The sequence below is a fragment of the Leiobunum rupestre genome, chromosome 6, assembly GCF_980474605.1.
Source record: "Leiobunum rupestre chromosome 6, qqLeiRupe1.1.hap1, whole genome shotgun sequence".
NCBI lineage: Eukaryota > Metazoa > Arthropoda > Arachnida > Opiliones > Sclerosomatidae > Leiobunum > Leiobunum rupestre.
In genome coordinates this window covers 54,616,034-54,688,122 of record NC_143389.1, presented here as the reverse complement: position 1 = coordinate 54,688,122, position 72,089 = coordinate 54,616,034, and the positions used below count along the sequence as shown (strand labels likewise).

Sequence of the window (72,089 nt, the reverse complement as noted above, 5' to 3'; positions counted from 1 at the left end):
CAGTATCGTGTCGGTGGTATGGCGAGAATGGCCTTTGTCGACTTTGACCCCCCCCCCACCAGTGAATTGGCTATTCCAACATCACACTCTAAACACCCGACAACCGTGTTCTTTGGAACGAAGTCTACTTTTCGCCGAATGGATTACCCAGAACCGCGCTGAAATAGACAGTCAATTACGATGTCCATTTTATTTTTTTTTGTATCACACTATAATATTTTTTTGACTCTTAAAAGAAAAATAATTTTTGTAATATATCATCTTATAAAATAAATATTTTTTATTATCTTATAAATCAGACTCGTTATTTCTCATTGCACGCGTCATTTTTTTAGATTACGTAATTAATAGCTCATTGTGTCCATTCATTCGCCCACGTTGGAAAAATATTATAAACGTATTTTAAAAATATTAAGTGTCAATTTATCAATGTAAAAATTATTTTATACGGTCACCTTTAAAAATAACAATGTATTCAATATAAAAACGTTTATTCACATTTTCTTTACAGCGGTTTTAATATTATGAATTTGATTAGTTTTACAATATTCTTGAAAATAAATCAGAGCACCCATTTCCTTTTCAGTCGGCATTTTTAATTCGGCTGGCAGGTTAGATGTAGTTGGTTCGGTTGATTCCATTGTGGCACCGCGCTTTTTACATGCCACAATAAGTTCGTTAAGATAATCGATAATTTTATCATCTGACATTTCCTCGGCCTCCGTGTAATGGAGCGATTCACTCTCATCACAATCACACGCCAGATCCGAATCTTCTTTCATTGTATTACAAGATAAATGTGTCATTAAATGTTGTTTGAAACCTCTCACGGACCGGTATATTTCCGAGCATATCCCGCATTTCTTTGGTACCCTAAGCGGAGACATCTTCCTCTTTCCCATAGCGGCTGGCTTATGAAAACCACAACGCATCTACGTAATCTTTACGTTTCATGGTGTAGATTACGTCATCTTTAGTGAGTCATTTTTAAATTACGTCATTTTTATAGATTACGTCATTTTGGGGGTTAGACCCCAGAAATATTATTCCGTAGCTCAAAGAGAATTGGGATGGCTAGTCACGAGGATCTCAGCACCGTAACCGGTCGGCTAGAAACGTTCAAGCAATGGGACAACGTACACGTGAACAAGGAAGACTTGGCCCACGCCGGACTTTTCGCCGTAGACTCGGACGGCATAGTCGAATGCTACCTCTGCCACGGACAGTTAGGCAGTTGGGAAACCGGCGACGTACCCCAAACGGAACACGACAAATTTTATCCCAACTGTCCGTCACCCGCCGCTTTGGAGGGCCAAGATATCCCGCCATCCGAAAAATACATCTCCGGCGGACCTACAACCACCCCCGAGGGACCCGGCGACGACGTAATCGTAACTCTTACCATCAAACGCCTCGAGGTAGAACATTTAATGAAAATGCTCGTAAAAACGCTAATTTCAGATGGTTCGTTTCAACCCTTTGAGTGAACTTTGGTATATACCCTACGAAGATCGACGTAATTACCATGATATAAATAAAATACATTTCCAAAGACGTATTTTCAATGTAAATCGTATTATACAGCCTGTACTCGAAAAATATCTTAATAAAACCTTATAATTTGTATACACTCTTCTCTTTTTTTCCCAAAACACTTTTACCGATGACCGCCCGCTATTTTACGGTACGCTTAGGGGCCCGAAAGTGTTTGTCGGCGAAAACCAACTCGAAAGACAGGGGGGTGACATTCACTATGACGGGTAGGCTGTTTACATAACATCGTGTCAGCGCCATAGGGGCAGATAACCTATTGACCTATAATGGGTTAGCACCTGGGTTTTATGGGTTATAACATCGTAAATCAACCTCGTAAATCAGCTAACCTTTTGACCTAAAATGGGTTACCACGCCAGCTATTAACTATGACGAGCCCATTTAACGGCTGTTTGCATCGTGTCCACACCGCCATAGATAACCTATTGACCCAGGGTAACATCGTAAATCAGCTAACCTTTTGATCTAACCTTTTGACCCCGCCGAATATTGCCGCAAAATGGGGGCCCCTACAGGGGCCCGTTTCACCCCCGTTTTCCCCGCCCGCAGGTGCCCCCTTATCGGTATACAGACTCACTTATCTCTCCTGTTTATAGCAAAATAGATACAGAATGCTCCACACGTATTACTAGAATTACTCTGTAATTGATTAGAATTAAAAGTTACAGTTTTACTGTTTCGTTCAATAAAGTCATTAAATTTAAAATAATCTGGTGGGTTTCCAAAGGAATCCATGAATTCACAATTTTTATGTTTAGAAAAATATATTAGAACCCAGTGTTCTCCAGGTTCAGCACTCGTATCGGTATTTACAATAAATAGAGAAGGAAATATTTTTACGTATTTAGGTAGCATGTCAGCCGCGAACACGCCTTGAAATATACTTTTAGTACTTAAATCTTTTTCAAGAATTTTAGTTATCTGTAGCGAATCCATTAATTACTGTAATCGAAAATCACGGTTCGATTTTTATCAATTTCAATCAAATTTTGAAACTCAGCGTAAATTAGAATGGAAATCGTCTCCGGTAACGGTTTTGCAAATTTTAATTCTAATCTCAGGTTACTGTTTTTTACAAGATGCAAGTGATTAGCGTTGTTATTAAGATCCGAGGTTAAATTGTACGCGAATAAACAATTTCCGTTAGGGTAATCTTCCCGACTTATCTGATTCCCTTCATCTACGTTCCACTGATTAGTTTGAATGAAAAGATTGCAATACGCTTGAATATATAGATTTTCCTCAAAGTTTAGAGATAACGCCTTATGAGGGACGCTGCTACCGTCAATGTACAATCCAATGCTTGATAAATCGAAATGTTGAAAGTTGTACGGGGATTTTTTCAAATCTCCTAGAAACGCTTTTTGTTCCACAAACCCGATAACAACTTTCTTAGGTGCTTGTCCGGTAAATAAATGATCTTGCACACTAGCCATAAGACCAGCGGGTATAGAAAATGAGGTGCACACCGAACGAGTTACAGGATATTTAGCGGTTCCATATTGTAACGCCTTGGCTTGAGCGAGCGATAGTTCCGGTATCACTTTAACTTTCCTCAGATAAAGGGAAGCTGATAAAATCTCCGCTTTACATTTTACGTCGGAATGAACGCAAAAAGCTGCTCTATTTTTATCGAATTTAAATTTCAAATCAACCATATTTAATAAAAAGCGTGGTTGTTGACATAAATCAGTATGGACTACGCCTAACAAGTCAATCGCCCCTTTTTGCGCTAAACTCGCTCGTTTAGAGAAACCATCGTTATCGAAAAATGAATCGAACTTTCCAGGCGTATCCCGATAGAAAAGTGAACTCGTTAAATAACTTTTTTTCGCAGAATCTCCGAACGTTAATAAAGTTTGTATCATACTTTTATAAGCGTAATTTTGACTGGAAGGTGTTACTGATCTTTCATTAAGAAATACGTGGACGTCGCTAAAAAGCGAATGAAGAAACAAATTCTCGGGGGCGATATTGTCGGCTGGAGTTCCGGCGGCCCCACCCGCAACACCTGGAACCGCGGGTTGCGGTAGTTGACCATTATCTTTAGTTACCTTAACTCGAACGTGCAGCAAAGTTTGTGAAAGGTCTATATACGTTTCAGAGTTACCGTTGATAGAAAATGTAATTGATGCGTTATCAACTATATTTGATATTGGATTATACTCAACCCATTCTCCACCAATAATCGAAGATTGTGTCATAGGTACTTGAAACAAATCTAGCTCGGAATTTATACACTCAACTGAGTGCGGGTGTAAAAGGGACATTATGAGAATATATCGGAACGTTTAGGGAACCGTCCTTTCGCTATCCTGCCTGCTGTTGAAATGGCGCTTTTCGACTGAGTTCGTTTCCTTTTATTTCCGGAACCCGTCATTCTTTTAATATGATCCGTAGCTGAAGATGTTAGTCTCATTGCTTCATCAGCTGCTGAAGCTAAAGTTTCCCTTCCAGCGTTAATAGAATGCGATTTAAGCGCTGTTTTAATTGGGACTCCGCTAACAACATCGGTCGCTACTTTCGCTCCGGTACTTAAAAGTTTTTTCCCCAAGTAGGAAGCGCCTTTCTTCAGTAAAGGTACCGCGAATCTAAACGCTGAAGATAATATATTTCCTAGTCCATGTCCTCTTTGCACGGCTAAACCTCTATATACAGGTATTCCACCGAAACCAAACTGGTTTAAATAGTAACTTTCATAATCAGTTCTTGAAGGTGAATATTCAGACCTCATGATGTTAACTGTTCGCTCTCTTAAGCTAGAATGAGGGTGTGTCCTGAATGATTAAAGGTTTATAGTGAAGTCACATTTTACGGGGTTTAAAATGTAATACAACGTGAGCTTTTCCACTATGAAACTGTATTGGCTCACCTAAATCATCTGTTATATTAATCTCTATAGTCTTAATATTATTACACACGACTGGTAGGTAATGAGGTTGTGAAAATATTTTTGTAGTTGTTTTCCCATTAGACTCGGCTTTCTCTTCGACGCTTATGATTCTTAATAGAGGTGCTAAACTATCCCCAACAACGCTATTTTCAACCAGATCAGAATAAACGAATAAGGAATGTAACCCAGCGTTCCTATCAACTGGGTAGGGGGTTATCATTGAATTTAAAATGGTGAAATCATTATCTCTTCTATCCTTAAAACCTAGTAAAATCGATAGATCGGGGCCAATTACAGCTCTGATTTTCGGTTGCAATTTAAATTTAATTCGATTAGAATAATTTAAATAAGCGAATGTAACTTGTTCTTCTTGGTTGTGGACGTTCATAACATGTAATAGTTCTTCCGGAGTTTTATAAAAACCCGCGGGAACTTCAATTATTTTATCATATTCGAGAGGGTCTTTAACTAGAGGGTTATCAGTCATTTTATCATATTCGAGAGGGTCTTTAATAACCAATAGATTAGGTTTTCGAACGTTATGCCATGTCCGAGGATAGCTTATTTCCGCTAACCCAACTTCGTACTGTTCCTCAAATCTTAACGGTTCAGCTAAATACGTTCGAAATTTACCAACGCTATTATCTTGGTAATATAATGATGAGGAATCTGAAGGTAGCGTTACGTAAAAACTCATTTTAAATCCACTTCTTGTATCCAAGAATTAAATGTAGGGTCGTAATCTTGCCACTTGACATACAGTTCTACGCGGCCGTCCGATTTTTTCCTCTTTTTTATTACTTTTTCGATTATGAAGTAACAGTCTTTTAAATCTCGACCAACAATCTGAACCTCCTCTCGATAGAATACTCCTAAAATGGGGTTAGAATTTAAATCCATCAGCTTATATACAGGTGGGTCACGTGGCAGTCTCTCAGCTATTTTAAACAATTCTGTAGTAAAATTCGGGTTATATTTCTTATCGAAAATTGATAAATTTCTACTTATTCTACAAATATCTCCAATTTCAAACGCGTATGTTAACGGAGGAGAAAAATTTACCGAACCGTAAAGATTTTTCTATATTTTAGCAGAGTTATCTAGAGTAACTTCCGCGGGTTTACATTTAATTGATCTGTGATAACTATTGTTATAAGCGTTTATAATATCATCTAAAACGTCGATATATTTAAGGGTGATATTCTGCGTGAAATAGCGATATAAACGAGATTTAAAACTTCTAATGAATCTTTCAATAATGGACGCTTTCATTTCCGATCGGGTAGCGATAAATTTAATGTTCCTTCTTTCTAATTCACTCTGCACTTCTTGACAGACAAATTCGTTTCCATGATCACTTTGAATTCTTTTCGGTTGACGGCCTTTTTCAAAAACGTTACGTAACGCTTCTAAAATTGTTACACCTTTCTTATTTTTAACCGCTACAGCCATAGCGTATTTGCTAAATATGTCGATAATACATAATACGTAGCGAGATCCTGAATTATATTTAGACAGCTTCTGAAAATCTGCCAAGTCCGCTTGCCACTGTTCGTCAATTCCATAAACAATAGTTCGATTTCGTTTGAATCGTCTTCTAGCAGGTTTATGCAGCGTATATGTATCCTGCTTTATTAGAAATTGTTTTACTTTTTCCAATGAAACCTTTAAACCTTTATGTCGAGCTGAATTATAGAGCGCTCGAACTCCAGCGAATGACCCTGGGTCTGCGGGGTTAGTATAGATCTGCTCAAGTTCTTTCTCCATATTGGGTAATATTTTGATGTAATGGCATGTAACGCCAAAAAAGGAAATTAAATAATTCTAATATTATAATAACTATGATAATTAATACAGCTGTGATAATTTTCGGTGATTTTGAAAATGATTGTGATAAATAGGCTAAAAGTCCTAAAGAGACCGTTTCTGTACAACCTTCCATTGTAGGCTTATACTATGAAATGAGAACAAAATTATCAGGTTAATATATTTTATTTAGTATGTATCCAAGATCTTAGAGGACTAGGTGAAGATGATGATAACATTGAACTACTTGGTGGTGTATGAAATACAGCGAATGTTTTTAACAGTGTCAATCTTACAGGATTTTTAATTAAACGTTTTGAAATATTTGACTTATGAATGCCCTCGTAAAACTCTGTAACTCCTATAGGATCAACCGCTGTTCCAGGCGTTTTTCTCACAGCGTCATACAAAAGATCGATTATATTAGATCCTCCAATCACTTGTCCTCGAATAGAAAGCTCTCCTGAGTTAGCCCATCTAATATATCTCGGATCTTCCGTAGTCGCTCGGTATAATGAAATCGCATCACTAACATAAGTTGCAGGTAGAGAATAAGATATTTGCGCGAACCAGGTTTTAGGCCGTTCAGAGTTTTCAATAACGGGAGAGATTTGCTCATTACGTACGTAAGTTAACCTTCGTTGGAGAGTTTGATTGTATAATGCTAATTTCTCTGATTCGTTTAAATCTGGATTATCTAGAATAGATTTCATTTCATCATCGAGTGTCTTCTCTTTTTGAAGTTCAGGTGTTTCTTCTGTTTTGGAAGGTGGAGTGTTTTTTAATCTCTCCATTACATCTTCAGGTACTAGAAGCATTTTTCGAGCCATCATCGGTTTATAGCTCGGCTAATTGCACTTCCGGCGACTGAGCTAACGATAGATAGCAGTGGCGCTAATAAAAATGGAAGAAAACCACCTTTTTGTACCAGTATCTTTCGTCGTTTTGATATAGGGTTCTTCTTCGACACGTTTCGTATAACCGCGCTATGTTTCTTTAACCGCTTACGATGACGTTCTGACAGTTCAATTGTTCCGTGTAATACATTTATACAACATTCAACGAGAGCCAGTATAGCTTCCTTGCTAGCGTATTTAATAGCTGTCTTTCTTTGATTTAGATTACAGGATGTCAGGAAACGTAGAAAGTCTAGGTTTTCCTTTACTCGTTTTGAGACATCCATTTAGAGATTTTCTTAGCCTTTCTTAAAGCGCAATGAACAGTTTCGGAATGAAAAGGGCAGTTTAATTCAACGTCTTCTAGTTCTGATAATTTAGGACAGCCGGTATCTTCGATGTTAGTTACTGGAACACCGAGGAGTGTCGATAATACTGCAGCTTTTTCTAAACCTTTGGTGAAAAACGAAGTAGCTTTTTCCGCTATCTGATTGCAAATGTCACGTCTCGTTCTGTAAGGACGTTCGCCGTCATCCCATCGAAGATGACAAATGTTATGAGATATCCATCTGCATTGTCTTTTATTTTCGTTTGAAAGCTCTTTGAAAGGGCATGGAGATTTGAAAGTAAACACTTCCGATTCTTCAGTTTCTAATACTACGTAAGCTAATTCTTTAATAATCCACTCTCGATTAACCCTAAAAAAATTCCCTTCTATAATACACTTCATTTTGGAATAAAGACAGCCGATTCTTCACCCGGTATTAAACTTGTTCGTAGTAAATACTGATCTGGGGTGTGAGGTTTCAAGTCAACTAATAAATACCCAAATTTCCGTGACGTAGCTTGTTGAAACGCATCAATAACGTATTTGCTATTGGTTGGAGATATCTGCCTCGCGAGATGATAAATTGTTGATTTATCTCGTGGTGATTTAAAAATAAATAGATAATGAGCATTTAAATTTAAAGTTCTTATTTCTTTTCCGGGGTAATAAAGGTTTTGCATTAAAATTAGTACGGAGGTGTTTCTGTGATGAGATCCACGAATAAATAAATTAGTTACATCTTTATTATTAGATATCTCGCATAACAAATCGTCTAAAATAACTAAATTCCTAATTTGCGGGTTTAATATATTAACATCGAGTAACCCTTCGTGAAACTCGACTGAAGGTGTATGTTCTAATATTGATTGAAATAGTTTCGGCTGATACTCGGTATAACACCATATTATCCTCTCCGGAGGAGGGGATATGCAGGTCTTCTTATGTTGAATCAACCGTCCCACCAGGAATGACTTTCCGCATTGGGTGGACCCGGCTACAAGCCCATTCATTGGATGTTGTAAGCTTAAATCCATAATGGTTAATGAGAATCGGAACATTAGTGCAATCAATTTTATTAGTTTTTTAACAAGTTTTTAGCATTGCATATTATTAGTGACATTATATTATTTAAAATTTCTTTCGACAATTCACAGCGAATAGTAAACATTTCAATAATATTTTCACAATCTACCGACATAATTATTTCATAAAAATGTAAATCTACACGCTTAGAATAATCCGTCATGATACAATCATGCTGGAGTTGAGATGGATGATCAATTTGGCAGCCATTGCACGCTTTCTTAAGAGCTCCGTGTAATTGTTTAATTACAACGTTAGTCATCGCCTCCTTTATTTCCTTGATTTGCTTTAAACACTTCTGAATAGACTCGTACTGGTCGAGGAAATTCAACCAAGAAGATTGAGCGAAAGCTACCCCCTCTTTAGTCGGTAACAGTTTTCCATAGTTTACCCCATAACCATGGTACATTTGTCTAACATCTAAAACCTTTTGTTCGGCAAATCTATGAACCGAAAACCGTTTGGTTTCAGAACCTGTGAAAACCCATGAAGTTTCAGCTTCGTTATTGAAATAAGCTTCAATGGCATCTTTCTTTGTCCATAGCTCTTGCAGTTCCGCTTCTGTTAGTTTAATGCCCTTTGTTAAATCTAATAGACCGCAGTAGATGGTTTCATCTGCATAAACGATTAACCCTTTATCACCAGACACAGGAAATGAACAATTCCTATAAAATAAATACATTAAGACATGTTCGGTTGTACACATCGTAATTTTGTATAGTACATCTACCTATATTCGTTTTCAAATGTTTATATACCGCACGCGCGCGTGAAAGTGAGTTTTTGGTTGCTGTTAAAAAAGGTGTTATTTTGCGCGTGTAAAAATAAATTAACGGCCAGTTCTGTTTTGAAATAAGAGGAAAAAGGTTTACCGGTTTTTATGTCGGAAAAGTTCGCGTCTTTTATTTCGCTGTTCACGACATTTTTTGGTCCGTCGAGCCGGATACATTCGTCAACTTGATTATGTTTCTCAACTAATCATCGAATCGGCTATCTTTCCGTGAGAGACAGTGAAAATTAGCGTGGATTCTCCGTTGGAAACCGTTTAAACCATCGATCATATCGCGATCGTAAACGAATCAACATAAGTCATCATGGATGTTCTGGTGAGAAGAAGAGCAGCTATCAAGGGACAGATCACCAGGATTGAAAATGCGGTGGGTCAAACAGCAACGAATCTATCTGACGTCGCCTTGAAGCTGTATGTAGACAAGGTGGAAAAACTATCGAAAGACTTGGATGAGGTTCACGATGCCGTAGTTGCAAATATCGATCCCGACGACGATGATTTCGCGGATCACGAAGATGAATACAACCCCCTAATCGCTCGACTCGAAGATCTGACAATCCTACTCGTCACTGAATCGAATGAAAGAGCAGCAAACATTCCAGTGAGACAAGTCAGACCAGCTAGTGATGTACGTTTACCGAAGCTGGAACTTCCATCATTCAGCGGTGGTTACGTCGATTGGCTTCCATTTCACGATCTCTTCACGGGCACCGTACACAACAACGAATCGCTCACCGGAGCTCAGAAGTTTCAGTATTTGAAGTCATCATTACGAAACGAAGCAGCGCTCCTCGTTCAATCTATTCCGGTAACTGACGCTAACTATCTGGAGGCTTGGGATATCTTAAACAATCGGTTCAACAATACCCGGGAAATCATCGATGCACACGTAAAACGTCTCTTCAGTCAAACTAACGTCATCCAAGAATCTTCATCCGCTTTACGAACGCTCATCGATACCACCACCGAATGCATAAGGGCGCTCAAGGTTCTCAAAGAACCAGTACAACATTGGGACTCCATACTACTTCATCTTGTAAAGGAAAAACTGGATTCAGAATCTCGCCGACAATGGGAACTTTCCCTGAGGGGGACCGAAAGACCAACTTTCGAGGATCTCGTTACATTTCTTGAACAACGGGCCAGAGCCTTAGCAGCAGCTCCGCCTACAACTACTGCAATCAAGTCGAAGCCTCCATTACATCAGAGACCGAGTACAAAGGCTCATCATGGTGCTCTGAGCGAGACGTGTCACTTTTGCAACGAAACACACTCTGTATACAAATGTACCAATTTTCTGAATGCATCTTCGGACGAGCGTTGGAACATGGTCAAGAGGAGTGCCATGTGTTTCAATTGCTTACGAACCGGTCATCAAAGCAATGACTGCAAATCTGGTCATTGTAGGAAATGCAACGCACGACATAACACACTTCTACATCAAGAGAAGGAATTAACGAAGACGAAGGCAACCTCCAGTGTAGTTTCATGCCCATCTCGTGAAATAATTGGATCAACCCAAGTTATCTTGGCAACCACAATGGTCCAAGTCAAGGGACTTGACGAGCAACTTTATCCAGCCCGAGCGCTTCTGGACTCGGGTTCTCAAGCCAGTTTCATCACGGAACAATTCACGAGGAAACTAAGATTGAAGCGAACACGTTTCAACGTCTCAGTTGACGGAATTGGAGCAACCGGAATGAACACCTCTCAAGGCAGTGTCATGGTGAATATTCAGTCAAATATCATTAACACGTCGGAGGTCATCGTCGAGGCAATCGTCCTGAAAAAGGTCACGGATTATTTACCTAACAATCCGTTCGATCCTGGAAATTGTCTACACTTGAAAGGCTTAACACTTGCTGATCCAACTTTTCATAGCCCTGGACAAGTGGATATTTTACTAGGTGCTGACGTGTATCTAGAGCTCTTACAAGATGGCATTTGCAAGGGGAAAGAAGGTCTTCCAGGTGCCTTTAATACTCTTTTCGGATGGGCAGTTTCCGGTCCATTGCTGATGGCCGGAAGAAGTTCGAAAATAAAGGTCCACCATTGTACATTGGAAGCAGATTTGAAACATCTTTGGGAGCTAGAAGACATCCAGCCTCGAAGAATACTATCTCCAACAGAAATTCAATGTGAAAAGAACTTTGAAGAATCACATACACGTGACTCTACAGGAAGATTCACTGTACGATTACCAAAGATAAACGATGCACCAAAACTTGGAGATTCTAAACAAATGGCAATCCGTCGATTCTCTCACTTAGAACGACGTCTACGTGTTAACCCGAATCTCTATGAGGAGTACCGCAAGTTCATGGGGGAATACATTGCCCTTGGACATATGGAACTCATTCCCTCGAATGAAATAAAAATCGAAACCAATCCATCTTACTACGTGCCTCATCATGCGGTATTCAAAGAAGACAGTACCACCACGAGAGTTCGTGTAGTGTTCGACGCCTCTGCCAAATCTACAACTGGAGTTTCCCTAAACGATCATCTGCTAGTGGGGCCAAAACTTCAAGATGATTTGGTCAACCTCCTTATTCGCTTTCGTCAACATTGCATTGTAATGAAAGCAGACCTTGCCAAAATGTTTCGTCAAATTAGAGTACATCCAGACGACTCCGATCTTCAAAGAATTGTTTGGCGAAACAACTCACACGAACCCTTGCTCGAATACCGTTTGCTAACGGTTACATATGGAACCGCATCAGCGCCATACCTAGCAACTAAAGTCTTGAAGCAACTCGGCCATGACGTGAAAGAGACACTTCCGTTGGCATCTTCGGCTTTACAAAATGACTTCTACATGGACGATCTAATGACAGGCGACGAAACGATTGAGAACGTTTTAAGACTTCAGTCAGAAATCATTCAAGCTACATCTCAAGCAGGATTTGAAATAAGGAAATGGGCGTCGAATGAAGCTGCATTATTGGATACACTACCAGCCAACATGAAGGATTTACAAAAGCCACTATGCATCGAGAACGACGAATCAGTCAAGACTCTCGGCCTATATTGGACTCCTTCGGTTGATAATTTCTCGTTTATGGTTACTTCTCCAGCGTCAAGAAGTTCAATCACTAAACGTACGATTCTTTCGGATACAGCAAGGATATTCGATCCTCTGGGACTGTTGGCACCAGTAACCGTTCGAGCGAAACTGATGTTACAGGAAATGTGGCAGCTAAAATTGAATTGGGATGAGCAACTTCCCCAACCACTTGAAGCTAAATGGAGGTCGTTTCGAACCGATTTACCAGAAATTGAAAACATTACGGTTCAACGGCACATTTCGCAAGCTAATGCTACAGACATTAGCCTGCATGGATTTTGTGACGCATCGGAGAAAGCGTACGCAGCTGCCGTATACCTGAAGAAGGTGAATAACAACGGACAAATCAAAATACAACTGATCGCTGCGAAAACAAGAGTCGCTCCGCTCAAACAAATCACACTTCCGAGACTGGAATTATCTGGTGCATTACTTTTGGCTTCTCTGATTCAACTGATCAGGGAGTCATTGAGATTGGATATAGCTGATGTTCATTGCTGGTTGGACTCAACAATCGTCCTAGCTTGGTTGAAAGCTCCACCGCAACGTTGGAAAACGTTCGTAGCCAATCGAGTGTCAGAAATCCACGAGAAACTACCGAGAGCGCAATGGCATCACATTTCAGGAGATAGCAACCCTGCAGATTGCGCTTCTCGAGGAATATCCGCTAGCGAACTGGGAAATCATGGTCTCTGGTGGCATGGACCGCAGTGCCTTATTTTCGCCGCAACAACGCAAGAACTACATGAACTCTCAGAGCCAAATGAATGTTTATCCGAGGAAAGACGAATTATTTCTTTAGTAACACATCATCAAATGGATTTCACGCTCCTTTCCAAATTTTCAGCGCTTAAAAAACTCATTCATATCACCGCCTACATTCTACGTTTTGTCTTCAATTCGCGAAATGCGACAGAATTGAGGATTACTGGACCTTTATCGAAGGAAGAGAACGAAAAGGCGCTATCCCATTGGATTCGGGTCGTCCAAAGCAACAGTTTTAACGAAGAGATAGCTTGCCTTAAACAAAACAAAGAATTACCACGGAAAAGTAAAATCCTTTCGATGCGTCCGTACATCGATCAAGATGGGATTCTTAGAGTTGGTGGCAGACTTTGCCACTCCAACTTACCATACGAACAAAGGCATCCGGCACTGTTACCGAGACAGAGCAAATTAACAGAACTTCTAATACAACACGAGCACGAAAAACATTTTCACGGAGGTGCTCAACTACTAACTTCTGTCTTACAGAAACGTTATTGGATCGTCGGTCTTCGTGATGCCATACGTTTCCATATCAGAAGATGTGTTTCATGGGTACGACAGCAGGCAGTCACTGTAAAGCAACTTATGGGCGATTTACCACCAGCGAGAGTAAATCCTGCTCGGCCATTTTTGAAGTGTGGAGTCGACTACGCAGGACCATTTACCCTTAAACTAATGAAGGGACGAAGTCACCTCAGGTTTAAGGGATACATTGCCGTCTTCGCTTGCTTTACCACAAGATCAATTCATCTTGAACTTGTCAGTGACATGACCACCGAAGCATTTCTGGCAGCATTGAAACGCTTTGTTGCTCGACGAGGAAAATGCGCCGACATTTACAGCGACTGTGGAACCAACTTTACAGGAGCCGATCGAGAGATGAAAACATTCATCAAATTCATAGTCTCTACAAACAACAACGATCATGTGTCACGATGGCTCGCAGACGAAGGAATTAATTGGCACTTCAATCCGCCTGCAGCGCCACATTTTGGAGGCCTCTGGGAAGCCGGGGTGAAGTCCGTCAAGTATCATCTGAAACGAGTTCTTGGCACCATGGTTCTAAACTTTGAAGAAATGCAAACGCTTCTTTGCCAAATCGAAGCTTGCTTAAATTCACGTCCGTTAACGGCGTTAAGCTCGGATCCAAACGACTTCAATGCGTTGACACCTGGACATTTCCTAATCGGAGATGCGCTCACCGCAATACCCGAACCAGATCTCACTTCTGAAAACGTCAACCGCCTGTCACGTTGGCAATTGGGCCAACAAGTACTGCAGCACTTTTGGAACCGTTGGCGAAATGAATTCCTCTCTCGCCTTCAACAACGTCCAAAGTGGACTACACCAAAACCGAATCTACGAGTCGGCGACTTGGTCTTGCTCAAAGATGAAGATTTACCTCCAACCAAGTGGAGAATGGCAAGAATCACTGAACTTCATCCAGGACAAGACAATCAAGTTCGCGTCGTAACTGTCAGAACCTCTGACAAATCACTGAAAAGACCCGTAGTTAAATTATGCCAGTTACCACTAGACTGATTTTAATTGTATTCAAACTGTTTACTAAGGGTTATTTATGTATGCAAATGTAACTTTTCGGACTTTTACTATCTCATTTGAAATTCGTTATTTCAAGGCGGGCGGAATGTTCGGTTGTACACATCGTAATTTTGTATAGTACATCTACCTATATTCGTTTTCAAATGTTTATATACCGCACGCGCGCGTGAAAGTGAGTTTTTGGTTGCTGTTAAAAAAGGTGTTATTTTGCGCGTGTAAAAATAAATTAACGGCCAGTTCTGTTTTGAAATAAGAGGAAAAAGGTTTACCGGTTTTTATGTCGGAAAAGTTCGCGTCTTTTATTTCGCTGTTCACGACAAGACAAGTTAAGAATTATCACTGAGTATTCTTACTTACATTTTAAGGTTCCTCGGAGTCACTTCCAATACAATTCAGATGGTGAACTTTCTAAATATGGTCTTACTATTATACGGTTTTCCCTATTTATCTTCGATATCTTATTTATTAAAATGGAGTTTAAAATTAATTCCATTCTACGTATACGCATTTTGAAGTGTATCGCGTTACGTATTTAGGAATTTACCCGGTCCTCATACGGAATCACGTGTACAATTACAATACTTGAGAACGATACGTTTCTCATACTTAAACTTTAGATATTCGTTTGAAATACTCTTGAGAAAGGTTCAAGTGTCAAGCATATTTAAGTACTACAATGATATTAAAATGAAGTTTAAAAATATTTCCATTCTACGTCATTTTAACAAATATTTCATGACGTCAAAACACTCAAATCCATGTTTTAAATTCAAATTAACCGCGCCCCAATCCGCGCACGTTAACCGCGTCCCATATTCCATGACGTCAAAAAACTCTTAAATTCAAATTAACCGCGTCCCCCGGGTAATCCGCGCACGCGCGCCGCCTAGGTTATCACTTTTTACATCATTTCAACTTATTCCGTACGATAAAACGTGATAAGATATACGTTCAAGTGTCTTTCGAGATAAGCGTAGATAAATAAACAAGTGGCCTGGACATAATATGTTGATATGTGGGAAAACAAATCGTCGCGAGAAATATCATAAATACATTGACTTTTCGACGATTTTACCCCCATTTCACCCCTTAAATCCTGGATCCTCGATCCTCGATCCTGGGATCGGCGTCTCGCCCTCACTTTCCTTCTACTAACCACTTTATAGCACTTGGCTAGGTCCGGAAGTCCATTGTCCATCGTCATCAAATAATTAAAGCACTCTATTACGCTGTTTAAATTTTTAGATTTAATCAAATTTCTAGCTATTTTAATTTGACCCTTTAAGGAATCTAGGTCAAAGTTAAACCGGCTGTATGTTTGGCAATGGGCTAAGACGTCATTTTCGTTAAGAAAGTTTTCTGACTCGGGATCAGAAGCCATTACATTCTTTAATAACCCACTGTTTTCCAGTAGTCGAGTTTTCATTTCCGATAGAAATTTATCGATTAATTGGTAATAGGTGGATCTCAACTGATTGTTTATGGTATTTGCTTCCGATTCTCTACTTCCCGTCGTGCATGTGATTATACTATGTTTTAGCCTTTTGTTGGGGATTATTTTTCGTTTTCTTAAAGCTAAAAGTTCACTGTTGCGATCCGGTACCGTGATAAAAACGGACTCCGCCAACTTCGAAGCTTCTTCCCAAATTGAGTCGCAGCGCTCAGAGCTCCTAATTTCCTCTAAGGTAGTTACAGTAGCTGAGCAAATGGCAACGGCTTCCGTATAAACAACTTTCGAACTTTGTAAGTATTCCGACAGCGAATTTGTAACACCTAAAACTTCATCTAACGCAACAATCAAAATTAAGTTGTTAAAATTCTGTAATTGAGAAATATATCCTCGACATTCAGCTGCTTCCTCAGGTTTACCTTTCTCAACCAAATTTTCTAAGGCTAAAACAACAGAATTGAACCTCAGATTTCTAAAATAATGAATTCCTTACTTTTTACTCCACCATCTTGTATCGCAACTTTGAGGAATTTTAAGGACGACGTCATAGCCCAACTCTTTCTAGGATTCCTCAAAACATTGGCTTCTAATAACCGAATTGCTTTGGAAATTGTAGATTGCTTGAACTAAGCCAAGCATTTCCCTCACTGCCAATATATTAGAGCAGCAATTAACCAAAACGAGATTTAACCGATGAGCGTAGTAGTGGACGTACGGACAGTTACCACCTACTGCCCCTTTTATTCTAATTCTAACACCTGATACGTGTCCGCTCATTACACTACCCCCATCATATGTTTGTGCAACGCAATTTCCAATTAATAAACCACTTTGCGTTAGAAGGTTTATAAAAGCTAAGCTGATGTTTTCAGAATCAAACTTATGCAAATCTGTGTACCCTAAAAATCTCTCTACGACGCCTATTTAATTTTAAGTATACAGAATGCAAATACTTAATTGCTCTACACCTGCATTATCACGAGTTTCATCCGCAATAACAGAGTAAAAGTAACCGGATTCATTAACTTCTTGGACAATGGTTTTCCTAGCTAAACTAGCACTAATATTAATTAATTCGTTTTGAATGGTACTATGCATATATTTGGCATTATTTGGCATACTCTCGCACTTGGTCCTTAAATCAGCACATTTCCTTTTCAATAGTTCTAAAATTTCAATGAAATTCCCTCTATTTTCATTTTTGTCGTCTGACCTAAGTATGTCCCCGAAGCGCGAGATCTTGTTGGGCGCATAATAAAACAATTTCCACGTGAGTAGCTAACATCTCTCTATTTCGAATAACGTCCAGTTTATGGGGGTCATTAACCTGAGACGCTATTGTGCCGCGGGATTTCGATTCTAAATAGTCTAGGTGCTTTTTGTAAAATGTTCTTCGAATTTTTTGCCCATATTTTTCCAATCCATATATCCATCAATAAAAGCTGTATTACTGCCGCTGATAAAATGCCGGCAACAAAAACAATAAACTTTATCTTTCGCTACAGAGTACTCGATTTTTACCACCAACCAAAATTAAACGAGGCGTTGGGGATTTCTGCCTTTTCAATGTCCAAGTTGCTTTTGGGGTTTTCAACTAAATCTGTAACATTAGGCTCGATATTAATTGGTATTTCCGAAATCTCGCCAGCAGTTGGATCGATTTCCGTAGCCATACTGTCGTTTGGTATAACTTCAACGCTATTTTGAACTTCCATGATATCGGAATCGACGTTCTTTATTTTCACCGACGATTGCACAAAACGTTCCATCGCGTCTTTCTGATTACGAACTAAGTTATCTTCTCTCTTCCGTTTTTGCCTTTTTTGAGCCCCCGATATAAACTTTCTGGTGTTCATTTGAATCACTTCAAATACCCCTGTTCGATAAAATCGCAAATTAATTTTTAAAATTAGCCAATAGCTTTGAGTTTGAAAAAGGTTGTTGAAAAAAGTATGATCTACTAATATCCTTGAAAATATTTTTTGAAAAGATAAAATACTAATAGTCTTTAAAAAGGCTGTTTGAAAAGCGTAAATACTAATAACCTTTAAAAGACTGTTAAATAAGTATCTACTGATAGCCTTGAAAAAGACTGTTAAATAAGTATCTACTGATAGCCTTGAAAAAGACTGTTAAATAAGTATCTACTGATAGCCTTGAAAAAGACTGTTAAATAAGTATCTACTGATAGCCTTGAAAAAGACTGTTAAATAAGTATCTACTGATAGCCTTGAAAAAGACTTAAATAAGTATCTAGTGATAGCCTTGAAAAATCTGTTAAATAAGTATCTACTGATAGCCTTGAAAAAGGCTTAAATAAGTATCTAGTGATAGCCTTGAAAAATCTGTTAAATAAGTATCTAGTGATAGCCTTGAAAAATCTGTTAAATAAGTATCTACTGATAGCCTTGAAAAAGACTTAAATAAGTATCTAGTGATAGCCTTGAAAAATCTATTAAATAAGTAATTACTGATAGCCTTGTAAAAGGCTGTTAAATAAGTATCTGCTGATAGCCTTGAAAAAGACTGTTAAATAAGTATCTACTGATAGCCTTGAAAAAGACTTAAATAAGTATCTAGTGATAGCCTTGAAAAATCTGTTAAATAAGTATCTACTGATAGCCTTGAAAAAGGCTGTTAAATAAGTAATTACTGATAGCCTTGTAAAAGGCTGTTAAACAAGTATCTACTGATAGCCTTGAAAAAGACTGTTAAATAAGTATCTACTGATAGCCTTTAAAAAGGCTTTTTGGAAAATTACACTAACTACTGACTGTCGAGTAAATTTATTTTATTTTATATACTGACTGAGAGACTTGAAATAGAGAACTGTTCCTTTCTCGTGAAAAAATCGAAATGAAGACTTGAGAATTCTACGATAGAGGTCCGACCGTCCGACGAGTCAAAGAAGCCACTTTCGTTCCATGTGGAAATCCAAAACCAGTATGTACAACCCGTTCTCCCTCTCCCCCCGAACAGTTATTGGCCGTTCGTCGGAATTCTGAGAAATTCACCTTTGCTCTCCATGACCATTGCAGGTTTATCTTTCCAACCTCCCACTATCCCACATTTTCCCTCTTAACAGGTGCCAATCGTGGTTTACCCCCATTTCGCCCAAAATAGTTCTCCCAATTCCAATTTCTCCCAATCCAATTTCTCCCAATTCCCATTTCTCCCAATCCCATTTCTCCCAATCCTATTTGTCCCAATCCCATTTGTCCCAAAATAGTTATCCCAAATCTCATTTGTCCCAAAATAGTTATCCCAAATCCCATTTGTCCCAAAATTACACTTGGTATAAACATGAATCTAAGTTTTATTTTAATATGCAAGTACATCAAATTTTGCCCATTTCATTTTACATCGAATCCCCATTTTATCGCTTTGAGTAATTCTTCTGGGGTTTTGGATCCTAACCTAATCTAATCTAACCTAACCTAACCTAACCTAACGCCAAGTCAATTCACATATTCACAAAACGGTAAACTTACTTTGTTTACCGATTCCAAATAATGATTGGGAGAAAGGGGAATCCATATTTTTGGGAATATTGATCGTTGGGAGAAATGGGAATCAATTTTTTTGGGAAACTTGATCGTTGGGAAAAATGGGAATACATATTTTTGGGTTAAATGAACTCCGGTTCGGAGAAATGGAATTGGGACAAATGGGACACCATGTTTTTAGCGTGGTGGTAAATTTCGGTGGTCACTAACAATTCCCAAAAAAAAAAGATATTTTGCTATATAGCGCTAGATAAGTCAAAGTCAATGAGAAAGGGGAATGAATTATACTGAATTCCCACCCGCCTCTGTCGAAAGATCTTTTGGCGGATTTTCTTTCAACAACAGTACTCAATAGGTGGCAACAACAAATGGTTTCGCTAAATAATTCTACACCTTAAGTGCAGCCTTTCCCCCAAACATCTCTCTGCTACAATCTTAAGTTTTAACCGGTGTCTTCTGAAAGCCATATATTTCCGAAAAACCTGCGATATGTTTTGTAATTTTGTAATTCTGGAATACAAACTTTTTAAGAGAAGCGACGAAAAATATCAGAATTTCAGAAAACAAATATTATAAAATTATATTTTCTTAAAAAAACTGGAGGCCTTTTTCCCAAATTTGGAGGCCCCAGAAGTAGGCACAAATATTTTCAACGTAGGCACGTGCCTACTTGTGCCTACTGCTGGCGGCGCTACTGCTTCGCAGGCTCGAGCAAAAGCGTAGTCAGTATTGTATTTTAAATCCCCTTGCGTTTTGCCCCCCTACAGATTAAATTAGAAATTTTAGGTTTTGTACCCTCGATTGACACCCCCGCCTCCAAATACGCCCTTGGGTTCGAGGCACTTTTTAAATAGCGATAATTTTAATCAAAATCTCGGCAAAAACTTTGGCCTTAGTATTTCTCCGACTAACGGTATAAAACGTATATACTATTCTGCGTAAATATTTATTGATACACATTTTCCTGGTGTGATCATGTGGTGATGTATTTCACCCCGCACTATTTCTTTCTGGAACATCTTTTGAACAATGAGCGGCAGCTTTGTAAGGTACGTAGTTTAACCAAATAATGTTGGCAAATCAGGGAGATGGATATTGTATACCTCGTAAGATATATTAATATAATTTTGCTAATACTATGAATTTATTAATTTTATTCATATTGAACCATGAATATAGAACAGTAGGTTATAAACCTGGTACCATCATTGCTAAAAAAAAGGCTGGACTTTCTGCCGATTTACGTCACAATGAGCTAATCGGAGGTGAAAGGAATTAACGGATTTTGAAATGACATTTTAGCGCGCGACACTACAGGTACATGTCTTGGGCAAACAGCCTAATTTGCGTGCTTTTTTGACCGTAACACTTAGAGGTATTTTCACGCGCAAAATGAATTTTAAAAGCCGTCAATTGACGCGAAAAATCCCGCTTGCGCTCTGGAGTTACAGTGAGTCAATTTTGCGTCTATGTTTGCGTTTCGTTTTTAGACTCCCTAAGTTTTACATTAATATTGGTTTAGAAAGTGCTTTTAAAATGTCAATTTCTACCAATATGATTAGTTCAAAAGTGAATCTTTTGAAAGCCATTCTTTTCACCTCTTGTGATAATTTTAAGAATCTATCATTAGTTCATTTACGTAACTTATAGGACCAAGGCTTAGCATCATTTGAAGTCAGGGGCGCGTAAAAATTCTAAGAATTCTTCCCTTGATAGTGAGAATTCTCACTTCTCAAAATTTTGACGGTCCTTCTCACAGGAGATGACGTAATCTCTTCTCACGAGTTCTCTTGAGAAGAATAAGAATGTCTCCGAGTATTCTCACTTGGTGATATTTTTGTGGATGAAAATGAATTTCAGAGAATAAAGAATGGTTAGTTAATTTCCGATGAAATTAAATTATAAATAAAATGTTTTCTTCCTTCATATATTGTCGTGTAATCGTGTAAAAATAATATTTATTGTCAAAGGCTTAGTTTACAACGCTCATGGCATTCTCGCAAGCCGCCATCTTTAGAAGAATCTTTTTACTTTGACGCATTTTAGCGAGTTCTCACGCGGAGAAAATTCTCACGAAGAACTCTTCTCAAGAGCAAAAATTCTCACGAAGAACTCCTCTCAAGAGCAAAAATTCTCACGAAGAACTCTTATCAAGAGCAAAAATTCTCACGAAGAACTCCTCTCAAGAGCAAAAATTCTCACGAAGAACTCTTCTCAAGAGAAGAATTCCTTCTCAGAATTTTGACGCGCCCCTGGTTGAATAATTTTTATATCTTTGGCTACAGAGTGATTCACGCGCAGCGCCTCTAGGGGCGAGCTCGCGCGTAACTTGGTTAAAAATAAATTACAATTCCCGTTGACGCCAATGTAAATGTAGCGATGATTTAAAGTAAATTAACAAATTGTTTTTAGAAAAAAATATTTGATAAACATTTTTCCATAATAAATGAATTTAAAAGAAACCTAAAGAAAGCTTTTAAGATATATTTTATCGTTTTATTTTCGAAATAGGTGGGCTCAAAGTTCATGCCTATGCCTAGATATACATCTAGGGAGAGAGCGGTGATTCCCGGTGAATTTTAAATACTTCTATCTTGTACAACCTAGAGTAATATTTTATAGAAATTATATGACAATTTAAATTAAAATACTTTCATTAATTTTTATATCGTAGACTTTTTAGTCACCGATGCATTGCGCTTGAGCTACTGAGCTGTCTTCTTTAACTGGTTCCCTAACGTTAAATATACGATTGCCTACCTAAAGAGCTTGACCTTTTCTATTCGTAGATTCTCTAATATAGGTTCATTTAACGCTAAATATCCCACTATTTCGTTATTTGTTTCGTATTACAGCGTTCGCCATCATTTAACGATAGTACTCGGGTTTTTCGGTTTCAAAAAACGCGGTAGATTAAACCGAGGCTTAAGACTGGGCAAGACTCACCGCCTTAAAATTTTCGTCTACTTAAAAGATACATTGTGAACGAACCAATGGATGAAAAGTTATGAAACTAGCTTTTAAATAAACCTTGAAACTTATTTCAAGTCATATTTATAATTCACGGATGACAAAATTCGCGAAAAGTATTAATATCGTTCCGAATTACAACCTGCTTTCTAAAATCTCATATTGCTTTCAAGTACGCGGGTTGATAACGCAAACTGTTCGATTATCTACATGGCGCATTAAAAATATTATTTTTGGATGTTACAAAGCGATACACGATTTTTCAAGACGATTTTATATTACATTTAAGTTCATATACACGGGGAAAATTGTCAGTGGAATATTTATTATATAATTTGGTAGGTTAATTAACGTTTAATTATCGCCAACTTTACATTAATTTCAATGGGGTGGGGAAAAACGTTTAACCAAGTTACGCGCAAGCTCGCCACGAGAGGCGCTGCGTGTCATTTTCCTTTGAAACCGACAAAGCCTACAACTAGGAATTCTTTTTGAATTTTGGAAATATCATTTTCAATTCAGTCAAAATACTTGATTGATAAGTATCACAGTCAAGACTGGGTTTCTCATTCACTTCTGTTAACAAACGTAAACCAAAATGGTCTAAATGTTTGAGCCTTTGAGGTTTTAAAATGCCTTCCTCCTTATCAAGGGCTAACCTAGCAATACACTTTTGGGTTAATTCTTCATTCGCTTAATTTATTTTAGATAAACAACAACTAATTTCACGCGAAACTTTCGCGTTTTTCTTACCCATAATTTCTCTTATCAAACGGACTCAAAATGGTTATGGACACGAAATTTTAGGCAGACGACAGTATCCGGTGACACCACTGTGGGTGGGGTTTAAAAGCTCAGCCTTTTTTGAACGTGATGGCTCCAGTATTATACACTCTTAAAAAGGTTGGGTTGTTTTCAACCCAAAATGGGTTAAAATTCAGCCCAAACTTGGGTCCGTATTTACCCAGCCCAAAATTTGGGTTGTTTAGACTCAACCCATTAAAGGTTAAATATTCAACTTGGTTTTGGGTTGTTTAGACTCAACCCATTAAAGGTTAAAAATTCAACTTGATTTTGGGTTGAAAATTACCCGAACTTGGGTTGAAAATTACCCCGCCTCGGGTTGAAAACAACCCCGCCTCGGGTTGAAAACTACCCCGCCTCGGGTTGAAAACTACCCTTTCTTGGGTAGAAATTCAATCGCGTGATTGGCCGTGCAGCTAGGTAGGTAAATTTTAGACCTGCTAATTTTGGTCTGCCTATATAAAACCAAATTAATGTCCCTCTTAGATATGAATCATTTAAATGATCCGTGGACAAATTACAGGAATAAAATTAAACGGAGGACACACGTGGATTAATATTTCTCAAGGTAATAACTGTTTTGAGTTTCGACCCACAGACAGCCGGCGTGATGCGGGTGCAAAGGGTGCGGTCGCACCCGGCCCCGCGCTAGCTAGAATTTAAGGGGCCCCGCAAATTTACTTTTATATTAGAAAATAAATGATTTTGACAACCATTTTTTTTTCATTTTCAAATAAATTGTGGGACCCTTTCACCTATTTTATTATGCATCTAAAATTTCTAAGAAACCATTAAACGAAGCGGGTGACTATTTTTGTAATAAACCGGCCCCGCAGCGTAGTGGGGCCAGCGGGCCCCCCGCTCGGTTTTTCACACTTTCAAGCATTTAACGGGAAATTCCTGGAAAACCCAGTTATAGATAAGGTAACAAAAATGAAGGTGTTCAATGTCTATTTCCAATATCCAATATATGGGAAGAAAGTATACGAGCGGCGCAGAAAAGAAAGCATGATGAAATTGCCGATAAAGAGAAGGATGCGCCTTCAAAATTTTCCGAAAAAAGCAAATGTACTGGCACACTTATAAGCAACGAAATCTGTAGGGTTCACGAAGAATTAAGAGAGAACTTCGTTCAGTCATCGGGTGTCGAAAACGATAAAATTGTGTGCGCGATTGAATCATCGTTCGAATGCGTAACTTTGTCACCAATTAATAATAATAATAATAATCAGCTAGGCTAATACCCAAGGCACCACCTTAGGCCTAAGTCAACAAGTGACTTTTAAAGCCTTCTATCCAGGTGGCCGGGTTACAATGCGTAGGAGGGTGGTGGCCAGGTTAGAGCTGTTAGATTTCAAATTCCGGCTTTTATAAAAGCCCTAAGCGAGATTTCAGAAAGAGCTTCAGATGTGAAAATTTGGATCGAGGCTCAGGGTTTATTTCAAGAACTTACGTCTTTTGATTTCATCGTTAGTTTGATTATTTGGTACGAAATGTTGACCAAAGTTAATATTGTCAGCAAAACTAAAAAGCGACAATGGACGTAGCGACTAAACATTTTAGCAGAAATTGTAATTTTTTTTTAAATTATCGTTGAATTGGATATACAACCATTTTTAGGGAAGTTAGGACACGAAAAAAAAAGAAAATGTTTAGTTATGAAGGTCCCGATGAAACAGTTTACAATGGTGAGGTTCAATTTAAAACGAATTAATTTTTAAAATTAGTTGATAACGCGTTATCCGCCATTTAAAATAGATTTAAACTGTACAGAGAGCACAAAGATGTATTTGGCTTCTTATATGGTGGGGGTGCAATAAAAAACATTTCGGAAGAAGATCTACAAATTCTTGTAAAAATCTTGAAACGACGTTAATTGACGATGTAGACAGAGAAGAATTATTTGAAGAGTTTCAGTTGTTTAAAGATGTTATTCCTGTAACAGTCTTGACAGCTATTGATACTTCAAATTATATAACTAAAAATAACATGGTTGTACCCCAATATTGCAATAGCTTTGAAAATTTTGTTGCCCACTCCAGTTTCAGTAGCCTAAGCAGAAAGATCTTTTTCAAAATTGAAATTAATTAAAAACTATCTAAGATCAACTATAAGCCAAGAGAGACTGTCATCACTAGCCTTATTGTCAATCGAAAATAAAGTGGCGAAACCCTTAGAGTTTGATGGCGTAATAAAAGATTTTTCTGCCAAAAGATCTAGATGTCATTTTTAAAGGGTAAAGGTAACAAGTAACTGTTACAACTGTAAATGAACTATGAAAAATAAAATTAATGTCTCCCAATGTTAGAAACTTAAAATAGTGCAATATTTGATCAATAAAACGACGGGGGGTAAAACGGGGGTGTGTAAACTGGAGGGTAAAGCTATAGGGGTTATGAAATCCGAAAGTCGAGAGCCCCGCAAGTATATTTCGAACCCGGCCCCGAAAAACACCAAGCCGGCCCTGCCCACAGGTCTGTGTCAAACTAATCTGAACGAGACCAATGTTCTTATATATATATATCGTTTGATAAAAATAAACATACATTTTTTTAACGATTGATAACTTTGTAGATTTTTTACGACACGATATATATAAGAAAATTGGTTTCGTTCAAGTTAGTTAGACAAAGACCCGCAGGTCGGAAACTCAAAAATGTTTACCTTGATAAATGTACGTGTGTCCTTCTTTTAATTTTTACTCCTACAACCCAAAGAGGGTTCAAAAACTAACATTTCAACAAGTTGGCCAGCCAAAATATACCTCTCCTCGGAAGTATGGTCCCTAGTGGTATTAATTTCTCGATACGACCCCCAAAGATATTTCCGCAATTCAGAGTTAATTACGAAAAACGTATTCTCGGTTTAAACCCTGCCCGGTATAAAATTTTAATTTTAATTTAAATAATTGAGACGAAACAATTCAGAATATTATAAATTAAGTAGTTACAACAGCGAGTTAGATTCACTAAAACAATACACAATTGAATTTAACCCTTTTTACAGTACATGTTTATCAGTTGAATATAATACTAAGCAAATTTTAATGAAAGAAACATCTACAGATGGTATTTGTATTTTTCTCGCTTACGAAATACTTGCCGCATCTTTAACGCTCATTTTATTTCAACTTCCAGTTGACGTTGTGACACATACCGCATGAAAAAGACCAATGCCGTCCAATTTCCAATATCATATAATGACTCGCACACCCAAGAAATCATTGACTGCGTTAGAAATCGTAGATATCCAAATATCCACACCAAATATATTTACAAGAAGCAAAAACCTTACCGTCAACAAAGCACAGAGAGCCACTTGACTAACCGCCAGCTCTTAAAGCAATTAACGTTAAATTATCTCCTTTGAATTAACACAACTATATATAGGTCGTTAAATAACAAAAAAAACTAACAAAGTGGACCACCCACAGGGTCTACCCTTTAACCCTCTAATCTCGGCTGACTGCGCTAAAACAAGATTTAACCTTTAAAAAAAACCAGATTAGGCCTTCATAAATTCATTAATAAAAAAGACTTTATTACCTATTATGCTTACGATGCCTGTCTTAATTTCAGTGAATCTAAGCAGCTATCGGTGGTTCTGTGGTAGAGCGCTCGACTGCCAAGCCGAATGGTCTGGGTTCGAAACCTGGGTGGCGCATTTGTTTTTAATCAATAGAGAAACGCTAAATTAGAATTTCTTCGATGCAATAATTTCAATTTCAATTCTATTTCAATTAAACCAAAATTTCGTACTCTATTAAATACGCTTCCGATAAAGCTGAAGGTCAAATTTTCAATAATGCGTAACAAGTGTCGGTGGTTCTGTGGTAGAACGTCAATCAGGAGGTCTTGGGTTCAAATCCCGCCCGATGCGATCGCAAATTGATACTAAGACGAATACCGTGTACAACTGGTGGAAACCCTGCCATTGGACGTTGAGAGGTAGCACTACACTCAGCACTCGGTCCGTCCCAAAGTCATTAAGAAGAAGTTGGAGAGAAAAGGCCCATATAAACACAACAGACTCAACATGCACAACCATCAGAACACAAACACAACAAATTCAACACTCACAACCTACGCATAAACATTACAAAAACGTAATACACCAAACCGTCACGACGGTGAGCGAAAAAACCCCATCCAAACCAAACCGTAAATGCATCCGTTAACGCTCACCGTCACACGGTGGTTTTGCCAACCCTTTGAGAAACTGCGTACGCAGTGATTATACTTTGCACCGAAAATGCGAACGCGTTCGCAGGCCTGACAGACCCACAGACCCACAGACAGACACGGTGGTTGTATAACCCCTCCTAGGGGACTTTGTCCCCTCGGAGAGGTAAAAACCGTGAAAACTTTCACGATTTTTCTGAAATTTACAAAAAATAACAATTTCCCCCAAGAGAGTACATACTGAAAATTTCTATTTCCGTTTCGTTGTAATATTTTTATGCAATTTTTTGTATTTTCACCTTGTTTTTTTAATTATTATAGTAACCAAATATGCACTTTACAACAAATATGAGCATCGGTAGGAATAAGCTAACCATTGTTGAAAATTTTGTAACCAAATGAGAGCTGAAAAGTTTCTATATGGATTTCAACCCAAATTTTTAACCTAGTTTTGGTTTAATAAACCAACCCATGAAAAATTACCCAATTTTTAAAAATTAACTAATGTTGGGTTGTTATTAACCCAAATTTGGGTTGCAGTGAGACAACCCAATTTTTTAACTCCTCATTTTTAAGAGTGTAGGAGATCAATATTCATGGTTGAATATTAATATTTTTTTCTAATATTTATAAATAAAATCGTGAATTCTTAAACAATAGTAAAGAGTGAGTCCTGGTTTCTAACAAGTGTCTCCTTGTTACTTAAGCCCGTTCACTTGAAAACATTGTGTAATATCAAAAGCGACATAAGACCCAAAAGTGTGTCATTACGGTGTAGTGTTTAATGAGGGCTTGTCGCGAAGTAAAAAGAGGGAGTTTGAGAGGGGGTTGAAAATACGTCATCCAAATAGGAAATTTTCTCCACTCCAGTGCCGCTGAGTGAGACGTTTGGTCAGACCAAAGACTAAATATTTTGTTGCTAGTACTATTCCATCTAATATACTATGTAGTCTATTGTGAGACTAATAATAATCAGCTAGGCTAATACCCAAGGCACCACCCTAGGCCCAGTCATCAGCGACTTTTATTGCCTTATATTCAGGTGGCTAGGTTACAATGCGTAGAAGGATGGTGGCAAGTCCTTCATGCCACACGAGCCAAATGCTCCCTACACTTACTATAACCGTTACTAACTCTCACTAGGGCACAAAGGTAGAGTTGACACAATTTTGGGTCGTATGTCGCTTTTGGTTATATCTTCACACATTTTTATCCTTGCTACGTTAATATTTTACAAAAAGCTGTGATGTAGGTGCCGTTGTATATAAACGTGTGGTAAATGTTTTCCCTTTACTCTAAACGGTGTACATGTACATATTTCAAACAAGGTTTAGGTTCTGTACACACCAGTTGGGAAATCCTCCAGACAAACATGTATTTACGATACATCGTGAGCTTTTCAGGTTGTCTAGGTTTTCTCATTATATTAATGCTACGAACGAATCTCAGTGTTTCTATTCTGTCCATGACCAAGAAACGCCAAGACCAAAAGTTGAAGGTCATTGGCACGTGCATAGAAGCTACCAGTACTGCTAATGAATCGGATTTTCATGATTTTACAGTTAAATTATCCAATAACATGTCACGCCTACATCTGTACAAATTGAAAAGCGTATTTTCCTTGCAGAATGGCGAATTCGATTGGGACGAATACACGCAAGGAATCATATTGGGCTCCTTTTACTATGGTTACGTCCCGGGTAATCTCATTGCAGGGCGTCTCACTGACTCTGTAGGTTGCAAAATATCTCTGGGAGCTGGAGTAGCGTTGACGTCAGTTTTGTCGTTATTGACACCCGTGGCGGCTCGCTGGAGCTACAAGGCTCTCGTGGCGGTGCGCGTACTGCAAGGATTATTCGAAGTATTTTATTACCATACATAATCCCAGAGTATCATTTTGCACGCCTGTTTAATTTCAGGGATTGGCGTATGTTACCATCGCGGCACTAACGATAAGATGGTTTCCGAAATCCGAACGCTCACTTCAGTACGCCATTCTTCACAGCGGCATGCCTATCGGCTCAGTTGTTGGGGCAGTTGTCTCTGGAGTTCTTTGCGCCTCAAACATCTTCGGTGGATGGCCATCCTCCTTTTATCTTCCCGGTGAGAGTTTTTAAATATTATCGAACATTATGAATATTATCAGGGTTAATCAACTTTAAGGAGGTTGTATTATTAGGCTTTACCAGTAATATGCCCACAATTGGACAGACTTTATTCCCACCCTCACCTGGGTGAAGTAGGGGGATTTTATGTTGATTTGTCGACAGCGCCCTCAAATGCGGGTTGATAAAAAGAAACAATGCTGCCGTTCATTAATTATGGAAATAATTAAATCAAATTCAATATTTTATAACGTAGAAAATAAATATAATTTATATCAAATGGTTTTAGAAGAAAGTTAACCTGTGTGCTCCCCCTTAAATAACGAGTCGATAAAGACGTGGGATTTGGAGAAGGCAAGTTTGACATATGGGCGATACGAGGGGTAGGTCACTCCACGAACTCGGTGTACACTGTCGTACCTCTGACTGTGCTAATAAGAGTTCGTGAACTCTTAAAAATCCGTACCTTTAACAGTACTAAGTACTCGAACTCGGCGAACAAGTCATCCGAGATTGTCTTACCCCTCGGGGCGATACCTGAAAGCGTCCGTAATTGAGCCTTAAGTTTCATAACTCTGGTTCCACTGTCACCGTGCCGCGAGTAAAGGTCTACTCCCACGAGCACACATATTTGGGATGCAATGTTGGCTAATGCCGGTTGCCAACTGAGTTTCTGCGTGTGAATGGTGAAAAACAGTCCACAACGTGTGTTAGGCACAGAAACGCTTTGTTGGCAGGGTTCAAAAGAACGCTCAGTTTTTTAGCTCAAAAAATTTCAATAAATAATTATCGTATACATCCTTTGGGTTACGCCAAAATATAACATTAATATTAATATGAACATTAATGTTAATTGTCATGTTTGGTACTTTATGATCTATTTTATAAGAGTATTTGCTTGTCCGTCAAACATGCCAGGAAATAAGTTTAAGAAACCCTGATTCCTTCTCATACTGAAGATCTTGGAGGGTTTGTCCATGCTCTTCCCAAAACTATCCTTCTTCCGCGTCAAATCACAAATTTACATAGTTACGAAATAGAAAATTTGGAATAATTTATTGGCATTATTCGTACGCACTTGTTTGCAATAAGGTTTAAGCGGCGTAGCGTGGTTCATTATGTGGATTGTGGTCTTCTCCGAGTATCCGAATGAAAGTCGTTGGATTTCTTCAAAGGAATTGAACTACATTATCGAGGGACAGGGCCAAGAAAAGCCAAATAAAGTAAAGTATAGACTTAAAGTCAGAAATCCGTATTTGATCGTGGTAAATTTATTATTAATGTTCTTAAGATAAACACGGTGCCTTGGTCCAAGATATGGAAATCCGTTCCGTATTGGGCGGTTTTGGTGACGGCTCTCTTATGCGGTTTCAGTGGTCAAATGCTATCCATTGAGATACCGACATTCGTGGGCAAGATATTGGGCTTCGACATCCTCACAGTACTGCCTAATTAATTAGTTGTTTAATTAATTCGGATTCATTAATTTATCCCGAACTAGAATGGCTATCTTTCAACCGTGCCATCGTTATTGGAAATCGCGTTCTCCATTCTCGGAGGATACACGATTGACTTCATCTTGAAACGGCGCTTGCTGACAGCCAACAAATCGAGGAAACTATTTAACTCTATTGGTGTGACCTTTTTGTAAATCAATTTCTCTGGGGTCAAAAGATTGAAATCTATTCGTTTTAGGTGTCATTCTATCATCCGTTTGCGTACTATGCATTGTTCCATCCGGCTGCAATCTTCCCCTAACGTCCGCTTTGCTCTTCATGTCCAAAGGACTAGAGGGGCTCCAGAAAGTAGGTGTTAACATCGCAGTTTTGGATATGGCTCCTGATTTCGCGGGTAACTAACCAATTATATACCAAGATAAGTAAATAAACTTGACTTTGATTTATTCCAAAGGGACATTAACGGGAGTTTACAACGCAGTCTACTGTGTTCAAGGAGTAATATCACCCTTGGTCGTTGGGATATTGACGCAAAATAATGTAAAGTATTAGGCTCCCACGTTAGTTCATTAGAACCAACTTCGGAAGAGTATGAAAGCCTACCATCTGGCAACTATACAGGGTGGCTTGATTTGCTCTCACCAGACATTTTTCTTAAAAACTATTTGAGATATTATTTTGAAATTTTCAGGGTATGCGTATTTAGTTGGGAACGCTTTAAATTGTAAATTGCAGAAAACTCGAATATTTTTTCACGTTTTTTTATTTATTTTTTGACAGATAGGTGCTAGGGAATAATTTTCAACGAGAAGGTTGTAGAGCATACTTAAAAACCTACAAATAACGTTTGTTCGATCGTATAATTTTTCACTTAGATAATGAGGTCAGCGAAAAACAAGTTCGAGGTAGCTGGCAAAAAGGGTTATTTTACAAAGCTTTGTTAAAATAATTGTTTTTGAGAATAGCATGTCAATGAACGATAAATGAACCATTTATGTGGTACAAACAAGGGCGAGAAAGATAAACAAGTACTTTAAAATCAAACTAAGAAAACGCATTTTTAATTGAAGCAACGAAAGGGATCGAAAGGGATGCGAAATTAGACGTATTGTTCGATAATTCCTCCGTCTGCCACGACGAAGCATACTTTAGAATGCACGCTGGATCATTCCGGGAGTGACCAATTGAAAAGCATCGATGATACGCTGACGTAATTCTTCCAGGCTCGTAACAGGCGTCATATAGACATGTTCTTTGATGAAACTCCACAGGAAGAAGTCAATCGGTGTGGGGTCAGGCGACCTTGGAGGCCATGGAACTGTTCCGTTTCGTCCTATCCATCATTGTTGGAACTCAGCGTAAAGGTGGTCTAGTACAGCTAGAGGTTGTAGTGGAGGTACCAGACGGTTTGCTGAAAAAAAATGGGTCAATGACTCGATCTCCGACCAGCTCCTCGGTATCTTGGATTGACATCTCCATGGTTCTGGAAATATCGAACAGCTCCGAGAAAGGTATTGTGGTTGTGAAATCTGACAGGATACCGCATACTGAAAAGTTGACATACCCTACGAGCGTTTCGATGGGCTTCATCAAAACATAGTTCGACCATTAAACCGCGCTGTGCAGCGGAATACACAGACATTGTTGAACTTTGAATGACACAGACTGCGCTTCATATTGGGTTATTCTGGTTTAAATACTAAAACTGAATTAAAGTGTTGTAGAAATCAACTAAGAAAAAACATGTTTTGTAAATTTGGCAGATCTAATAGGACCAATTTATCTTTCTCTCACTTGTTTGTTGAAATATTCTTCTCAAAAACAATTAATTTAACTAAGCTTTGTAAAAGAACCCTTTGAACTGCTATTGTGAATTTGTTTTTTTTTGCTGACCTCATTATCTAAGTGAAAACTTGTTTGTTTGTGACCGTACTAAAGTTATTTGTAGGTTCTCAAGTATGATTTACAACTTTCTCATTGAAAGTTTTTCCCTATCACCTATCGGTCAAAAAATACTTTTAAAAAACGTGAAAGCATATTCGAGTTTTCTGCAATTTACAATTTAAATCGTTCCCATTTAAATACGCATACCCTGAAAATTTCAAAATAATATCTCAAATAGTTTTTGAGAAAAAATCGGGCCACCCTGTAAAAGAGTACGGATTTCATTTTGGCGATTGCAAAGTGTAGGTTCAAATCCCGGCTTTGACCAAACTAAGTCTTAACTTATTTTAATTTTTCTCTGATTACAATTTAAAAAATTCTATAAATAAAATAATTCTATAAAAATATCACGCTATTCCGTCACACCACGAGTCTAGAATTATGGTCTATAAGTGTTTTAGTTTAGCCCAAATGTCTGGCGTGTCTTTTTAGAACTAACGTCTATAAGATAAGGAACTGACTTGCGTGAAATATAATTTACAACTTACGGTTATTATGACTAAACTCGTTTTTTCGTGATTCTGGGTATTGGATCTTTCATACTTTATTCTCTTGAGAGAGTTCTAGAGACTTCTGAGTCCAAGCTAATATTTTTGTTGTTGTGGTGGTAGCAAACGATGGATCAGTGGGCGAAAATATTCGACATCGCCGCAGCCTTAAATCTCGCCAGTGTACTGGTGTTTTGCATTTTCGGATCGTCGGAGCTGCAGCCTTGGGGGATGGCGGACGAAAGAAAGCTGGTTACCGCTACTAATGAAACTGGCTTAGTTTTAGAAGACACTGTAAAGTGTCAAAAAATTGATAAATGTTCCAAGTCCGTTGAAGTGACGCGGTTTTAAAAACCTTGAATAAATCCTTAATTTTTATATAAATACCGTGTCATTTTTTTCACTTTCGTCTCCTGATTGAAGAAATTTCTATTTGATTCCTTTCCTCTGGTTTCTGGTTCTTTGGGGAGAGCAAGTTTTTTATTAGCTTAACCGGACTGAAACAGTTAAACTATCGGACTCTTGTACTTATTCCGCGTACCTTTACTAATTATTAAATAAAGAAACTGTTCTTGTTTTTAACTATCTTTTATTTTCTAAGTTCCTAAGCTTCCCTTTTTGGGTTAACTAATTGAGACGAGGTATATTTGTCGAATGGAATATTTTCGGGATAATTTCTTTAAGATACAGGGAAAAAGGGGGAAACACGAGAGGCTACATTTGGAACATCTGTGGATATTATTACTAAAAAAAAAAGGGGGAGACACAAATATTTGGAAAGAGGAAATGAGGAATGTTGAAATACAGGTGTTATTTTTCTTATGGTTAACATTTTTGGTACATTTTACAAAGGAATATTTTTACAGAAATGTTGAAATAGATATATACAATGCAAATACATTAAATAAAATAAATGGCAATGGAAAGGTTACATTTCCGTTGTAAAGTGGGAATTCACAATGAATGTTCTATAGCGCGTGTTATTTACAGAATATTTAAGAAGGTTTTAAAATGCTAATGACACATACTATAAGTTTAAATTTAAATTAAAACGCGCGTAATCAACGTATTTTTTCACACTGATAAAGCTCAACAAGTCTACAGAAATATACAAAATTTTTACAACATTTTACCCAACACCAGAAGTTTAACAAATCATTTGTTGGGAAGTATTTAGCTACGGGCGTAACTTTGAAACCTCTTTATCGTACCAAGTCCTTGGAAATAGATTTTACATGTATTTGGTTCACTTTTGGTTGTTCCGAATGCTGGGATTTGTAGTTGCTGCTCTAACAAATAATGAATCAATGGCCGAAAATTACTGCCATCATCAAAGCTTTAAATCTTTCAAGTGTACTGGTTTGAAGCATTTTCGGATCGTCGGATCTGCAGCCTCGTGGTCTTTCGAATGACGCCCTTAATGGATCACGGTGTACAATAACTGGTGGCTTTACCGGGGAGTTGGGGCCCGGCTCTTGTTATCCATAGGAGATGCTAGGCGTGGTCAAATGGTCCTTCCCCATCTCCGACTTTGGTCAGGAAAGGGCTTCGGCTCGGGCTTTACGGGGTGGTCCATGCACAGCCGATGCTCTGATGGCGTTGGTTTCCAGCTGTGCGGCGGAAAGTCTCCTTATGAGGCGATGTGGCCCGCTGGGTCGCAGTGTGCCCGTTTGCCACCTGTCGGTGCCTTCGCTCTCGGCCGTTAGGCTCCCGTTCCATGTGAGATGGGTGTCTGTTGATGGTGCCATAGCAACCACCCTTAATCCATTAGCTGCGCGTAAAGGGAGGAGTGGTCATCCCATTGTTGCGCCTTTTGGAGGGTAGGTTGGCTCGCGTCTGAGGTGTGACTGCGCGCTGTAGGGTTCTCCCGCTGCCATGGCTAGTGGTCACCCGTCCGGGCTGTGGCATTGGGAGAATGGAAGACTTTTCGTAAAAGAATGCCTGGGTCATACCCAAATACTCCAAGTTAAGGGAATATAATCTGCAAAGCAATCTTTATGGAAGACCCCTTCAATTTTTATTAAAATTACCCTGTACACTGTACAGTGGCGCCAAAGTCAAGGGCAGCTAGAGCTGCAAACGTTGGTGTTCCACACAAAATACCAGGGGTTATACTCCCTTTAAAGTTCGTTTGGAACGATTCATCACGCGGATAATTGATAAGGACTCTGGTTTAAGAACCCCCCCCCCCAGTGGGCTCCCACCCCCTTTTTAAAATTTTTAAAATTTATTATTATTATTATGTATTATTTATTGCAGTAATCTGCAACAAAAAATAAAATAATAATAATAATAATAATAATAAATTTTAAAATTTTAATGTTAAATGTGTAGGGAAGAAAATAAATATAAATATGGATACCTTTGTGGGCAAAATTGGATCAAAGATTTTGTGTTAAAAATTGGAGGAGCAGTCATATTAATCAACAATAAAAATAATATATGTCCCTTTAAGGCTGCACATTTAACGAGCTCTAAACTGTTTTTTCAGTTCGAAGAACTGTTTTTGTTATAATATATGCCCATTTATGAGAAGTGGTGCTTTACAAAAATTACATTCCAATTTTATAATTTTAAAAAAAATAGTGCTTTCTAAAATTAAAAATTAAATGTTTGTAGTGTCTCTAATAAAAGTGCCAAACTAAGGCCTGCATAGAAAAATAATTAAAAATATTGTTATTTTAGTTCAACCACATAAAAATTATTACCTTTGCTGCGCAAATACTCAGCCCGTCATTTTGCCTTTTTCTTTTGTTTCCTTTCAATTTCACATTTTAAAGCTCGAAAATGATTAGTGTTAAACTTAACAGCTGATAGATTAGTTCAACCAAACATAACATGTATGAACTGACGACGTGAGTCAAAGCGGACGAATTTTCGGGAAAATTGGTTTTTCTCCCCAATGCTTTTCCTACGGGAATTTGTTATCCTAACTGTGTTGCAATTCTGAGCCTTTTTAATAATTTTAGTGTTTGTACTCAACTTGGAATTTTTCATATGATTTTTAGTAAGTTTCCAGGTTTTATTTAAGACTACATTCGTAATTTTCCCTTAAGTATTTCGCTCGTAATCTACTTTTAAAATCGACGAAATTTTTAAGGCGAGGAAATGAATTCCCCGCCTTTGGGACCTGGGAGGCTATTCTGTAAGCTTCGAGACCGTGATGTCGATCGACATCTCTCTCGATCTCAAACTGAGATGTCGAAAATTGCCAAAATGGTATTCTGTAAGGAAGTTGTCGAACTTTGAGATCGCCTTCGACTAGCTCTCCTCCAATGATATTCCTTTTACAAAATATTTTTATTGATGTGATATTAAAGATGGCCGGAATGAATTTAGCTCCTCTTGAACTACTACAACTGGCAAGGGAAATAGATCGCCGAAATTTAAGACGACAGCGCGTTATAAGAGATAAGTCTAAAGCTTTTGAGCTCACAGAAAAAAACTTTCGCCGATTATATAGACTTGAAAAACATATTGTTATAGAATTATGTGAGGAGCTTCGTGGGCCTTTGTTAGGCCAGAGGAAAACGAATACCTGTAGATAGCAAGGTAAGAATTGAACTAACACCTTAAATGTTATAATATTCATTTAAATATATTAATTTCAGATATTAATTGCCCTACGTTTCTATGCGATTGGTTCATACCAATTGTGTGTTGGCCAAGATCTATTCCTGGAAGTTAGCCAGCCTACAGTTTCTCGTTGTCTACGGGATGTTTCTAAAGTGATTTTAGAAGTTTTAGCCTCTAAATGGGTGAAATTTCCATGTGATGAAGTTGAAAGGGTTTCTACGCAGATGAGGTAACTCAATATAAACATACCCAGATATAATATACAAATATTAAACTAAAACATGGTTAATTTTTAAAGATTTATGGAGAAAACAAACTTTCCGGGGGTAATAGGAGCAATAGATTGCACGCACGTAGCCATTGTATCACCATCAAAAGTCAATTTTGAAAACCGAGAATATCTCTATGTGAATCGGAAAGGATATCATTCTATAAATGTTCAACTGGTAAAAGATCAGTTTTCTAAATGTATGATTAGTTATTTACCCTTTTCATTATTTTTACGCAGATATGTGATTATGATTTGGTTATTTCGCAAGTAAATGCATTATTTCCTGGGTCAACGCATGACACTTACATATACAAAACATCCGGAATATCTGCTTACCTTGAAAATACATTTGAAAGAGTCAAATTGAAAGGGTCTTGGCTGCTAGGTAATTTTAAACAAAACTGCTATTTTAATTTAAAATTATCAAGAGACAATTTTTGGTGTTATTGAAGAAATTTATTTCCAGCACTTAATACAGACTTAAAAACCTGTCCAATTATAAATAAATTAAGTTTAAATGCATTTCTTCTAATAACATTTTTGGTAGTAATAAAATGTGTTTTATTTCAGGAGACAGTGGTTACCCGCTCCTTCCATGGTTAATTACTCCAATCTCCAAGCCCGCAGTTGGATCTCCTCAGGAACGTTTTTCACTCTGTCAGCAATCTGCAAGATCAGTTATAGAACGCTGTAATGGAGTTTTGAAACAGCATTTCCACTGTTTGCTCAAGGACCGCGTACTTCATTATTCTCCTGAAAGAGCACCCAAAATAATTAATGCGTGCGTGGTGTTGCACAACATTTGTATTTTACGCGGAGTGCCAAATGATTATATGGAATTAGAACCTTTAGAAGCTGGTGAATATGGCGTTGTTGATGCCATATGGATTGACAATCGACCATGGGAAGATGTGGCACCACCTAGAGGAAACCCAGTGGATAGTTGGAGAATTGCAGGACAACAAACCCGTGACCAAATAATTCGAAGGCGTTTTATGTAACGAATGAGAAATAAATTTTAAAATGCTCTTGGTTTTATTCAATATGAATCACGTTGTAATTTTTTTTTTCAAATTAAATATCACTTTTACCTAATTCTTTTTTAGCCATAACATGAACTAAGGAATTGATTAAATCATTTGTCCGCCTAAATGTTGAGAGTTTTAGTTTTTCTATGTTATTTTTCTCTTTCTTGATTTCTAACAATTGTTTTTGTGAAATAGCAAGGTCTTCGGTGGCTTTCGCGTAACGGGCAAACGAAGACGCTATATCCTTATGTACATCATTCTGAGAGTCTTGTAACTTTTCTAGCAGAGTTGTAGTACTATCAAGTTGAGTTTTTGAATTTTGTTTGCCTTCATTCATTTTTTTCGCTTGGTGATATTCTCTAAAAAGTAAAATATAAAATGATTGTACGGCAGTTTTTGTTAGGGTATTAATACAACAATAATAATTAGCAGACAGCACGCGGAGCAGTTATGGCGCAAACAGCGTCATTGCATTTGGCTCGTTTAAAAGTTAATTTCTCGTTATTAAAAAAAATACTGATATTTTTGAGTATATTTAAACATGATCTGGACTTTTCCATTAAGTCACCACTACAGTCCTAAGTCATCTTGTGACTCATAAGGCCCTATAACCAATGGCCGGGTTATATTGCATACTCAACTTACGTTTGGCTGCTTTTTCAATACATCTCTTTTTTTCAGCATTTGAATAAACCTCCGTATTGCCGTCTGACTCACCGCTAATAAAATCTATCAACAAAACGTTTTCAATTGATGAATTGTTACGGTTAAAAACGGATGCTGATGTATTTGTTTCCAATGTTGAGATATTGATTGTCGAGTGAGATACATCAGTGAATGGTACGTTGTTACTACTGAAAGTGTCCATTTCAGCCTGATTGTTTTCCATCACTACAGTAGATGCCGGCTGAGTCTAGAAAATGTGGACCATTAGTTTTTTTGTTCCATTTTAGTTGGCTAGCTAGGGCATTATAACCATTAAAATGTGCCAGAATTTAACGTACTTCAATAGGTAGACCATATTCTTTGGTATCAGCTATACCATCTGTTAATTCTCTTCCATAAACAGCTAATAATTTTTCTTCAAGAGTTGTGAGAGCTTCCGTAGTCTTTTCTCCTCCTCCGTTCCATTCAATTAAAGACTTTTTTATTCGAGCTGCTTTAGATTTACAGTTACTTTTCCAGTCAGCCAATACCTATTAAATCATTAGTATATGCAAGCACTGAAGACTAATAATAACAACTTACTTTTTTCCATTTATCCGCAGTTTTGCAGGGTCCTGTACCATCAGAATTTAATCTTTCGGTTAAAATATTCCACATTTTGTCATAATCATTAAATCTTTCGTTTGCTTCCAAATAGCTTATCATAATTTGCTGTTGCGTTCATTTTCGGTACGTACAACAAAATTAAAATACTTGGACATGTGTTTATGTTTTATAGTCTGCTAATAATATATACTAGTCTTCTATTCGTCTTTTTAGTCACGTGGTTGATCACGTGAGGCATCCCATAAAACGGAAGTACGTCAGACTATCGACATCTAAGTTGAAGTCGAAGATCGACAACTTCAGTATCGCACTCGAACGAAACGAGTTACAGAATCCCAATTTCTGTTCGAGAAGGATCTCGTTCGATAAGGATGTTGTTCGAGATCGTCTTCGAGTTCGACAACTAAAAAAGTTACAGAATACCCTCCCTGTATTTGTGCTGGGCCTCGGTTTTCGTGTTAGACTCAGTTTCCCGTTGCGCATGCGCGCCAATCTGAAACTTAAGAGGGAAAATGGATGCCTCGGAACCGTAATTTCCTGGCTTCAAAAACTTATATTTTCTCGGCGTTATTGATTAAATTATAAATCGCGAAAAGACGGGCCTATGAAGTGAAACACGCTGATTTTAAATCCGTTTACAGAATTAAAATACGACCAGTAGTTGAGGTTACAGCGCGACCCAAAAAAGGCCTAAAAGTCTCTGAAGCTGAGTTGACGTCTTCCACGACCAAACCGGTAAATTGCCAATATACGCGCAGCAGAGGTGGAAATGGGGGAAAAAGATGAGCTCTAAACAGGAGTATAATAAGCAAGTTTTATACCCTGTTCGCACTGAGAACTTAGCTGCACTAGCTTGTCTCAATTTTGAGCCTATTTTATCGCCGTCGTTCGGTTGAATTATGAAATTAGTATAGCTAGGTGTTTGTTTTTGTAATTCTAATGAATTAGTAAACGTTTAGTCATAAATTCGTTGGTTGATTAGAGGTTTTTTTAAACTGAAATGGCAAAGTTTTCAAAGCACAAAGGTAAATTCTTTTGATTGAGTTCAGCTGATTTGAAATAGCAAAATAATCTTATTTATACTTATTAGGTGTTTTTCTAAAGTGAAGAAAGTGGTGTTAATGTTTTGAAATCTAAGTTATATTTTGCGATGGATAGTTCTACGCCTCTACCAAAAGAAGGACACAGCGAGGGTTTTACGGTTAATGTTATACCTTTGGAGCTATCTCCTCAGCTTGCTTTCAAAAAGTGAATATTAATAATCAGTACTGTGTACTGAATTTGCAAGCAATTAGTTAGTTTCAACAATGGAAAATGAATCCCATTTAAAGGAAATATGTAATGACATATCAAATTCATCAACGTCATTAGCTCAAGAAACAAGGTCTCCATTCAAACTAATTTCAAATGATGCCCTGAAAAAGTTTCCTTTGCACAGCACTTCATCAAATAATAAAAAGCCAAAAGAGTTTGTGAAATCAAATGTACCATTACCTAAAGGTAACTGTGATGTGTAAACGTTTGGTCACTTTGACCTACCACCACTAGGGGGCGTCATCATGCCGTTTATTTATCTATTTTTCTAATCAGTCAGTTCTGGACTAGCTCTTCTAGTGATAACTTAGTAAATTATGTTTTCCCTAATTTATTGTACATAGCTTGTAAATATATGAGTTTTTACTATGATTTAACAAAATAAACTATGTTCGTTTAAAGCAAATATTAGTTATTTATTTTCCAATCCTCAACAAGTGATAGCAGACGCTTGGTTACTTTCCTCAATGTGGCGCCGATTTTTAGAACGGTTTTAAAAACGGGCCTATTCTTCATTGGACATGCATGGTTTTTTGAAAACGTTTTTGGCCAAGGGTTTGGTCTGCAGGATGTATCAAGGTATTGTTCCAGTTTAAATGTTTTTGTACAAGATTTTTCAAGTTAATGAACTGCAAACCAAATAAGTCAAGATAACAAAATGGCGGAAGGCATATCTTTGGTTGCTCATATGACTAAGTTACATTCAAGCAATAATTATAGAAGTTGGCAATATGAAATTCAAATGATTCTAAATGAAAGATTGCTCGGTGAATAGTAGATAAATCTGAAACTGCGCCAGGCTCAGAGGCTAAAGAAGAACTGAAACAAAAATATAAAGAGAGAGGCCAAGGCTTATTCTATATTAGCACTAAGCATTAATGAAGATTTAAGAAGTATAATAGAGGGTGTACAAACTGCTGCAGGCATATGGGATGCCCTTCAAAATGTTTTTGAGCCTAAGTCAAGAGCAAGAATTGCTGTTTTAAGAAAATAATTTAACAACCTTGAATTTCAAGTAGGTGAAACCATGCCTGGGTTTATACGAAGAGTTATGGCAGTTTAGAGACAGTTGGACAACGCTAGGAAGAAGATCGATGATGATGAAGTTGCGTACCAACTTATTGGATCGTTGCCTGAGTCATATCAACCTTTGGTTCAACATATGTATCAATTAGATGATGCAGCTTTTACGTCGGTAGCGATCAAGAACATTTTACTCAGGGCCGTCTTTAGCTTTCAGGCGCCCCTGGGCTAATTATATAAGGCGCCCTTTTATATATTTTTTATAGTATGTGTTTAACAATTAAGGGCCAGACGGCGCCACTCCGGGGAGACGCTGCGCCCCTACCGGGCGCGGCGCCCTAGGGCTTAGCCCTACCTAGCCCAATGGTAGAGAGGGGCCTGATTTTACTGGCCGAGTATGGGAGGCAAAGCCGAGCAGTTTTTCAGGAATCAAACAGTAATGCATTAGTTGTCCAGAAAAAGTTAAATGGTTCAAGAGAATATAACCAATACCGGGATAACTCACTGACGCATCGAGGAGATAAATTTCAAGGAATTTGTTACAATTGTGGAAATAAAGGACACAAGGCGGAAAGTTGCCAACTAGAAAAACCCGGACGTGGGAGGAGTTTCCGGAGAGGCGCTCGGGGTCGGAGAGGTCGTTCAAATGAGATGATGTCGAAACGAGGGTTCTTGGCAACGGCTTTTTGTACATCCAACGCCACAGACCAGTGGATTATTGACTCTGGGGCAACGCATCATTTTTGCAACCGAAGAGACTGGTTCAGTACATATACTGCATCTGAGGAAGATGATGTCAAGATTGGAGTTGGAAAAATCAAGTCCGAGGGGTTTGGAGATATCTGGATTGAAATTGATAGCCATGGTCATATGCAACGATTTCGTCTAAACAACGTTATTTATACTCCCAGTATGAGAAGAAATATACTGTCAGGGAGATTAATCGATGAAGCCGGTTTCAAGGGTGTAATGAAGAGATCATTTTTTACCGTATATTTTCCGGATGGAGAGTTTGCTTTCCAAGCAAAGCTGCAGAATAATCTATACGTACTGGATGGGAGAGTCATACATGACTATGATTGTCAAAAAGAAGTGGGAGAATCTTTTGACACTTCAGCAACGAAAAACACTCACAATGTTATCGAGATATGGCATCGCAGACTGGGTCACATAAATGAAAATGATCTTAAATACATGGTGACTCATGAAATGTTACATGGTTTAGAAGGCGTAAAAGGGAAGCTAGATACCTGCATTTCATGCAAAATCAGTAAAAGTACGTGTCAATCATATCCACGAAATAATAATGGCATCAAGAGTAAAGATATCCTGGAACTTATACATTCCGATGTCTGGGGTCCTGCTCCAGAACTCTCGATAGGGGGAGCAAAATATTATGTATCATTTGTAGATGACTACAGTAGACATGCAAAGCTCTATACAATGAAGACTAAGGATGAGGTTTTCAAACGTTTTGAAAAATTCAAAAACCTTGTTGAACGACAGACCGGAAAGAAAATAAAAACACTGAGAACAGACAACGGAATGGAATATTGCGCGGGATATTTTCAAAGGTACTGCGAAGACAATGGAATACGCCATGAAAGGACAAATGTTTACTCTCCTCAAATGAATGGAGTGGCGGAGAGGATTAATCGGACTTTAATTGATATGGTCAGAACTTATGGACAGGAAATGAAGTTGCCACGTAATCTTTGGGCAGAACTTGTTTACACGGCTGCATACCTGAAGAATAGAATGAAGCATGCTAAGCTTGATAATCAAGTACCTCTGGAACGTTGGACAGGTCACAAACCGAGCGTAAGACACCTGAAACGAATAGGATGTCTATCATTTGTACATGTTCCAAAACAACGAAGAAAGAACAAATTACAACAGAGGGCAAAACTAGGAGTTCTTGTGGGCTATTCTTTTTCCACCAGAGGTTATAGAGTCTGGGATCCAGAAGACAAGATTGTAAGAGATACTAAACATGTCACTTTTAATGAAGAAATGATTGGGATCCTTCATATTCAAGATTCTGGTACAGTCCAAAAGCAAGAACATGGAATCTTACAAGTCACATTATGGTCAACCTCAGAGCCGAATGTAAAGAGCGTAGAATCTTCGCTAGACGAAAATAAGGATATACATTGGAAAACACCAGAAGAGATTCAGATTCCTACCAAATCAGATGAAGAGACATCTGTAGTCGAAGAGAACCCAGAGGAAGGGTGTAAAGTTATTCCGGAACTACCTGACAAATCTAAGGATGAATTACCTGATGGTTGGAGTCGGGAAGTTCATGTTTGTAAGAAGGGGCAAACAAAAGGAGATGTTGATATTTATTATAAGGGTCCTTGTGGAGGAAATACCATAAAATCGAAACCTGATGTGGCAAAATATCTCCAGGAGCACAATTTAAATATAGATCTCAATTTATTCGATTTTTCGAAAAAGAATTTGGATATTTTCTTATCAGATCTACGTTTGGAAGACAATGATGAAGATAAATACGCAGCATATCATGCAGAGGTTATAATACCGAAGAATTATGAACAAGCAACCAAGTCACCTCAACATCAACAATGGCAAGAAGCAATGGAGGAAGAGATGAAAACGTTACACCAAAGAGATAATAATAGAAGTTGTTCCAAGACTAGAACATAAGAAAATCCTAGGTTGCAAATGGGTATACGCACTTAAGAAAGACAACAACAATCAAATCCTACGTTACAAAGCCAGATTAGTGGCACAAGGCTATATTCAAGTAGAAGGAATTGATTATGAGGAGTCATTTTCACCCGTAGTTGACTTTTCTTTGATACGAATGTTTATTGCCATTTTTGTAGTCACAATGGGATGGATACACTGCCATCTAGACGTAAAAAATGCATACCTATACGGAACCCTAGATCAAGAGACGTACATGACAATGGTACCTGGTTTTGAAATGGCAAACGTTTTATCACATTGTATTAAATTAAAGAAGGCTTTGTATGGATTGCAACAAAGTGGGCTGCAATGGTTCAAGGAACTTGACCGATCTTTTAAAGAGTTGGGTTTTCAAAAATTCCCCGGAACAAATTGTATATATCACATACCCAATCACGTCATAATCCTAGTATATGTTGACGACTTGGCAGTACTAGCGAAGAATAATAATATATTAGAAGATACGTACCGAAGATTGTCAGAAAAGTATGAATTAAAAAGACTGGGACCTCTGAAGAAATTCTTAGGTGTTGAATTTGAAGATGTAATGAATGGAATGAAACTTCACCAATCGACTTACATCAAAGAAATGGCTGAAAAGTTTGGAATACATCTGGAGAAAACCGTCAACCTGCCTATGAATTCAAGTGTAATATTGACGAAAGAAGATTGTCCAGTTGAAGAGGCAGAGAAAGAACATATGAAGAAATTTCCATATCGTTCATTAATAGGAAGCTTATTATTTATAGCCTATAGAACCAGACCAGATATTCTGTTTTCTGCGATAGTTCTATCCCAGTTTAACAGTAATCCAGGGTTTCAACACTGGAAACTTCTATGCCAGCTCACCAGATTCGTATTATCAACTGCAGATTGGGGATTATCAGAAACAACAGAATACCAGATTAGTCGCATACACAGACAGTGACTATGCATCAGATCGATATTCAAAACATTCGATAAGCGGTTATGTATTCTATGTCGGAACATCACCAGTCATCTGGAGAGCTATGAAGCAGAAAAGTGTCACACTATCTACGATGGAAGCAGAATTCATTGGTACATCAGAGACTGTTAAAGAAATTTTATGGTTGATGCCCATAATCAATGATCAGTGGCGGCCTAAGGGGGGGGGGCGCTCCGCCCCGGGTACCAGCAGCTCGAGGGGGGGTGCAAATCAGAACGATTAAACTTGAAGAAGCCGGACCCGTGAAAACTTCTGCATGGTCCTGGGGGGTGTCACAAAACACTGCCGCCGCCCCGGGGACCCAGCCTTCTTAAGCCGCCACTGTCAATGATTTACACATTTTTGGTATAAATTGTCCCAAGACATTAATTTTCTGTGATAACCAATCCGCTATACATTTCACTAAAAATAATATTGAAAAGTATAATTCGAAACATATAGATATAAGCAGAAGTAAATGAACCGAAGTTATCATACCGCTATATCTCCCATGTTAGAGTCGTTTTCCTTATGGGAGCATCCCTTTGAAGCCTCATTTCAAATTTCGCGCGCTACGTGGCTGCCGATCGTAAGCTTTACGACCGCCACCTACCGCCTCACGTCTGAACAACCCGGAAGAGACATCACTGAGTCAAGTTAATAAAATGGCGACTGGCTGGGAAGAGGGTATGTTTTCGTCTGAAGATGAATTTGATGATGACTCCCTTTTAACAGAACTTTTAGCGACCAAAGATGTTAGCACCCAGTATAATTATTATCTATTAAAGAAATCCGAAGTTAAAAATAAAATGGTAATGTGCGATTTAATGAAAAGCGCAAAAGAAGAACCTCTAAAAAAGACCAAAGGACAGGCTAAGCATTTGATCAACAAAAGTGTTAGTGTAGTAGCTACACAATGTTGCTTGGGGCCTTTATATTTAAATAACGAAACCCCTTGTAATAATACTAACCCAGTTGTCAGCAAACCTGTTGGTAAAGACATGTCTACCCAAACTTTAACGGAGTATAAACCGAAGCTATTTGATGAAATTACCAAAATCATACTGGCAAATTTTCCAGAACTCTGTTATGAGGTTAGTTTCTACTTCTTTTTAAAACTTATTTCTTGTAACCAGATTAACAGTTAGTTGATTTGTTTAGGATAAAGAAGATTATAGTGGGGCACCTTTGATAAGAATTTCAAGGAAAAAGACCAGTGGACTTTTCAGTGAACTCCGGGGTTATTGTGAAGAGCCAATTTGTCTCGCTCTACAAGGAAATGGAAATTGCAACCTCAGTATTTTATTCAAACCACCAAAAAAAATTAGTATTTAAAAAAATGGTATTTTGGATATACCCTCTTTGACAACAGCATTAAATGTTGTATCTGGTCGTTTAGGTCATATTTTTTGCCCAGGCATTAATCCGGTCACTCTCGTTGATGATAATTTAACCAAACCCAAAAATTTACTATCAATTGAGTACCCATTTCCTCGTTTTCAGTCAGTAAAATGTGAAGTGTACTATCTATTAGAGAAAGAACAAACGAGTTTAGCTGAGAGTACAACTATTAAAAAAGGCAGTGTCAGCATTGTATTTATTTAGGCCAACTTATTGCCAAAGCTAAGAAGCGTAAATTAGTCCCCCTATAGGAAATTCAAAAGACAGCGCCTTACTAGTAATTATCCAATAGAAAATCTAACACCTAAGAGTAAGAAGATAAGAGTTTCCCGAATTAAGCAAGCACGTTTAGTTTTCAAGCGGAAAGTCCTAAGATTAGAAAAGCAGTTGCATTTAAGAGAAATAAGCCTGAATGAAAATCATTCAGCTGAACTCACGAAAATTGTTGAAGTAATAAGCAGCGATTATAGCGACGAATTAGAGAAGAGTATCAATTCAACTTCTGGTGCTACCAAAGAGATGTTGAAAGCTGCGTGGGACCGAGATTCAAAAGAGAAACATTTAAGTGATCAAAAGGCATTTTTAGTGAACAAGAAAAACTGACGAGACACTCCCGTGTGAGGAAATGGAACGCTGTTACGTTAAGAATGTGTTTGGCTGTATGTTCAAGAAGCAAAGCGGCTTACGAAGCACTAAGAGGATTTAAAATTTTAAATCTTCCCAGTGTATCAACGCTACGACAGAAAACCAGGAAACTAAACCACTCACCAGGAATTAATGAAGACTATTTGGCCGAACAAAAAATTAAATATCAGAAGTTTCAGGCTGAAAAAGAAAAAAAGGAGATATGATTCCAATGGGAATAGGAGTTACTATTTTTGATGAGGTAAAACTTATCGATAAAGTGATCTGGAATAGTAAGAGTCACGAATTTATAGGATTAGCAATGAATGAAGAGGAATATCCGGAGTTGACAGATATTTATAAAGACCAAACCACGAAAGCTCCAGCGCCAACACAATATATATTGCAATATATTTGGAGAGATTTGACGTCAGGGTTCGATATGATTGGCCCCCACTTCACTTCACCATATCCCTTTCAACAGAAGTCTCTTGCAACCACACTGTACCAAACCATGGAAGCTTTTGAAATGGTCAATTTTAAATCCTTGGGTCTCGTCTGTGATGGAGCAAGTGAAAATTTGTCGTTGATTAAGCTAACGATGTCTAAAAGTGGAGCTTTTGGATTCAAGACTGAAAATAAAAAATACGATTTTTCAATACAGCCAAGTTTTGAAAACCCATTTTCAGAAACACCGAAGTTATTGCACTGGGTAATTTGCCCGTCACATGAAATGAAAAATATGATTGGCCAGCTCTATGCCTCTAAGGATAATGGGCCCAAAGCGTTCCAACGAAATGGGGTACCATTCGGTTGGAAACAAGTGGAGGAAGTTTATGCTAGAGACCAAGAAAGAGCCAAGAATAATCAATTAAGAGGAGCAAGGTTTTTACTAGAAAGTTACATCATCAGAGACTCTTGGTCACGGCTTAATGTAGCACCTTCCAAAGTGATGCAACAAGAAGACGTTCTTAGTGAACTCTATGGATTTGCTCACAGCGTAGAAGGCACCATTGAAAAACGTGAAAGCGCTTTGGAGGCTTACAAATATTTACGGGCCTGCAACAAGATATTTGAAAATGGGTTTCAAAGAGCCAAACCAGTTAAAACTACCACTTCAGATGTCTTGACAATCTATTGAAGAAGGGTACCAATTTTTTGAAGACTGCTGGTTAAGGGAACTATTGAAAGCTACTCCCGATTTAAACCTCATTAATTCACGCCAGGAATGTTTTTTGTCTTGGCAAACCTGGGACTTAAACTGAGAGTAATGACCTTCGGAATGAAAGGATTGGCAGCAGATTTTTTTTAATATTGCCCAGGCTATTTTTTATCTTTAATTAGAATCAATGGGAGCGCTGTGGAAAGCTTTTTTGCACAGATAAAATATGCCACGGGAAGCAAACTATCTGGCACAAACTTTATAAGTGGGAAAAAAGCTGTAATGGTACGAGCCAATGTTCACGGTAATCATCGTGGAAACAAGGATTATCGTGATGAAATGCTTTGTTTCCGAGAATCTGACATTTAAATAATTATAATAATAATGATTTTAAAATACAGCTTTAAAAATTGTCTATTTTAAGTATTAACATAGTTAAAATATAAACATTACAAACTAAAAAACAATTAAGGCTTTTATTTTTTCTAAACTAATCATAACAAAAATCAGAATCCATTTTTTTTTTTCTTGTTTCAACACAATTGTCATTTTGACTAAATAAATATCTCTTTTTTAAATGACAATTGTTTTTGGTTTTAATTTGACTGCACTTTGGAGATTCTAAGTTACTGCTATCACTCTTACTTGACTTTGAGGAACTGTGTTTAATTTTACTAATAGCTACTTCATTTTTATGACTAGTATGAGAATCTATAAAAATTTTAGTAGGCCTTTCATTTTCTGTTTTGGGATGACTTGTTTTGTACATTCGTGGTCTTGACTTTGGTTTATTCTTTTTAATTCTCATAGTAGCTACTTTGAGAGAATCAGAAACTTTGTTTTTATTACTAGAGTGCATTTCTGGAGATTCGTGAAGAAATTCAGTAGAATTTTCATTATCACAATAACTAACACTTGCTTTCGTGGATTTGGGATGACTAGATTTAATATAGCTCGTATTTTTGGCTTTGCCTTTTTTTTATTCTCATCGACTGTAATATTGCATTTAGTAAAATCTACTTTTTTCTTCTGCGTACCTTTCTTCTTAGCTTTCTTTTCACCTTTCTCTTTGAATGCGTATAGTTGATCTCGGAGGGTTTGACCCCCTTTCCCCTTTTTTCTGATACTTGAAAGGAACTCTTGGATTCTAGCATGTATTATCTTTCGTGTCCATTCATTGTAAAAGTTTTCGACATTAAGCTCCTCCCAATTAAAACCGTCTGGTAAAGCTGCACGAAACATCATTTTCTGTTCTTCGCAACTCACAAAACGAAAACATTCTTCTGCACATTTCTATAAAAATATATTTTTTTTTAGAATTTTGTGATTATACAAACCCGGGCCTTACTCATTAACGAGATCACTTACTTTAATCATTTCGGATCCGTATTTAGCTAATGTTGCTTTGTTTGCATTATCCCTTACTTTTTCGTTTAACCTACGTAGGAACTCAAGGAATTTCACCTTCGGAAAACTTAGTTTTCCGTTATCTCGAATTTTTAAATCCGTTGGAAGACTATCCTTTTCTACGTCATTCATACGAATTATTAATCCAACTTTATTAAGATTATTGTCAGCTATCCTCTTTTTCAGCGAATGCTTTGTATTAACACTTGTTGCTGCTGTTCTCTTTACAATTTCGTGGAGACAACCACCACCCAGTTTAAAAAGTGCAGAATCGGTTTCTTCCTTAAAGTTGAAGCTGAATTCCGCAATTTCTTCACTGTTGTTTTCTTCAGTTATCTTTTCTTGGAGTTTCTCAGGATGTTTATTTTCTATTTTACAAAATGTCAAAGTGGATGATGTAATCACGTTAAGAAGCATCAATTCATCATGACTTTCTTTTCCAGTAATGAAAGTTTTACGTATATCCATTATCACAGTAGCATAGCTGCAGGCCTAGGTAGAGAAGATCGTCGTTAAAATTGAAGCAGACGACTAGAGAGAATTGAGACGACGAATTCCGGAACACACGGACAATATAATGATACTAACCTGGACTTGTAATATTCGTCCTTGGTCCCAGAATCCTCTGCATGAAAATAATACCGAGGTTAAGGGGCTATCAACGGCGGCTTAATTTTACTCTCCCCACTTTATGCAAAATGAAGTTTAGAATTTTTACCTTATCTGATAACTTCGGTTCATTTACTTCTGATATAAGATATAAATTTATAAGAGAAAAATATGCAGAATGTGTTTTTGATATAAAATATGTTAGATCTAAAGATAACGTTTTAGATATATTTACGAAACCTTTAAGTAGAATTAATTTTGATAATTGTGTTGAATTACTATATCTAAAACCCGAGTGTGGCATGCTAAAGTAGGGGGAGTATTGTGATGTGTAAACGTTTGGTCACTTTGACCTACCACCACTAGGGGGCGTCATCATGCCGTTTATTTATCTATTTTTCTAATCAGTCAGTTCTGGACTAGCTCTTCTAGTGATAACTTAGTAAATTATGTTTTCCCTAACTTATTGTACATAGCTTGTAAATATACGAGTTTTTACTATGATTTAACAAAAAAAAACAATGTTCGTTTAAAGCAAATATTAGTGATTTATTTTCGAATCCTCAACAGTAACTTTACAAAACAGCTACGGATATTCCCAACTAACTTCAAACAAGATAATATTCTAACATACCACAGTAAAACTAATGGGAAAAAGCATTATACCGCTGGGTACCGTATGTTTAAAAGTGGAAAAGTGTGTGATATTTTACTGAATTATGGAGAGCATTTCATTACTATAAAAGCAGTTGTAGAAGCTTCATACAAACGTGAAAAATACAATGTAGCAGCCCAAATAAATTACAGTGGAGACATTTTAAGAGCTTTTTGTTATTGTAAAGCTGGTCGGTTGGGATTTTGTAAACATGTCATTGCGACCTTCTGGTACGTATTATTGGATAATGTCATGTTACAAAATAATTTCATATTCGACGCTTATAAATCGAGTACAGAAAAGCCTTGTGGGTGGAACAAACCAGGAAAAATCAGAAAACCTAGTAGTGAATTCTCCAAATATTTTTTCATGAAGCATGACCCAAACAAGAAAACAAAGGCAACAGAAGCCAAATTTTGTAAAAGGCTTGAAATTTGAATGCACTAATATACCTGTGTCTGAAGACAGTCTCAGAACTTTTGCCAAAGATCTTGAAACAGTGGAACCTTGAAACATGTTTAGTGAGATTTTGTTTGACAGTGAATGTCAACCTATTCAGTTAATTAAAGATGCAATGCCTGAAATTAAAACCTTATCAGACGGTATCATAATTCAACCTCCATCATTACCACTAAAATTACTAGAAACTTCAACTGATCTATATTATCCTGAAGACGTTGCACTAACTATGGAAGTTGCTAGGGAGTTAGAGAGAAATACAAGAAAGCAGTCCAAATCTGATGTGTGGTTGATTGAAAGAAGTAAACGGCTAACAGCATCAAAATTTGGAGAAATTGTAAGAAGGAAAAAACAGGTGGATGATGCGTTCATAGAAAGAATGAAAAAGGGAACTACTATTAGCACCAAATATATGGAAGACGGGTTAAAATGTGAAGAGTCAGCATTGAAAATGTATCAATCAACAGAAATTAAAATCAAGTATAGCGCAGACGTTGGATTTTGTGTGAATCCAGCCATTCCTTACTTAGGTGCAACACCGGATAGATTAATAATTGACAGCTCAGTTAATGAATGGGGTTTACTTGAAATTAGGACTTTAGCTAGGGGCCAAGAAGAAAATTTAAGTGTAAAGGAGGCGGTGGAAATCAGGCCCGTACATGGGGGGGGGGGGCGCCAGGGGATGCTCAGCGCCCCCAAATGAGAACTTGAGCATCCCCAATTTACTAATTTCATAGGTGGGGAGATAAAAATGACTAATGTAATTGGCACCCCCAAAAAGATTTTGAGCACCCCCGAGTTTTGGCGGCTGTGTACGGGCCTGGTGGAATTACTTAATGTACCTTATCTAACCAACAGAAATGGCAATATCAAATTAAAAAAAACCACAAATTTTTCTACCAAGCACAAGGACAATTAGCCATTACTGGCTTAAAATGGTGTGACTTTTTAGTTTACAGTGGAAAGGATTATATAGTAGAAAGAATAAGGAAATATGGTCTAATGAAATTTTGCCAAAACTAAACGAGCTTTATTTTGATCACTTCTTGTCATGTGTATTAAAACTTAACAGTAGTTATCGAGCTTAACATTTTACATTTAATATAACCCTGAAAGCAGCAGTGATATTCTAAGTACCTAAAAAATTATTTTATAAATTGCTAAAATTACTGTGATACTTAGGGAGTGTCCATTAATTACGTGAGGCGATTTTGGTGATTTTTCAACCCCCCCTCCCCCCTTGGTGAGATGTCGTGAGATTTGGCTCGACCCCCTCCCTCCCCCCTAATATCACGTGAGATTTTTCAAAATGCGTATTTTTAGTGTAAATACGTTAATCTGTTTGATTGCGTTGGATTTATTTAAAAAAACATAATTGCTTAATTATTTATATTTAAGACTAGTTAAGACTAGTATTTTAGACAGAACGTAGTCTAGAATCACAGTGAGAAAATCGAACAATAAAATACTTAAATTTTAAGTATTAAGGAACTACTAAAATTCGTAAAACAATATTCATTCTAATTCAGTCCACGGGGACTCATATGTGGTCTCAAGAGTGACTACTGGAACCAACATGTCCATGTGGTTTTCAGTAAAATCATCTGCTCCTTCAACGTCCCCAGTAGCACACGAAATCCAATTTTTGGTCGGGTCGGAGTTGGGCAGTCGGGCAGGCGTCGGAGTCGGATTCTGTACGTCACGCCGACGCAATACCGACTACTACTTTAACTATAATTTTCAATCGCGATCGGGCCGACGGTATCTTACGAGCGTTGTGTAAACATAAATTTTCATAACACTCAAATTTGCAACTGCGTAAAATACAAATCAAATCGTGGTTGGGCCAACGTCGGCAAAGTGGAGAAACTCCTTTGCTTCACGCGATAAATCTATGGAACTAGTATGCCAGTTTGGCCTGAATAATCATTAATTTGGCTAGAGTATAATTCCTTTTTCAGTGTTTTTTTTTAAAGTTATTCCAAAGAGTAAAATGCATATTATTAAAACATTGATATTATTTGATCTTGTCTAACTATTATGTCTTTCTCAAAATTAATTTAAATAGTTGTTTTCTTTAGTAATGAATTTAAGAAATATATTTATATTGCCTTTTATTTGGCGGTTTTTGAACTACAGCAACCTTTGCTTGCCCGGTCACGGCCAACTTTGATTGTCGCTCGCTGTCGCGCCATCTGTTAAAAAAACCGTTAGAGTCTTAGAGATAAAAATTGAATCAAGTAGTCAATCAACACGAGGGAGTCAGGGGGATTATATCATCTATTTTAGTCGGTTTTATTAATAATATCCACTTGGATTCATATTCCTAAAGGTATTTAATCTCTTCTTAAACAATAATTGTGTGTGAAATTCATTTATCACGATGATTAGAAGATTAAATAATATTAAGTTCCAGGCGTGTTAAGCATAAGCCTACGCTTCGGTAGTACCGCCAATATTTACGCCTTGGTCATAATGGAGGAATAACAGCAAAAGTCGCCTTACAAATATGAGCAGGATAAATTAAAACTATTATTGTCCATAGAAGCGGTATAATGTTACTAAATTTAAATAGAAGACATACGCATGGAAGTCTATTTCAAAGTTTAATTAAAAAAATTACAAATCTTCTAAAATATTTTACAGTAGCATTCGAGCTCGAAGCGCTTTTACAAACTGATCAGTAAATAAAGAGCTTCGAGCTCGAAAGGAAAGCTACTGTAAAATATTTAAAAAGATTTGTTAAACATTTTTATTAAAATTTTAAACATAATTCCATGCGTATGTCTTCTATTTAAATTTAGTAACATGAACAGGTTATTCTGAGAGGCAAAGGCTAAGACAAAAAAATTCTTAAGTATTATGGCTGACAAACACATAGCTGTAGAGAGTGGTGACTCTGATGAAAGGGATTTATATGAGGCTGGTCAATTGGAATGCTAAGTAGTTATAAGAAGAGTTGATGATGCGGAAGGTGTGGATTTACCTCGTTTAGTAGATGTGGGAGGTAAAATGGTAGGTGTGATATGAATGCCAATTTGAAAGGGCTGTTGTGGATGACTCTGTTTTTGCTGGTGTAAAACTGGACTTAGTTTCTTCTGACTTGCCTAATATTCCAATAAAAAGTACTGAAAATTTAAAATACTGATGGGTAGCTTTTGGAGGATAAAACCTAGAATGGAAGCTGTGAGTTGTCCAAGCTTTTTACTCAAGACAGGGTGATAGAGAGAGGCTAGCTGATTGTTGTTATGCTCATTTATCTTTTTTTTTTTGCTTAAACGGTTTTTCACTTTATCTGTTTTTTTTTTAGAAGCTCGTTATGAGCGATTGTAACGGGTGGGACAATTCAGTCCGCTCGTCCATTTGATTAATCAGGTGCGAGAGATGTGTTACGGCCACGCCAACGGGGGGATACTTGGGGATAGGGTTGGGACACCCGTGGCGGAAGTATGACAACCACCCGTTGGGGGATTAGTGGTCGTCCTCACACGGCCATCCACAAACTCTGCCTCCCGGACGCCTGGGCACTTAATCTGTTAAATTGTGAGACTAGCATAGGTCACTGTACTAATTTATAGTTCTAATTAAATTTAGATTTCAATATTTTAAAACAAATAAACAAGTTTGCCAGGTGGGGAACCAAAAATTTTAAGGACTCAACAAGAGCAAGAATGAGAAAGCGCCTTTCTCGTGAGATTTCTCTTTCTGGCAATTGGAAGGGTGCTAATGACCAATTCGAAGATCTGAAGCTGAAGTGTGTAATAATAGATATGATTGATTTTACCAGACTTTTATCATTTCAACAAAGTTACTTCAGTTATTTATTCGTAGATGCTGTTTAAGTTAGCGCAAACCTGAAAGTTGTGAAGGAAATAGAGGTTGGAAATACTATCAAAACATGGTTAAACCTGCAAAGGACAGACAAAAGTGGTCGTCAAAGAAGAAGTTGAAAAGGAAAGGGTGCATACAACACTATTGCAAATGGCAAAGATAAAGTGGAAACAAGTGAATGAAAAAAAACATTTTCAGTATTTTAGTACGGTTAATACAGCTTAATATTGAAAGATAAAACATTTTGTTATAATAATATCGTACCCTGAACCTGGGAGAGCTTTTAGTTTTTTTGTAAAAAATTTATTTACTGCGATAAATAGTAGCCTAAAAGTTTACAAGGCTGATAAAATTATGCCTTAGCATTTTGTGATACGTATATTTTATATAAGAGTTTCTAAGATGTGGTTTGTAAAATTGATCGCGGATTCGTTTCGGTTTTTAAAGTTTCTTAATTTTTCATTGTTTTGAAATATCCAGACGTTTTATGAAGAGCATATTTTGTGATAAAATTAGTGCCGAATATGAATGTGGCCCCCAAAACCACATTGCCCAGACGATTTCATTTATATTATTTTTTTATTTTCAATATTAATCTTAGAAAACATTTTTTTATGAGCTTTATAAAAACGATAATAAACTCATTTTATCTCTGAACTATTTTTTTCTTTATGACTTTATAAAACAAGCCTATATAATTTTGTGTATAATTGGTCAGCAAGTCGGTAGGGCCAACTGATAAACAAGATGGATGAATAATGGTAGGGCCGACTGATAAGCAAGATGAATGAATGATGGTAGGGCCGACTGAGATACAGTTGTGAATTAAGAGTTGGCGGGCTAACATTTATTGGGGTGGGCCACCTGTACAAAAATTAGTCGGGCCGACAACGACAAAATGACTCGAGGCCGACCTAAAACCGTGCAGTCGGCCGATGGTGACATTTGGACTGGGTAGCCTACTACGATCCGACTTAGTCGGCCGACCCTTTTTAGACGACGTCGGCCCGACCAAAATTTGATACTGGGGGCTCTGACTTAGCCACTTTAAACCGTTGTCCCTTGCACACAGAAGCTCAGTAACTCGGCGTGTGACAATCCGTGAAGGTCACACTTTGCGCGCTGGTGCAGGTGGTGCTCTGTGGACCGCACGCAGGTGCTCTGCAGCCCTTGTGATGGATGAAAAGTGGATACCGCATGTACTGCAGCATCTCTTTTTCAGATCACCACGTACACTACGGCAATAGAGGTCATAGGGCATGCTGATGAAGGTGTGCAAGGGTTGAATTACTTAATTTCAGCCAGTTTTATCCCAATTTTACACTGTTTCTTGCAGAAAACAATTACGTGATATTTGCCGAAACCCCCCTCTCCTCCACGTGAGATTGGGTGAGATTCAGCTCGATCCCCTCCCTCCCCTAAACGCCTCACGTAATTTATGCACGCTCCCTTATACAGAATTGAAGAGATTTAAGTTGTTAAATACTACAAATATGTGAAAAGTTTATACAAATTAAATAATTAAAGTTTAAAGATAAAACTTAAAAAGCTTATTTTATGGTTGTTAAGGTATCAGATAACACTTTTCGTTCTAGTAAAGGGTTACCAGTATAATTTACCAAATGGCAACAAACTTTCCAAATTCCATTTAGTTTATCGGACATTGAATTTGGGAAATTTTCACTTAAAATTTTATAATCTTTAACCAGTTTAATAACACGTTCAACGTGCACTCTTACACAAGCTATTTTTCGAGTAATTTCTTCTTCTTGTTCGGTTAAGCTGGGTTTACCCCCCAAAAACGGTGGTATATTTAGGGCTATTCCGAGTTGTTTACATTCATCTTCGATAAATGAGTCGGTAGGTTCCAATAAATTTAAAACTTTAGATTTGATCGTGATCTCCTTATCTGATATGCTTCCACCATAAAGATCTGCCACAAACGATATCCATCCATTCGGTGCAATCCCAACTAATCCTTTGGCGGTGTTGTGTGATTTGTAAGAGGAGTAGGTGACACCTTGGATTTGATAGTCGGATGGACGTTCAATAAATATCTCTGTACAGTCCAACAAAACTCTCGTGGTTGGATACAGACCCTTCAATTGCTGAGGCATTATTTTATCAATTATTGAGCGACTAGGCCAAATATTAATTTGTACGAGCCTGTTTGACAGATAAGCAATCCAAAAACTCCATATTTCACTTATGGTACTAGTAGAAACACCTGACCGATAAGCTAAATCAAATTCTAGGAGACCACATCGTAATCGAGACAAGACCAAAAACAGTTGGTCATAGTGTTGATTTTGGGTGAGCGTTTCCGGTTTGATTTCGGAGGTTGACAATTTAAATTTTTGTAATTATTGTAAGCGGTATCGTAGTCCACCATTACAAAGTTGTAAAGGTCAAAAAACGTTCGTTACTGAAATCCAGTATAAAATTTAAGGGCGTCTTCGTTTTTTAGAACATTTTCTACAGAAAAACATTTAGAATGTTCTTTCCTTATAGTTTCATTAAGAATTGTTATTTTCAAGTCCATATTAATAATTTGTTTTGATTTTTCAAACAGATCTATGTCTTTTTCTGCTAATGTTTGGTCCTGCTTGGCTAATAATTTGTCCTTTTCTGATAGTGTCTTGTCCTTCTCAGCCAAAGTCTTATGTAACAATGAAATGGTTTCTTTCAAGTGTTTTATCTCTGTATTTAGTCTGTCAATAATTTCTTCTTGTTGGGTGGCTTTACTTTCTTGTCCATAAACGGCACAATAGGAATGATCTGTAAAATAAGAATGTAAATTGAGCGAATAATATTTTTTGTACCTTAGTTAAAAAATAAAATTAACCTTCATGTAAACTAAGACTGAATTTGATTCATATTCTTTTTTTTTCTTTATATCCGATTCTGAATATTCAAAGGTAGCACACAAAGATAATTCTTGGTCATTTATAGGAATTATCACTGTGTCTGGCATAAAATAGTGGTCGGTTTTTTAGTGTTTGATTGATCAGCTTTAAACAGACGCCTTCCTGAAAAATTATAATTACTTAATTTTCAATACTTAACACTAATATAAATTTTTTCATACTTTTCCTGGAGGGTTTTATATTTGTACCGTCCGAAAATGTGTTCCAAGGAAATATACGAGGAATAGAGTCCCCTTTCTGCTTCACTCCACATACATTGAAATGCAATCCACAAATCCTGCTAGCCGGGGTAGGCTTCCACAGAGTTGAACTTGTCTTTGAAGGCTTACTGAGTACTCTATCAATCCAGGCTTGTTTTAGTTTACTATCTCTTGGGAATGAGTGAAAATGCAAATTAGGATTTCTGACTACATTGCTGTTACAGCCCTTAATACAACAAGAAGTTCCTCCAGTTGTTTTTGCAGCGCTTCTATTTTGATTTTTCAACACTAAACCAGCTTCTAATCTAAAAAAAACAATAAATAAACACTAAGTGCACAGTACTGATTATTAAAATTCACTTTTTGAAAGCAAGCTGAGGAGATAGCTCCAAATATATAACATTAACCGTAAAACCCTCGCTGTGTCCTTCTTTTGGTAGAGGCGTAGAACTGTCGCTCTATTTAAGCCGAAAAGGCTAATTGACTGAACCGAATTCTATTGGCTGTTAAGTCGATGATGCGAGTCATACGACCTTTGCACCCACGTGACCCACGTGTATTTTTGAAAAGTTCGTTTTTAACCGCGCATTTCGCGCAGTGATGCCAGATCGTGGGATAAATCCCATATTGTGGGATTTTTAGGGTGTTATTTTTGGAAATGGGATAAAGGGTTTTCTTAACCAAATCCAAGGGTTTTGTGGGATTTTTCACTTTTTGGGAGATTTTCGATCGCCAGTTCAAAATACCCACGAAAATTTTTCTAAAGAAATATTGATACTGCCTTCCGAGGAAAAAGAAAGTACATGTACCCCCTTCCACCTGTTCGGCTCGATAACGGTCCTAAATTTTACCATAAGTTAATGATACCTCTAAGTAGACAAATGGCTATGCTGCCTATGGCGGATATGCTTGTCCAAATCGACCTATGTCTCTCCGTACTGCGTATCAAAGTAGCCTTAACATCCACTTGGAACTGCCGAAGCTGACGTTTCTTTAATCCCGTTTGGTGCGAGGCTAGCTTGAACTTCCCCAAAAGAGATAAATTTCGGTATTCCCTTAGAAAATTCTTTTTAGTTTTTTTTGCTATTGGTTTATTTCTCTCAGCCCAATATACACTCTTTTTCGCGGTCTTTTCGACCCCTCTTTTTGGCCGCCCGCTAGTCGGCGATTACCAGGAACCACCAGTGGGGGGTCTAGGCTCGGGTCTTTGGTCCCAGGATATGGAGAATGGGGGATAAGGGGGATAAACTCAACATGAACGCGCCCAGCGAAATTCCCAAAAAAAGTGTATAGTTTCATTCTAGACCGCACAGCGGCGCTGGGTCCGAGATATTTTTCAAATCTTTCATTTTCGCGGGAATCGGAGAGACAATATTTGACATCACATTTTCTGGACAAAGATTCCACCTTGAAAGGGCTTATTTGTCTACTTAGAGGTATCATTAACTTATGATTTTACTTTTAATTCTCATAAGCCACTGTACCCAGACTACCCACCCTTAGTCCCCCCTCCATAAAGAACGCAAGGCGTCGCGAGCCGCAACTTCCCCGCAAGGAAGAACGGGGGGGATCATGACGTGCGCCAAGTTCCAAGAAAGGCGAAAGGTCGCTGCTGCGGTTGCAGCTGGCCTTCACATTTCTTGGAATTCGTCCACAGTATTATCTCCGAAACAACTTGGGAGTAGAGAAAAACGAAGCTGTCCATTGTCCAATTTGAAGAGGAGCAAGGGTCAAATGGATGTGGGGGGAGCGCATTCAGAGGCTTAAGCTATCGTAACGTTACTGTGGAATGCATATTGCATTTTGAGATCTAGCTTTGAGGCCAATAATATCAAGCCAGAACCCCGACATTTCGATCTCCGCAATTCAAAAATGTATAATGAATAAAATCATGAATATATCTTCATGATAAAATAGTAGAGTTGCTACCTATAGATAAGCATAGAAGATAAAGTAAACTTAGTTCTTTAAATATGACATTAATAATTTTTCCAAAAAATAAAAATAAATAAAATACAAAACAAAAAAAGAACCTAATTTAATTCGGTCCCTGTTTTCCGAGGAGTTTTCATGTGGCTTTTGGGCGGTTTTTCACCGAAACTGTGGGATTTTTAACTTTCGAACATTGGCAACAGTGATTTCGCGATTGTTCCGAGCTTTCGTTCGTTCGACCATGTTCGACGGTCAAAATTATAAACGCTTCTGCCGTGTTTATTTTGTAACCGAAGCGGCAGCAGAGCCCTGTGTTTTTTGGAGGTACATTTATTTTTCTAAACAAACTCTACAACGGTACTTTCTATATTTTAACCTTATAATGTTAGTGGCAGATGTTATTTTATGTTATAACGCATAAAGTAGATTTAGTTAGTCTCTTAATTTGGAGGAAAAGTGTTAGAGTTAGACATGGCAGTTTTCATATGATCGGATTAAGTATTGAAATTTATTTCATAAACCAGGGTATACAAAGGGGAACAAAAAGCGATTGGAGCAGTGGCGGCGATCGCAAAAATTATGGTGGGGGCTCGGCTGATATTTTCATATAAAATTTATTTACATCAAACTAAAATAATATTTATGTTTAATTTCTAAAAAAGTGTTTTTCTGATATCTGAAACGTCAATGAATTCATTTATAGTTAATTCAAAGTCGTTGTCTTCAGATGATTAAAATATTTTGATAAAGCTGTGTACGCGACGGACAAATTTTGGGTTAAACATTTTATAGGACTAAAACTCACGCTTATTTCTTTTTATGTACCCTTCTTTAGTAATAAAAAATTAATAAATTTTAATAAATTAAAAACTATAATTTAAAATTGGTCTTGGGGCTTTCCGCACAAATTTTTTCAGTGGGGGCTCTGCGCCTTCTTTTTTCTCTTTTGGGGACACTGGCCCCGGAGCCCCCACGGGATCGCCGTCCCTGGATTGGAGGATAATATACTATAGCAATGGTTAAAATTCCGTAGGGCACAAGTTAATAGCTTAAAGCTTATTTGTCACGTATCCTGCTATATCTAAAAATCTTGTGAACTCCTCAGGGCCGTGCAGGAGGGGGCAAAATCCCCGTGGCAGTGCTGTAAATCGCCCATCAAAGAGACAACAGGGGGGGTTCAAATCAGAAACATTGAAAACGCTCTAAAGGTTCGAGGGGGATAACTTGGACAATGTTAACAAGGCGGGGGGGTGCCAAATCATGTTAACTTGGAAGTATTTTTATTGCGGAAGAGGGGGGCGCTAACTAAAGGTCTCGCGAGTAACTTTCGCCACGGGCCTCAGATTACCTCTGCTTTCAACCGTTTTCTTTATTGGTAGAAAGTAAAGTATAGTATAAGTAAAGTATAGCTAAATTTCTGTTGAGCCGCGGACTGAAAATGAGTGAGTGCTCTAATATTTATTTAGAGACCTAGTACGAGACGAGTCCAAAACGAATTGTTTAGGTGAGAAGAGCCCGAGACGAGTCCAATTTCGTTAACTTATAAAATTTAGCCCGAGACGAGACGAGCGAAAAAATTTAAAACAAATGAGACTGAGGTGAGTCCACAGAAAAAATAAAGTTTAACACGAGTCCGAGACGAGCCGTTTCAAATATTATCATTTTAACTGAGACTGTACAATATTTTCCCTTAAATTGAGCCCGAGACGAGCACTTAAACATTTCTATAAAAACTTTGAGACGAGCCTGAGACCAACACGGAGCGTGCAGCTATTAGACCCCGACGCCGCCGAAGTACGCGCCGTCGACGCCGATTTTTTTTCAACGCCGCCGCTGATTTTAAAATTTAGACGGCGCGCTGCTGCCGCCGCCGCCGCCGATTATTTTCCAGCGCGACGCCGATTAAATCTGTCTAAAATACTGCCACGCACTTTTTGGGTTTTCAACGAAAATCTTGTCCTTTCTCTAACCCGTCTGTGTGTTTCGTGCGCTCGCCTCGCAGTCGCTGCCATAGATATAGGAAACTATATAAAGGTCTTGATAAAATATTTCAAAGGGAGTGAATACGGAGGTGTCAGCTAGCAGAAACGCGTAATTTCTGCAGGCTATCCTTATAAGGCGCTATCTATCGGTAAGAAAGCTCGTGCTATCGTCGCGAGAGCCAATGTCTCCTGCTTAAAAATTATACTAAAAGTCACCAACAGATGGTGTCTAAAGACTACGGCCTGCGGAAAGGTCAAGCACTGAGTACTAAAATGCTAAGAGAGCTCGCGCTCTGGTCACTTGAATTTCCTCGGTGTCCGTATTTTATGTTAGGCTTAGAAATTTATCTAGACCTTTATATGCATTTCTTATATCTATGATCGCTGCCTCGCAGGGTTTTTAAAATCGTGCATGCTCGCTTGTCTCCCCCGTCAAGTCAACTTTACTTGGATAAAGTCGCACACTGGGTGTGCAGGGAATGAAAGGGCTGACTTTCTTGCAAAGTCAGCAACCGATCTTCCCGAGGAGAAGGAGATGAAGCTAACTAAGTTGGTGGTTAAAAGGTGGCTAAATGAGGTGACGACTCAAAGGTGGCAGAAGTCGTGGGATGAGAGTGAGAAGGGAAAGGTAACTAAGAAGTACTTTCCTAAGGTCAATGGTAGCTTCAACACGAATTACTATTTGACGCAAATCCTAAGTGGACACGGTAAATTCCCACTTTACCTGTTCAACTTGGGTCATATTGCATCGCCCAAATGCATATGCGGTGCTCTGGAAGCAGACTCAGAGCACTATGTTCGTAATTGTCCTAAAACGAACCATTTGTTAAGGAGACCAATCCGCGAGAATGGTCTCCACAATCTGGATAACGAAACGATCAACGATCTTGAACGCGTAATGCGTTATATCGTTGTGAATTTTGACGAACTCACGAGTGAGTCGTGAGTAGGAGTTTCAGGTATACGGGTGTATACCTTTGTGTGTATGTGATTTAGGAAGCATTTCCTATCTTTGTATACAGGTCGACGGCTCGACCGGGACAGATGATGAGTAACCCCTGTAATGCTTTGGCGGTGCACGGGGTATATAAATACAACAATCTGATGTCTCCCCCGTCATCTGCAAAAGTTGAACGAGGGTCTCCCGGTTGCACTCACAAGGAGACTACCCGAGGTGTAAGTTGTAACCAATGAGGTAGAATACTATAGAGATCCAAATCCACCTTCCAGGACTTACCGTTTCGCGGAACAGTATTTGTTGAGTTGGAGAGTTAGGCCTAGTAATAGTAGTAAATGAACTCAATCAAATCGTGTTGGCGCCATCTATCGTGTTATTGGAAAACTAAACCTTAAAATACTTTGCAAAAGTGTCTGCTTATAGAAACCGTGGCGCCAACACGATTGGAAAAAGTTGAAACTTAAGCCTAATTCTCCAAATCAAATAAAACGTGTCCCGCGAATCCCGGATTTGTTTGGATCTCTATTTATTCAACCTCATTAGGTGTAACACACCGATTTTGTTCAACCTCGGGGGTTCAGTATGCCTTAATGAATCATGAAAATTCCCAAAAGGAAAAGTTTCAACGGGCATAAGTTTTTCCATGGCAACCGAAAATGTTTTTGACAACACCAAATGGAAAATTCCTTACCGAAAAAACATGGGGTTTTGAAAAATTCCCTTGGAAAATTTTCCAAAAAATTTAAATTTTTTAAAATGCAAAAACTAGAAAAAATTGATCAAAATTGACGAAACAAAATAAAATTGATCAAATTTTTTCAATTTGATGAAAATAAGTAAAAATGCAAATGATTTGATAGAATTTATCTCACTCTATCAATTTGATAAACACAATTAATTTTTATCACATTTATGATTTTTTTTATCAATAAAATCCATTTTTATAAATTTTCTATCAAATTATTTGCATTTTTACCAATTTTCATTAAATTGAAAAAATTGATAAAATTTTAAAACATTTCAATATTTTGGAAAATTTTCCCTTAGAATTTTCAAAATCCCATGTTTTTTTCGGTAAGGAATTTTCCATTTTGTGTTGTCAGAAACATTTTCGGTTGCCATGGCAAAACTAATGCCCGTTGAAACTTTTCCTTTGTACTTTTTAAATTTATTAAACGAGTAATGAGTAATAAAGTTAGAGGTGATGATTTTGAGCGTGGGAAGTTTAAAGTAATTTGCATAAAATAAGTTCTGCAATCAGCAGTAGTGAAGCTTGGAATTACTTTGGACAATTGCAACGTTATGAAGACGGAAATTGGATATGGTATAGGATATATTTTCCAACTACCAAGATGGTAGTATTTACATAATGTACCTGATACTTAAAAGAAAATAGATTTGTTTGAATTATTATATGCTGTTAATTAATTTTCTAAACTAGCGTAAATAAAATAAGCTTATACTCGGAATAAATAAATTAAACCAGGAGCAGGACCACAAGTAGGTTGATTTCTACTCTCTAGTATAAAATTATTTTTCTTTATAAAGAAACGCCGGCTCACGCCGCCGCCGCCGCCATGGTATTTTAAGTCAACGCTGCCGCAGACAAAAATTGACCGGCTCGCCGCCGCTGGTCAAATTTTGCGGCGTCGGGGTCTATCAGCTATGCGGAGAAGCTAGGGTAACCTAGGGGGGTTAGCTCACCCTCCCAGGTGAATAGCGGCGACCGTTCAGACGAGGAATTTTTCTCTCCGTTTTCTCAGAATTTTGTAACTTCGGAAACCGTTCGCACGTAAAGAGAACCATAAACAGAAAGAGACAATTTACAATGATGGAACAGAGAATCATGATTAAATTAGATTTAATCAAATCTAATCACGATATAATCTTTAATCATGATTAAATCGGATTTTACTCAAATGTAATCACGTGAATGTGCGGCGCCAATACTTAGCGTACGTCGTCCGTACGATACCGTTTTTATAAGTTATTTATGGATATCTTAGCTTTCGCGCGTAGTATAGGTTAAGTTGGGTTCAGTAGCAATTAAAAACATTTACGCAGTCTTATAACTGTCGATCCAATTGACTTTTAAATTCCGTTTTCTTTCTAATCTTTATTACTGCTATACCTCTACACGGTGTGCTCGTTTCAGCTCTGTCAGGTTAACAGGGAGCGCAACAGCCCCACATTTAAAAAAACTTACGCAGTCTTATAATTGTCGATCCAATTGACTTTTAATTTCCGTTTCCTTTCTAATCTTTATTACTGCTATACCTCTACACGGTGTGCTCGTTTCAGCTCTGTCAGGTTAACAGGGGGCGCAACAGCCCCACATTTAAAAAAACTTACGCAGTCTTAAAAAAAAAAGACCGTTGTAAAAACTGAGACCTAACCGTCCCGATATATTTGTTAATTAGTCCATGGCGCAACAGCCCCCATTTAAAAAAATTACACAGTCTTATAATTTTGGATCCGATTGACTTTTAAATTACGCTTAATTTTTATTAATCTATATTACTGCTATACCTCTACACTGTGTGCAAGTTTCAGCTCTGTCAGGTAAACAGGGGACGATTTTGAACGTTGATGCGTTGATTTACGCAGAGTACGCAAGTTCCCCAAAATCTCTCGGAGAATGCGTTATTCAGAGATTAATTTCTATTGGGTTTGAGATACGGGACCCAAACTTAGAATACAGATAATACGCGCCGAGCGTACACGAATTTTCTTCGTAGTAGTGCTTATTGGATTTGAGAAACGAGGCTTAAACTTTGAATATAGGTAAAGGTGGTTACGATTGGCACTTTGCTTAACCATATTAACATACGCCAAGGCTTATAGATCTTACACGAATTTTCTTCGTAGTTTGGATTGGCTTTGAGATACGGGGCTCAAACTTTTAATACAGTTAAGAATCTGAAGTCTGACCCTATGATTAAGTTAAGATTAACTCTTTTAACCCGCGTCAAGGGTTAGAGAGCGTTTGCGAGTTTTCTTCGTAGTTCCTATTGGATTTGAGATACGGAGCTCAAACTGAGAATACAGATAAAGAAGCTTCCGTCTGAAGCTCCCTTTTGGCACGCGCCAAGGTTTAGGGAAAAACTAATTTCACCTTATCGAAGTGGAACTAATATTACGGCATTGGTCGACTTGTTATTACATATCATCGAAACTATCCTAAATAAGTGTGACGAAGTAATAATATGTCGACTGCACAAGCCGTGTATGGCCAGAAGTAATAAATAAGTGTGTAACGGGGGAGTGGGAAGGTACTTACTTATCGAAGCCTTGTATGGCCAGAATTAATAAATAAGTGCGACAAAGTGGCCAGAAGAAATTAATAAGTGTGGCACTTACTTATCGAAGGCCAGAAGTAATATTTAACTTAAATTTAATTACTAATTCATGCTTTTATCCTACCTGCTTAAATGGAATACGAACACGAAATACTATTATCGCCTTCTTGGTGAACTTGTTATTTTACCTTCTCTACTTCTGGTCTCTAGGCCTTGGTCTTTTAGGCTGTTCTCCATAAATTTCATGAATAAATGAAAAAAAAAATTTTTTTCAGTGTTGGAAATGGTGGTCAAAAAATAGTTTACGCAATCAGTTTCTTTGTGGTTGGCCAAAATCGTTTCCGAAAATGTTTGCCAATTTCCAGTTGGTATATGAACGCTGCTATATGAAAATCTAATCCGCTGTATGTTTCGCCTGCCACGAATAACGCCGTCCATTAGCTCCTGGTTAGGAATAGTTTATTTTTTCCTGGAATAATCTGAAGGTGGCTGTAACGATTCGGAACAGTGAGGGACGTTGCTTTGGCCATTTCCGAAACGACGTCCCTTATTTTCCAAAATTTTCATTGTTGCCCTGTAAATGGACTTGGCAAATATTCGGATAGCGCATTGGTTATTTATAACACTTTGTCTAAAGCTACTTACATAATTGTATTATTAAAATTAAAGTGGTATTTAATTAGAATGTGGCGCTAACGTAAAATGCCGGAGGCGTCGCGCCGCAATTTGAACCGGATCTGCCACGTGGTTTACTCCACCTACTTTTGTTGCCCTTCAAAGGCTCGATTTTTATGACAATTAAAGTTTACGAAAATAATTATTTTTGAGCTGAATGGGCGTAAAATCCATATCCTATGACAATTAAATTGTTGGTTGCACGAAATTTTAGCTATGGCTAATTAATTAATGATTCATTAGAAAGAGCAAACATTTTATAGCAAGTACAGAAAATTTCATCAAAATCGGTTAAGTGGTCTTTGAATTTTTATAAAAAGAAGTCGAAATGGTGGAAATCGAGTTTTTCGGAGAATTTCCAGACTTTCTCGGCACCCACGACGTCAGAAAATGCGAAGCGTATCATTGGCTAATTGTTTGTAATACATTTCTTTACATCTGGGATTAAAAGCAGGTTGATTTCACACCCAGGAAAAAGTCCTACGCAGTAGTAATTGAAATAGGCATACACAAGCCTACGTAGTAGAAAATCGATATGAAACCGAAGGCTCGTCGTAAATGTTTTGTTAAACGTCGATAATAAGCCTAATATTATGATTAAAAACCTCTGGTTTGAAAACTTCTACAAGTAAACAGAATTCCTCCACTTCAGTTCCTTCTATTTTAGGATTAAAACTACAGCTTTGATTTGCCCCAAATTGCTCGTGCTACGGAGGAGAGAAATTCGCCGAAAATTTCAGGATTTTGAGGAGCGAAAAACGTCAGTTTCGGACTCAAAGTTAATACACTTAGGCTTGGAAATTTGTTTCGACAATGACATTTTTGGAAAGAGAACGTCCTGGGCTTCAAAACAAGCCCGCATTCATTCGTTTTTATTACTATCGATTTTTCGTGCAACCAACACTTTAATGTTAATAAACAATTACGTTGGGATATTTTTTAAGGACTTACGATTAATTTACTCTCTGGTCAAAATGTGAAATCGCAGGCCGTGTTCGAGTCAAATATTTTACCATAAATGTATTTCTTTACACTTAAGACAGAATGACTTTTTACAGACGACACAAAAAGGGGGTGAAGGGGGGTTGGAAGAACGTAACTGGCGTAGTAGCGTACGTTTCAACAGGGCCGGAAGACGTAAGTCTCAGCAAACCAATCAGATACTGGGTTGAGTTGATTTTGGGGAAGCTTACTTTTAGAGAGGCAAGTGGATTTGGAGCGACACTAAAAAATGGTCAGTCTTCCTAAGTGCAAATAATTATCCTCTTGACTTTCTTTACGAAGGAGGACGAGACTATACGGGCAAAGATCTTTGGCAGCTATTGTTCTGTTCCTCCAATGATGTATTTCACTCTTGACTAATCTTCACACTGATCACTCTTGACTAATCTTCACACTGATCACTCTTGACTAATCTTCACACTTGCTACCCCTAGGACTGCTTCTGATTGTAAACTAACTTCCTATTCGGCGAAAGGCCCGTATTTATACCGCTGCGTACTCGAGAGGCAGGTTACTTTCTTGATTAAAGGCCTAGGTTTTCTTCTCCTTGTCACCCTTTAAATTTACTTTCCTTCCAAATAAATATGATTGGTGGATGAATGAGCGGTCTGATCTCCATTCTTAATTTTATGAGTATTTTTAGTTGCTGTTTCCATTGCTTGAATGATACGAGTAGCGGCTTTCAGTGTGAATGTGCTATCTTCTGCTAGTAGTCTGCGTTGCATAGTCTCAACATTGATTCCGCATACCAGTCTGTCTCTGATCATCTCTTCAAGATTTCCTCCCAAACAACAATATTCTGACAGTTTCTTTAGTTCAGATATATAAATTGCAACTGTCTCACCTGGCTTCCGATTTCTTTTATTAAAGTGGAGTTGTTCCACTATCTTTGATGGCTTTGGGTTAAAAGTGGTCGTTCAATTCTGCCACCAAGTCGTCATTATCGTCATATGACTTGTCAGGAACCGTGAGTGGTCTGATAAGATTCCTCAATAACGAGTATGTGGTAGGCTCCAAGCCTGTCTGAAGTATGGCTCTCTTTCGTGCGCAGTGCCGTATTTAGAATACTGGAGGCCCTGTGCTTAAAATGCTTATGGGGGGCCCCCATAATGGTCTAAGTTATAGATAATCAAGTATTTAAAATAGTTGCTTAAAATTAAGCCCCGATTATTTAAAATATAATTATTTGTTTAAAAAATGTATTATAATTATTTCAAAATAAATTGAGATTTTATAGTTTTGGTATCGAATAAACACTTTCAGGGGAATCAGTTATTTATTAGTTAAACACTTACATTACAGCTACATTGCGCTAAGCCGGGAACCAACACAATGTCATACAGGGATGAATGGACGTGTGATAATTTGTTTTTGGGAGTTTACTTGAAATTACTCCTAAACTAAAAATAGCACCCTCTTAAGAATTGGTTCCATTAATATGGCCACTTTATCCTACACAACTACGATATCAAATTTAATATCAAATAAAGAGTTATTTAAATTAAAATTATTTAATTTAACTATGTAACTGATCACACTTACTTCCAAAATGCGGGTCAAGTGTGATAGAGGGGTGGGGTAATTGTGATAACGTGAAATCCTCGACCAATGAAATTACATGCGGAGGTTAAATATGGTGTCCAAATAAAGCAAAATGTTTTTCGTAGCTCAAAAATAATATATCTTTAAACTAAAGTACCGAGATGCTAATATAGCTAGATTAGGCTTAACCTTTCCATTTATAGTAAGTTAACATCAATAAAGTTATAAAAAGTTGTTGGTATTGTCCACCTTCTAGATGTATGAACTTATCAGTCCTACTTCTCAAGGCGAGTTAGAACTGTAACAAGTAACTACTTTTATATAAACATATTTGATACAGAAAGACTTATTATCATTTTTTATATTTTTTTAAATTGTTGTTTTGAAATTTAAAATACTTTAATTAATTTTAATCGTGGCCAAGCGGTGTACATAGATTTGAACAGCACCGTCACCAGACTTAAATTGTAGGTAGAATCAAGATGGGGCACACCTTTTAACTACAGGTATTTTTCAAGGACCAACTGATGTTGTAAAAGTAAAATAAGTTGACATTTAAACCAAATGTTTAAACTTAAAATCATAACAGAAATTATTTTATTCCGATTTTATTCAAAGTATGAGATAAAGATAGTACATCTTCGGTGATATTATTGACAGTAAAGTAAGCATTCAATCGCTCAGCATACTGTACCCCAGGCTCTATTGCACTTCAGTGATGCAGCTGGATGGTTGCTGAATGTAGCTGAAACTGGATCCATCTGGAGACGTTGATGAAACTAAGATTTGTCTGTTGCCACGTGCGTTCCCTTTTCGTCGTTTTAATCTCCGTCGCCATTTGTTACGTTGAGAGTTTCTTATAAGTCAATGGAGCATACTAAGTCATTTACAATTAACTTTTTATTGGGAACTCATTTTAAAGCTAAAGTCAAGCCATGCTGATAGGAGAGAGAACATTCCATCTATATCGTACATGGTCTAGGGAGCCCTTTATATAAACAGTTTAATGATTACAGTAGCCCCGCCAGCTATAGGCACAAGTAGGCACGTGCCTACGTTGAAAATTATCGGGCCTACTTTGGGGGCCTCCAAATTTCGAAATGGGCGTACATGATTTTCTAGTATTTGAACCAACTACATGAGAATTGATGGATTGGACGATTTTTGTACGTACAAAGATGATAAATCTTTCAATTCTTATTTAGAAAGTGCATTATTATTTTTAAATTATCCCTCGTGGGCCCACCCGTTCCTTCTAAGTTTTATTTCTGTAGTGGATTTGTTTACACGGTTAAAATCGTTTTACATCCCGTATATCAAAATTGGTCAATCCTTGGGAGTGGCAACGTATCTACAACATTTAAAGCAATTCAGTTATTAGATGTGAATTTTTTTTTAAGAGTCCTAGAAATAAGGGAGTTTTGATATCATTTTCAAAATGCCACAAAGCCACAACACTAGGTGGTGGAGCTAGATAAAAGTCTTAATATTTCTAGAAATAGGTTGATTCCAAAGTTATAGCATTGGAGAATATAGTTGAAAACGGATAACATGCAGAGGAAGCCGCTGAGTGGCTCGGGTATGATTCCCATTGAAATCGCCGAATGAAATAGCTTCAGCAACTGG

General features: G+C 37.7%; 2 protein-coding genes across 2 annotated transcripts; one reads left to right on the top strand and one right to left on the bottom strand.

The window, feature by feature from the left end:
• The first annotated feature begins 29,088 nt into the window (after positions 1 to 29,088).
• Positions 29,089 to 31,415, top strand: LOC149942609 (sialin-like). Its single transcript, XM_090179485.1, has 5 exons — positions 29,089 to 29,520; positions 29,579 to 29,762; positions 30,857 to 30,987; positions 31,056 to 31,205; positions 31,266 to 31,415. The coding sequence occupies exons 1-5, from the start codon at positions 29,089 to 29,091 to the stop codon at positions 31,413 to 31,415; spliced, it is 1,047 nt and encodes a 348-aa protein (XP_090035611.1).
• A 26,081-nt stretch (positions 31,416 to 57,496) lies between these two features.
• LOC149942608 (uncharacterized) lies at positions 57,497 to 58,063 on the bottom strand. The gene has a single exon (XM_090179484.1). It carries the CDS (start codon positions 58,061 to 58,063, stop codon positions 57,497 to 57,499), a length of 567 nt encoding a protein of 188 aa, XP_090035610.1.
• Between the last annotated feature and the right edge of the window lie 14,026 nt (positions 58,064 to 72,089).

Bases quoted from the DNA above. Each gene is read 5' to 3' on its own strand.
- LOC149942609 (XM_090179485.1), top strand. From the start codon at position 29,089: ATGCTACGAACGAATCTCAGTGTTTCTATTCTGTCCATGACCAAGAAA. The intron at 29,521-29,578 runs GTATTTTATTAC...GTTTAATTTCAG, and splicing joins TACTGCAAGGATTATTCGAA to GGATTGGCGTATGTTACCAT. The intron at 31,206-31,265 runs GTACTGCCTAAT...ATCCCGAACTAG, and splicing joins TGGGCTTCGACATCCTCACA to AATGGCTATCTTTCAACCGT.
- LOC149942608 (XM_090179484.1), bottom strand. From the start codon at position 58,063: ATGCCTCAGCAATTGAAGGGTCTGTATCCAACCACGAGAGTTTTGTTG.